General features: G+C 45.8%; 3 protein-coding genes across 3 annotated transcripts; 2 read left to right on the top strand and 1 right to left on the bottom strand.

Moving 5' to 3' along the window:
- Positions 1-10,304: 10,304 nt before the first annotated feature.
- PCDH8 (protocadherin 8) lies at positions 10,305-13,827 on the top strand (the record flags this gene model as incomplete). The annotated part of the gene is given in 4 exon segments (XM_079538650.1): positions 10,305-12,716; positions 12,831-13,041; positions 13,447-13,631; positions 13,633-13,827. Coding segments are annotated over 4 exon segments (3,003 nt in total).
- Positions 13,828-31,759: 17,932 nt separating this feature from the next.
- On the top strand, positions 31,760-42,459 carry CNMD (chondromodulin; the record flags this gene model as incomplete). Its single annotated transcript, XM_079544963.1, has 7 exons — positions 31,760-31,905; positions 32,770-32,907; positions 35,012-35,152; positions 36,953-37,066; positions 38,684-38,837; positions 39,704-39,912; positions 42,244-42,459. Exons 1-7 carry the CDS (start codon positions 31,834-31,836, stop codon positions 42,457-42,459), a joined length of 1,044 nt encoding a protein of 347 aa, XP_079401089.1. The 5' UTR covers positions 31,760-31,833.
- A 6,382-nt stretch (positions 42,460-48,841) lies between these two features.
- SUGT1 (SGT1 homolog, MIS12 kinetochore complex assembly cochaperone) lies at positions 48,842-71,706 on the bottom strand (the record flags this gene model as incomplete). Its single annotated transcript, XM_079536210.1, has 13 exons — positions 48,842-48,943; positions 49,511-49,692; positions 50,237-50,327; positions 59,992-60,099; positions 61,100-61,196; positions 61,788-61,822; positions 62,672-62,688; positions 63,955-64,008; positions 67,193-67,263; positions 67,637-67,706; positions 68,394-68,484; positions 71,554-71,599; positions 71,675-71,706. The coding sequence occupies 13 exons, from the start codon at positions 71,704-71,706 to the stop codon at positions 48,842-48,844; spliced, it is 996 nt and encodes a 331-aa protein (XP_079392336.1).
- Positions 71,707-72,089: the final 383 nt, after the last annotated feature.

The raw sequence follows: 72,089 nt of genomic DNA, 5'->3' as shown, positions 1-72,089 counted from the left end.
ATAACTGAACTGTTTCTCCCAAAAAGAACCAGCAGCTTAAAGCAGAGAGCCAGTGCAGAAAATTTCAGTTTAAACAGTTAATACTTCATGAAGTATAAGCTGCCAGAGATGGGGTTTTCTGTACACTGTGAGTATGGTCATTACAGGACTCCCTGTAGTACATGCAGAGCCTGCAGTGCCTTTCCCAGCCCAATACTGCTGCCCATTCCCAGCCACTTTTACTGGGACCAGGCTCACATTGCCACCATACTATCTAGCCTAACACTCATTTCTCACCTCTTTTGGGATGAGAAACACAAGATAGCAAACTCCAAAGTGAGGAGCCACTGATCCATCACCTTAAATCCAAGCTACACCTTTCCTATCCGTACTTGCAGCCAGTGCTTTATGCTTCTTACCTTTTGTTCTCCTTTTCCCCAGTGGGCCTGCCATACATTTTTTAACTGGTTCATGACTTTATCCCCGAGCTAAGCACACAATCTCATTAGTGAGTATCATGTGTTCACACTGTGCTAGCATCTTGGAAAGCTGTGTTTGGATACGGTGTGTCTTTCTCTTTGCAATGCCAAGCATGTCTTGCACAAGCCTCCCTTACTCTTTTTGATGGACTGCAGACAGCTTGCTCATTAGCCTAGTATCTAATTGCTTATCAGTCACACTCTCAAGCTCCTCATTACTTCACTTACACAGCTACAGTAATTAGATTTCACATTTCTTTAGACTCTCACGCCATTGTTTTAGCCTACTGAGGAGGCACTCATATATAATACACATATAGTATAAATTATCTCCTATAATTATCGTATTCATTATAATACATAACACAAACACACACACATCATGCTGCCATGACAAACTGAAATCTCTCCAGTTACAAGTGCTCAGAATGCTCCAGCAGCATCTCCAAATGCTTATTTGTCGGCCTCGACGTGCGTGGAGCTTCACCCATCTGTGACCTTTTGTTCACAAACCATGCCCGATCACATCATTTTCTACCTCTTACATACCACCACCACCACTCGTTTCTACCACAAAACAAAGCTCTCAGATCTGCTTGCTGCAGGGATGTAAATCTTTTTAGGCAGAAATGTGAATTTGATGTTCAGTACAGCAGCAAACAAAAAAGTCGCTTGAGCCATCAGCCTTTATTTTTGGGGGGTAATGTGGATTTTATGCCTCTTTTTTTTTTTTTCTTTTGGTCTAATTTGATGTGTTTCTTTAGCACCTATTCTCTAAGCCTTGAGCTATTTCAGGGGAGATCACTCTCCACATTTATTACTGCACTTAAAAAGCAATGAGAATTTATATAATATTTCAAAACAGAATTCTGTGGGTGTTTGGGCAAGGTGATTTTCTCCTGGGGATCACATATGAAATTTGTGCAGGTTTCGTTTGGATCCAGAGGCAAAAAGCAATGATGCCGAGTGGCACACAACATTGGGCATCTCTTTTTCAAGTGAATGAAATAAGAGATTGCACCAGACAGTTAAACTTAGTAAAACAAACAAGTAATTCGTACCACAGGCTGGAAATTTCTTCTCAGAAGGAGTGGTGATGCATTCATTAGAGCAGGCTGCTCAGGGAGGTAGTGGAGTCACCGCCCCTGGAGGTGTTCAAGAACTGTGTGGATGTGGCTCTGAGGGGCGCAGTTAGTGGGCATGATGGGATTGGGTTTATGGTTGGACTAGATCATTGAATAGAATCACAGAATCACTACAGTTGGAGAAGACCTCCTAGATCATCCGGTCCAACTGTTCTCCTACTACCAATATTTCCACAATAAACCATGTCCCTTAGTTCCACAGCTCAATGTTTCTTTAACACCTCCAGGGACGGTGACATCCCCCTAGGCAGCCTGTTCCAGTGCCTCACTAGTCTTTGTGAGTAGGAATTTACCCTAATATCCAAACTAAAACTCCCCTGGCACAACTTGTGGCCATTCCCTCTCATCCTGTCATTAGTTACTGAGAATAGGAGAATAGGCCAGCCCCCACCTCACCACAACCTCCTTTCAAGAAGAGTGATAAGATCTTCCCTGAGCCTCCTCATCTCCAGAATGAACAACTGCACTTCCCTCAGTTGCTCCCCGAGATCTGTGCTCCAGATCCCTCCCCAGTTTCATTGCCTTTCTCTGCACATGCTCCAGGACCTCAATATCTTTCTTGTAGTGCGAGGCCCAAAACTGAACACAGTACTCGAGGTGCAGCCTCATCAGAACTGAGTATGGGAGAAATGATCTTAGTGGTCTTTTCCAACATTAATGATTTTATAATTCTATGATTCTTTACTGTCATTTCCCCACCTTGTTCTGTTCTGGAGCTTGCTGCATTTTGGACAGCAAGATGCTGGTAACTGAAACTGATCCCAATGGGAAAGCTAGTGCATTAAAGGCAGAGGCAGTGCAGATCAAATCGAATTCGATAGATCTATCGAAGGCAGATAGATCGAATTCATCACTGCTCTCCCATCTTCATGCAGACGGGCTCCTCATCATGCTGAAATAAAACCTTGGGCTCAGCGATCTCCAGCCAACTACAATCCCAGAGTTCAAGTTTTTCACTCAAAAGCCTGGGGAAGGCCAGCTTGTGGGGCAGCTGTGCTGCCCTGGGCTGCAGGAAGCACAGCACACAGACTTCCCATGAGAACCTGGGGGCTCCTGCCAGCACTTCCAGATGGAGGAAGATTACATCTCACCCACATCTCTCAGCTGGGAGTGGGCAGACGCCCCACATGGGGCAACCCATGTTCGATGGCCTGTCTCCTTCTTGCTGTTTGGGGCTCAGACACACAGGATGCTCAGAGATGCAGGATGCTCAGCCCCCAAAAGCAGCCGGCAGGGCAAGGATGCTCGCCATGAATAGAGTTTGCTCTGGCAGGCAGCCAAGTGCCCGGGCTCATCCCGCTGTGCTTGCAGCCTGTTGAAGAGAAGTGACGCGCGGCACGCTCTTGCTCACAGCCTGCTGCTGCTTGGGAGGCTGGGAGAAGGAAAGCCTTAGTCTTTCACAGCTGGGGGCTCTGACTTTGCAAGCCAATTGAGATGGAGGACAGACAGGGGGAGAGGGGGGAGATGAGAGGCAAGATGAAGGAAGGGACACTCTGGCTTCCAGTGAGAGGCTCAGCCCCTGCCTCTCCGCTGCATTTTGCCCCCTCGTTGTAAACCCCTCAGAAACAAGCAGAAGGCCAGAGCACAAATGGACAAAGCTGCACGAACCAGCCTGAAAATCAAAAGCCGTGGCATTATGCCCAAGCTCATTAACCCACTGTGGCATGAGGCTAATTAGCTGAAGTGTGGCACCACGGTAATGCAACTCCTCCACCTCCAAGGCTCCGTGGAGTATTGCTGCATGGTGCCTCCCCACCACGTGTATCAGCAGCACAGCAGGGACTTAGAGGCAGCAGAGAAATTGGGAGGATACTCCTTTGACACGGCAACAACATAATGGCACATATATGAAAGCCAACCGTATTCTGGGCTGCATCAAAAGACGTGTGGTTAGCAAGTGAAGGAGGTGATCCTGCCCCTCTGCTCTGCACTGGTGAGGCCTCACCTGGAGTACTGTGTCCAGATGTGGAGTCCTCAGTACAGGAGGGACATGGACCTGTTGGAGTGTATTCAGAGGAGAGCCACAGAAATGATCCCAGGGATGGACCACCTCTACTACAAGGATAGGCTGAGAGAGCTGGGGCTGTTCATCCTAGGGAAGAGAAGGCTCTGGGGAGATCTGAGAGCAGCCTTTCAGTATCAAAAGGGGGGCTGTAGGAAAGAAGGGGATGGACTCTTCAGCAGAGACTCCTGTGACAGAGCAAGGGCAGAGCTTATGACAGACACATCCAACCTGCGGCCCCAGGGACTGCATGCGGCCCAGCACAGCTGGCACTGCAGTCACCCCCTGCTCTCCCACCGTCATGGCAGCAGCTCTGTCCCGAGAGTGCAGTCTTCACTCAGCACCACCCGAAAACCTCATGTGGGCTGCAACCAGGGCACACAGAGAGCACGGTGCAATGCTAACTCAGGTGATGGCAAATAAGTTTGTGGATTTTGATACATTGGCTAAACACAGTCCCATGAAAAGAGAAAAACATGCAGCCGTGCTTTCTGTTGTGATAAAGGAATTTGAGAACAGCTTTCAAGTTTGCCGAAAAAATCATCAGTATTTTGGTTTAATTGTGACTCCATTTTCAGTTGACATAAATACATCACTAGCAAATTCTCAAATGGAATGTGAGAATTGCAACCAAAGATGTGATCATCTCTCTCTTACCAGACTTCTATCAGACCTATCTTAGCAGAGAGAAGTATCCCTCAGTTCACAGTCACGTCTTATTCATGTCATCCTTAAAAAATAAAATGACTTTTGTTACTTGTATATATTAACGATGGCATATATTTTATAAGGGCTGCTCTGAAAATAATGCCTCCTATTTTATCATGTAGGCCCACAACATCAGAAGCAGATGTTGGTGGTATGGCGGCAGAGGCTAAGCCTTCCCACCAATAGCCCATCACATTTTGTTGTTGTATGACAGATGGAGGCAGAGGGACAACCTGACAGAATGGTGTGTGACGTGGAAGAGCATATGAGGCAAAGTTGTGTCACTGAATTTCTCCATGCAGAAAAAAATTGCTCCCATTGACATTCATTGACTCTTGCTGAAAGTTTATGGAGACCAAACAGGGGATGTGAGCACAGTGAGATGGTGGGTGGTGCATTTCCACAGTGGTGACAGTGGTCACCTCCACTGGTGCAGATTGTTTTGAGCACAGCATGCATGCTCTTCTTCATCACTGATGAAAATGCAGAGCTAATGGTGGTGGCTATGTAAAAAAAAAGTGTTTCCTGGCTGACCATTTTCTCTATTAAATAGTGTTGTTACACTCTTTGGTCTGTTGTTGTTTCCATAGAAATAAACAGGAGGCATTAATTTCAGAGCAACCTTCATAGATATGGCCCTCGACAATTCTTCACCCAGTCTGGCCCAGGCAAGCCAAAAGGTTGGACACTCATGGCTTAAAACATGGTAGGAAGCAAGCAGGCCCATGGAGGGACGTGGCAGTGACTGTTCGGAGTGGTATGAAGCTTCCTGGCCAGGGGCACGTCCTTCCCAGATATCAGCCTAATGGCAAATGAGCTGCCTCAATAAGTTAGCAGAGCCTATCCCTGTAGCTGCACATAAGCATACACAGAGGGCTGTACATCTTCCTGGGAACTAAAAGGTGGATTTCTTCATCTGTAAGAGTCTAAAATCCCAAACAGTCCTTCAAGGAGGAGAGCATGAACGAGGCCCAGGAGGAAATAGAGAGAGGCTGGAGGAGAGCCAAATGTGCCAGTACAGACACCTTCAAAGCAGCGTGAAAGGTATCCATCCCAAACAGGTGCACAGGAGTGACAGACACAGCATCTGAGGGAGACAGATTTAGATATTGAAAGGCCACTCTCAAGTCTCCTGGAGCCTTCTCTTCTCCAGGCTGAACAGCCCCAGCTCTCAGTCTATCACCATAGGAGAGGCGTTCCATCCCTTGGATCCTTTTTGTGGCCCTCCTCTGGATGCACTTCAACAGGTCCATGTCTCTCATGGAGTAGGGAACTAGACATGGGTGCTTGCTTCATGGTCTGACAGCCACAAAGCCTCATCTGTCTCTTTTCCTGCAGAAAATGCACAGAAAGCTGGAAGGGGGGGAGGACAGGAGTGCCAGTAGGTGCTTGCTTGATTCCTTTGCATCATGAGATAGGGTTACGTAGGACCACAGCCTGGAAGGAGTGATGGGAGAGAAAACTTCAAGCTTTGAGGATTTTTCCAGCACCCTGCCACCACCTCAAGGATGAGACCAGGGGACACCCCAAAAATCACCCTGCAGCGGCTGCAGGCCCAGAGGAATGCACTGCCCTGGGGATACCTCCGGGCGGCTGCAGAGGCCCACGCTGTGAGGGGAATGCGAGAACTGGTCTTTTGTTTCTCTCCCCTTTGTTTTAACCTCTCGAATCAAAGGCCCCAGCTGCTACTCCAGGAGAGGCTAGAAATTAATCCAATTAAAAAATAAATTCCCTGTGGGATCAGAACGGCGTGCCGGGTGGGGTGTACGGGCACGCGATTCCTTTATCCCGCAGAACAAGCTCTCCTTTTACAGCTCACGTTTCACAGAGGGGAGATGCAGGCAGGGAAGCATTTGAAGCAAATGTAACAAACAAATGATTTATAACCCCAGTATCCAACTGCAGCTTGCAGGAGGATGGCAGCTCCCTCCTCTATAGCCTACATGGCCAGAGACAATGCCCCCCTACACAAACAGTCCTAGAGCAGCAAAACCCTTTGCCGCTTCGTTCCACTCTTTTGTTTTCCAGAGTTTTGGTCAGCATGGGTTTGTGGAGCCTGACAGGTTAACCCACACTTCTGGGTTGCTGCAGAAGTGGTTAAACAGGGGGATTGTTTAGGCTGGGAAGCAGAAGTTCCTTTGTTTTTGTAGATCACTCAAAGGCAATCGAGGCGGGATGCCCAAGAAGAAAGAGATGAGGCCTGAGGAGAGAGATGGGCTCCCGGGAGGGATTTGATGCCATCAGCTCCGCAGGCTCAAGGATGAGCCATGGGGGACGTGTTGTGTTTATGCTTCAGGGCTGGAGAGATGTCAACTAGGCCCACTGGTAGCAGGACCAGTTGGGCATCATGTCCCAATAGCACCTCGCCCCACTACGCTCAGCAGAGCCCTAGTGAAGCTGCAGCATCCCAGGGATGCTACCAGGATATCCCACCCCACAGCCCCACAGCAGCATGCAGTCATAATGCAGCACGGGCTAAGGGGGATCAGGGCTACAGATTTTCAATAGCCACAACTTGGTGCTTCCAGAGATCTTCTGGAAAAGGGACAGTGCAGGCACTACAGCCACCTGCACATAAAATTGCACGGGGATGCTACCAACCTGGGACACAAGCAATCACATTGTGCCATAGGTAACAGTGGGAAAGGCCAGAGACCTCAGTGCTCACCTTCAGCTGGAGGCGCGTGTGGAGTCATAGAATCATAGAATCATTAAGGTTGGAAAAGGCCACTAAAACCATCAGCCCATCTCCACCACACCCACTGAACATGTTCCCAAGTGCCACATCTAGACAGTTCCTGAACACCTCCACGGACAGTGACTCCACCACCTTCCTGCGCAGGCTATTCCAAATCCTCACTGCTTTTTCTAGGAGAGATTTTCCCTAATATCCAACCTGAGCTCCCCCTGATGCAACTTGAGGCTGTTACTTCTCATCCAAAACGAAAGAAGGAGATCCTGATTTGCTACTGGCCACCATGGCTGCTGCTGAGGCTTTCAGTCCCTGCGAGCAGCACATTACAGAGATGGAGGAGCTCTTTGCTTTTCCCGTTCCCTGCCATCTGTCTCCCAGAGTTCTGCTTTCCATGTTAGGAGGTATGGGAAGGAGCATGGGATGGACACAAGAACTCCGGACAGCACAAAGTGCTCCCCTCCTTCATGAACTCCTTCACAAAAACACTAAGTGCACGGGAGCTGGTGAATTATTAAAACAACCTTGCAACATCTCCAGAGAAACCTCCTGTGCCTTGGATTCAAAGGGAAGGCTGCGGTGTGAGAATCCCCATTAGTAACAATACGCACAGTTTGCAAGAACATATGTCCCCGCATGGAGCAATCAACCAATCTGGGCTGTTTAACCACAATATTTCAAAGAAGTGCTTTTAACGCAGCTGATCCGTATGTTTATTTTTTGAGCTGTAAAACAAGATTCTTCAGCAGCCTTTCAGAACATCTCTGTAATGGACTTTATCCAAACTATTGGGAAGAGGGCTTTGCTCCAGCAGAGCGACTGATACATTTATTTTTTTTTTTAATTCAGAATCACAGCTGTGGAAAAAGCATAGCCCAGGCAGACAGAAAGTGCATTTTGCCCTCAAAAAAAAAAAAAAAAAAAAAAAAAAAAGCGAAGAGGAGCAGGATCCCACTGGGACCCTCTTTAAAAAGGGTTTTGATCAGAAATGTCTGAGATGAGGGAGGTGGGAATTGAGGGGGGTAGAGGGGAGTGTGGGGGGGTAAGTTTCCAAGCAGAATACACGAGCACACATTGAAAATACATTTCTTTGCACCCTTTTCTCCTGCAAAGCGTGTGGGAGGCGAACGCGGGGCCGTTGTATTGATTGATTGATTTTTTTAGGAATCTTGGAACAGCCACAGCCGTGCCTTCACGGGGACGGGGGATGTGGGGGCGGGAGGGGAGGGGGACACGGTCTGGTCTCCTTCCCTTCTCGATCTTAATCCTAATTAAAAATAAATTACATGCTGCATGGAACTTGAAATGGCCACGATAATCCTGTTACACGCGAGGGGCCGCCTCGCTGCCCGCTGCCCGCTACTGCCCGGCGGTCCCGTTCCCATACGCGCAGCCCCCGGTCCGACACGGCACAATCCGGTCCGGTCCAAAGCTGCTCCTTGTCCACCCCGACAGCCGTCTGCGGAGCTCCTACGTGCAGGAGCGCAGCGCAGCGTTGCGCGGAGCCTTTAGAAATCAGGAGCTAGGGGAGCTTTTGTCGGTGGCACTGCGCGACTCCCCCCCTTCACCCCGCTCCCTCCTATCCCCGCAGCGAGCGCTGATGCGCTATTTAAATCCCATTTCCATAAGCCGCCGCTGCGGGCAAGCCGCCGCCGCCCGCGCCCGCTGCGCTCGCGTGCCGCCCCGCGCAAAAAAAAACCCCAAAAAACAAAAAACAAAAAGAAAAAAAAAAACGCGCAAAACACGCGCAGCTCCCCGCGTAACACCCCGAGCAAAAACACCCGCGGTGCACCGCGCAGCGCCCCGCGCAACGCTCAGCACAGCTCTCAGCGCAGCGCCACGCGCAAAAGCACTCGCAAAAACAAGCGCAGCGCCCTGCGCAGGCGAGTGGCTCCGTGGGTACCCCGGAGCTCCAGAGCCCCGGCAACTCAGCGTGGGGAGGGCACCCATTCGTGCTCTTCTGCCTTTCTCCTTTCAACCGGGAAAGGAGAGAGGGAGGGAGGAGAGGAGAAGGAGAAGGAGGAGGGCGGCACTGGAGCTCTGCGCCCTCCGCCCGCTCCGCGGCCGCGGGGCTCCGTGCGGTGCGGGGCAGATGGCCGCGTTCCCCCGGTCCGTGCCAGGTTTCAGCCTCACGCTGTTATTTTGTTCTTCTGGAACGAGACTGGTGTTGCTTCCCAGAGAGGCCCTATTAGGACAAAAAGAAAATCCCGTGAATAGGCGTAACAGGGCACCAGGAGGGATCGGTCTTAAATGTATTTTAATATGAGCCGGGCATTGTGTGTAATTCAGCGCTCATCATCGTTTAGTCAAAGAGTTATGGCAGTGATTGGGAATGAATAGAGGGACATAATGGATACATGTGGCGTTTGCTCATTATATTCAACTTAGTCCAACTCCTCTGTGGAAACTGTTCAACTTTCTCTCCCTTTAGCCTGTCACAGTGAAATAATACAGACATTGGTTCCTCAAATGGGATAGCCTGCCATGCTATTATATTTCTACAGCTAACGAGGGCTTCATAAGCCTTTGATACAGCCTGATCTTTGAAACCTTTCCAAATCTCCTCAAGCTTATGCTAAATCCTATTTGGAACTTTTTTTTTTTTTTTTTTTTTTCTCCCCTTTCTTTTTTTCTTTCTTTTTTTTTTTCCTTTCCTTTCGCCTGCTAGTGTGCCCCAGGCTTAAGAAACCCGGGCGGTGACATGCATACTAACGCATGCGGGGACAGCTCCTGAAAGGCGACTTACGGCGCTGATCACAGGCTCTCACGCGAGGAACACGGCGCTGCGGGTGCGGGGGTGAAGGGATGCCGGACCCCCCCCCCCCCCCCCCCCCCCCCGGGCACGGCCCCCGTCCGGCCGCGGGTTGAGAGCGCAGCACAGCATGCACGAACCCTGCCGCTCCCCTTTGCCAAACCCCGAGGGGAAAAAAGGTGAAAAAGGAGGGGGGAAAAAAAAAAAGGAAAGGGAAAAAAAGCGTTTGAAAAAAAGGGAGGAAGAAGAGGGGGAAAAAAGGAAAGGTATAAAAAAAGCGAGAAGCAGCCCCCCAGGCCTGGAGAGTTAAAGGAGACAAAGGCGGGCGCCCCTCGCGCCCCGCTCCCGCCGGCTGCCTGAGCCGCCCCGGCTGAGAGGATTGTCGGGAACCGCCCGCTTCCCATTGGCTCCGCCGCCGCCTCATTTGCATACGCCGTCTATTAAAGGCGGCGCTGAGGCGCGGACGGGCGCAGACGGCGGTTGAGGGTGTGAGGTGTTGCGCGCAGTCCCCGCGCCGCGTCCCTTCTGTCAGTCCCGCGCAGGTGCCATGAGCCCCCTGCGGCTGCTGGCCGCCGGCTGCCTGCTGGCCCTGTCCCGCTGCAAGACGGTGCGCTACCGCACCGACGAGGAAGGGGCGCCGGGCACGGTAATCGGCACGCTGGCCGACGAGATGCCGGTGAAAGCTCCGGGGGAGATGAGCTTCCGACTGATGAGGCAGTTCAGCAACAGCTCGCTGGTGCGGGTGCGGGAGGAGGACGGGCAGCTGAGCATCGGCGAGGCGGGGCTGGACCGGGAGCGGCTTTGCGGGCAGGCTCCGCAGTGCGTGCTGGCCTTCGACGTGGTGAGCTGCTGGAGGGAGCGCTACCGCCTGGTGCACGTGGAGCTGGAGGTGCGCGACATCAACGACAACGCGCCCCGCTTCCCCCGTGCCCAGATGGCGCTGGAGGTGTCCGAGAGCGCTGCTCCTGGCACTCGCCTCCCACTGGAGGTGGCCGTGGACGAGGACGTGGGCTCCAACTCCATCCAGAGCTTCCAGGTCTCCCTCAACAGCCACTTCGGTGTGGAGGCGCAGACGCGGGCAGACGGAGCGCGCTGCGCGGATCTGGTGCTGCTGCAGGAGCTGGACCGAGAGCGCCAGCCTTCCTACACCCTGGAGCTGGTGGCCAAGGACGGCGGCAGCCCTGCACGCTCAGGCACAGCCACCGTGCACGTCCGCGTCCTTGATGCCAATGACAACAGCCCCACTTTCGCCCGGAGCTCCGTGACAGTGGAACTGCCCGAAGACGCGCCGCCTGGCTCCCTGCTGCTTGACCTGGATGCCGAGGACCCCGACGAGGGCCCCAACGGAGAGGTCGTCTATGCTTTTGGCAGTCAAGTGCCCCCTGAGGCACGGCGGCTCTTCCGCCTCGACCCGCGTTCTGGCCGCCTGACTCTGGAAGCCGCTGTGGACTATGAGCGTACTCGCACCTACGAGCTGGACGTGCGGGCCCAGGATCGCGGTGCCAGCCCCAGGGCGGCCACCTGCACCGTGGTGGTGCGCCTTACCGACGTCAACGACAACGCGCCGCGCATCAGCATCAGCGCCCTGCGTGGTGCTGGCAGTGCCGCCGGCGTGGCTTACGTCAGCGAGGCGGCTGCCAGTGAGAGCTTCGTGGCCCTCGTCAGCGCTTCTGACCGCGACTCTGGCACCAACGGGCAGGTGCGCTGCAGCCTGCGAGGCCACGACCACTTTGCCTTGCAGCGGGCTTACGAGGACAGCTACATGATAGTCACCACGGCGGCACTGGATCGCGAGCGCATCCCTGAGTACAATCTCACCGTGGTGGCCGAGGACCTGGGCTCCCCACCCTTCAAGACCGTCCGCCAGTACACGGTGCGGGTGAGCGACGAGAACGACAACGCGCCGCTCTTTGCCAAGCCCCTCTATGAGGTGGCTGTGCCAGAGAACAACCCGCCAGGCGCCTACATCACCACTGTGGTGGCCCGTGACCCTGATCTTGGCCACAATGGGAAGGTCACCTATCGGCTGCTGGAGACCCAAGTCATGGGGGCCCCGATCTCTACCTACGTCTCAGTTGACCCTGCCACTGGAGCCATCTATGCCTTGAGAACGTTCAACTATGAGATCCTCAAGCAGCTTGACCTGAGGATCCAGGCCACTGATGGAGGCTCCCCACAGCTCTCCAGCAGCACGCTTGTCAAAGTGAGGATGGTGGACCAGAACGACAACCCTCCAATCATCATCCACCCAGTGCTCACCAATGGGTCGGTGGAAATCAGTGTCTCCAGCAAGACCTCCCGTGATGCCTTGGTGGCCCAGATCAAAGCTCGCGATGCAGATGATGGGGCCAACGCCGAGCTTACCTTTGCCTTCCTGGAAGAACCCCAGCAGGACCTTTTTGCCATCAACCCAAGCACTGGAGATATCATGCTGAGGGGCGACCTCTCTGAAGAGCTGGGGCAGCTGTTCAAGGTCATCCTCACTGTCACAGACAGTGGGAGGCCCCCTCTGGCCACAACTGCCACTGTCAACTTTCTGGTGACCGCCACTGCTCCTTCCAGCATCCAGGAGGTAGCCAAGCCCAGCTCCTGGCAAGGGAAGGCCTTGCAGTGGGACATTCCTCTGATTGTGATCATCGTCCTGGCAGGCAGCTGCACCCTCCTCCTGGTGGCCATCATCACCATTGCCACCACCTGCAACAGGCGCAAGAAAGGGAATGAGATCAAAAACAACAGTCCCCTGAAGGAGCAGATCGACATCTCCCACCTGGAAAAGGGTCGGCAGGAGGACAGCGGCCAGAGGGGAAACGTGTTCGAGGTACGAACCTTCCCCAGTAAAACCTCTTTCAGCGGCCCTGACCCTTCTCCAGCAGCTGAGGAGATCTCCACTGCGGAGAGCAGCAGCGACAGCACCTGCCTCTATGAGGGTCAGAAGCGGCTCAGAGGAGCCAGTGGTGAGGTAAGGTCCTGTGCATCCTGGAAAGCAGAGGGTAGAAGGGGAGGATCGCAGGGTGTAAATCACAGGGATGCAGTTATGATGCTAATTGACCCTTTACTACTTCCCCCACCCCAGCAGGGTTTCACCGCCACTCCAAGCTTCGGCAAAGAGCCTGCTCCCCCCGTGGCCATTTGGAAGGGGCATTCCTTCAATACCATCTCGGGCCGGGAGGCAGAGAAGTTCAGCGGCAAGGACAGCGGCAAAGGCGACAGCGATTTCAACGACAGTGACTCGGACATCAGCGGGGATGCCCTGAAGAAGGACCTCATCACACACATGCAGAACGGTAAGGGCTGCATCCCGTTCTCAGTGCTCTGTGTCCCTCTGTGCAGCTGGATAGATGGACAGCGTGCTGCTAGGAGGGATGCATCACACGCAGAGCAGGGAAACCTGATACTTGCCTCCAGAGCTGCATGGGTCTCTTCCCAGCAGGCTGTTAAGTGCTGGCTTCTGCCCACACTGAGCACTGAATGCATTACTTCAGAGCTGTGGGTGTGTTTTACCCCCTCTTTTCAAAAGCCTTTCATTTCATCCTGTGAGCTAAATGATGTAACCCTAGTTCCCTGAGCGTGCCACAGAGCAGCGCTTCCCAGCGCCGCCGTCCGCACGCTGTCCTCTCATGACTGATAGCTGTGGGCTGCGAGTGGTGGTTGTGTCTGCAGCAACAACAGGTTCCTCCTTCCCTCTCTAGGTCTGTGGGCTTGTACAGCCGAGTGCAAGATCCTGGGCCACTCAGACCGCTGCTGGAGCCCCTCCTGTGGCCGAGCCAACCCTCACCCCTCTCCCCATCCTCCAGCGCCTCTTTCCACCTTCTGCAAAAGCACATCCTTGCCCCGGGACCCGCTCCGCAGGGACAACTTTTACCAGGCCCAGCTGCCAACTGCCAAAGACGGTGGGGCTGCAGAGCGTCTATGAGAAGGTGTTGCACAGAGACTTTGACCGGACGATCACGCTGCTGTCCCCTCCGCGTCCCGCGCGGCTTCCTGACCTCCAGGAGATCGGGGTGCCCCTCTACTCGGCCCCTTCAACCAGATTCCTGGGCCCCCAGACTGATGCCACTGAGAAAGCATAACCCCCCCCCCCCCCCCCCCCCCCCGGCCCCATCCACACAACTCGGTCGCTCCCAGGAGCCTTTAAGTTATTGACCAGACCCGGTGTTGTATGTGTAAATATGCAAGATGTGCCTTAAAACATGAAGGTGTTGGGAAAGATTTCCCATCGGTACTGTTTGGTATTTGCAAACAACAGCAACAACAAAAATTGTTTGTAGTTCATGTAATTTTTATGAAATGTGCAGTATTTAATTTTTCTTTTTTCCTTTGTTTTCTACATGGTTTTCTTTGCATTTGGTTTGCCCATGGCCTGCCATTTTTGTAGTGTTTTTAACCTGTACAGTGTGTAATGTAATGTTTGTACATAATGAAAATTGGTTATATTTTTATATAATAAAAGCTTAAAAAATGGGAATTCTTGCCAAAGGAATTGTCTGAAAGACACAATATTATTAATAATATCCTGAGTATGTAGAATCTTGTAAGGGAAATTCCTCTTTCGCAGTGTAATAGTAACCCAAGCAACGCAGTGTGCAGAGATATTTGCCTTGCCAAATGTGACTTGTATCTCTTGAATCTGTGGTCAGTTTGAAGTTAAATGTTATTTAATTGCCTTTGGTTCCTGTAATCTGTGTCACTGATAAACACTAATAAAGGTTTTGTGATGTGTTGGAGGGATCTATCTGTGGTTTTTGTGCTTCGTGACTTTAGAGTCCTCACAGGTCAATGAAGTTTTGTGCAAAAAAAAAAAAAAAAAAAAAGAATGGGAGGAGCATGAGCAGTGCTGCATCCTATCTCACCCATTCCTCATTTCCTGCACTGGAGATGCAGCTCTGGAGTTGGTAATGCTGGCACATGGGGGACAAGGAAAGCTGTGTGATAGCTGTGTGCTGCTCACTGCCTCTGTAAGCTCCTCCAGACAGACCCTTTGCTGGTGGAAATCAGTTTAACTCCAGTGAAGCTACATCAGTCAGCTGAAGTGCTCATGATGTAAAAATATCTTTATATCAGCAACCACTGGTGTGCTTCCCTTTCTGATAGGGCTGGAACTGGTTGGGGTAAGCTGCATAGGCATGTGCTGGTAGGTTTATACGCTACTGAAGCAGCTGTGCTGAGGTGTGTAAGTGTTGAAGTGTGTTTGAGTACATGCACCTGTTTATACATTACATTTGCACATCGAGCAGAGAAAGAAGTCTATTACATTGCAATCACCTCTGATACATATTTTGCCTCTTTCTACAAATGACAAAGACCCGAGCAAAGTAATCATACCCAACTTTGAAATTCCCTCCCCTCAAATCCTTAAGTGAAATCACAATCCCAAATCTCAAATCCTTCTGCTGAAATCACATTTGGAATAGCATTTGGTGAAAGAACGTGAAGCATGTGCTCAAAAATGCTTGTACCAGAGATAGTACTTAGATTGGAGGTTTAATAATAGCTCTGACTTTTCTGAAAGGAAGAATGGATCTTTATGTTGAATATGTAACTTCACATACAAACCAATAATCTATAAATCTGTATGTGACAAAGCTTTGGTTTTGTTGTGAATTCTTCAATCATATGCCAAATTAGTATATAGTGTGTATAGAGAAAGGGTGACTCACAAAGAAAATATAAGGCTTCATAGACATAAACAAAATCTCATCAGACCATATAAGCAGGAAGCAATATCCTGCTTCTGTATTCCTTAGCAGAGAGAAATTCCCTCTCATCCCTGACTACCAGCTTTGTCAAGCTGAGTGTGACCAAGTCTTCGTGCACATACTCTGAGATTTAACAGGGGCTTCATAAAAGACTTTGCATGGAGATTGATGGTGGGCAGAGTGTCAGTGCACATGTTTGAAGGGAATTGATATCACGCTGATGCCAGACTGGATTGGGATGCAATGTCAGTGATACAGCTTTTACAATCAGGAGAATGGGTGAGAGGCTCTGGTGATTGATGGAAACCTGGTAGTAAAAGTCAGGATGCATCTAAATAACCAAGAGGGCTGTCTTGGTTAAATTTAGAGCTGAGGCTGAAGGGTGGGTGCTGAGAAGGGAGCTCGGAGCCTCTCTGCCGGCTAATCAACAGTGATTCAGAGCAGCGAGACTGCATGGGAAGTAATTAGTCATAACTCTTAAAAGCGGAGAGGAAAAGGCTCTCTGCCAATAAGGGAGGGCAGTCTGATAAGCTAGATCTTCATGGTCGAGTCTGAATAGGGATAGGACAGGGGGGAATGGATTTAAACTGAGACAGGGGAGGTTTAGGTTGGATATTAGGAGGAAGTTTTTCACACAGAGGATGGTGACGCACTGGAACAGGTTGCCCAAGGAGGTTGCGGATGCCCCATCCCTGGAGGCATTCAAGGCCAGGCTGGATGTGGCTCTGGGCAGCCTGGTCTGCTGGTTGACAACTCTGCACATAGCAGGGGGGTTGGAACTGGATGATCATTGTGGTCCTTTTCAACTCAGCCATTCTGTGATTCTGTGTTATGTACTGCAATGCCTCCAAGGCAAGTCCCCTGGTCCTGCTGGGTGGGAGGCAGCAGCTGCCAAAGGGCAGTTCCCCACCTTGGGTTGGAGTGACCAACTCACACTGGTGTCTGCAATAGACCCTGTGCACTCTTACTGCACGATTTAGTGTCCCTCCCGTCTTAGAACGAGTTGGGGCCATCTCAGCATCAAGCAGTTTCAGTGAACGAGAAAAAAGCCACCTGCTCCCAAAGCAGCCTTCAGCATCAGATAGCTACAGCCCAGGTTTGGCAGGCCTGAGGTCCCAGGTTCTGTGAGTAAAATGTAGGGTCCCCCAGGGTTAAAGGGACTTCTTCCTGAGAGCTTCACATCACAGCTTGGAGAGGAGCAATGGAGAAGCTTGCAGGAGCCACTGAGGCACCGGCACTTCCTTTTGCCTGCTCAAGCTCCTTTAATATTTAGATGCCTAAATGAGGTGGGAGAAGTCTGCAGGCTCCCCCAGATAGCACTACAAGTCACCCAAAGTGCAACCTAGTGGAGATGGGAGCCCAAGGCTTAGCTCAAGGCGAGGCCCTCGAATCAAGTGTTGGCTTTGATGATGCTCTTTCACTGAGTATGCCCTAGTTCTTGTCTTTTATTTTTCAGCTAGTGTAACTAAGGTTTTTGCTCACATACTTCAGAAATTAAAGCAGATCGATCAGTAACTCCATATATATGCCAAGCATGGTGTGGCATCAGCTCTAACTCTGAGCCGACTCCCACAGAAGTCACTGATAGCCACCTATGACTGAGTCAGTGGGAAGAAAGAGGCAATTCTGGGACATTAATCATCTCCTCCTAAAGTGGGGGCTAACATAGAGGTCATGGAGGAGATTCTGCTCCTTCCCATCCCTCCCTCAGGCAGCAGGGATGTTGCACTGTGGACGACTCTCCTATGACTCTTGACTGCTTTCAACAGGATGTTCTGCCTTTAGTAATGTTTGATGGAGCCCACCACTACGAGGTGCCTCATTCTGCTTTCTGCAGCACACTCTCTAGTTGCAGGGCTACTAGGCAGTTGGGATGGCAGCACTCACGCTTGTGAGTAGATGCAGCTTCGAGCTCTGGGCTGGGAGGTTTAATCTCATCACCTCAATAAGTGCTGGAGATGCATGGAAAATGCAGCTTAGGCCAGCTCCGAAGGCAAAGAAACATCAGGGTGGAATATTGCTGAAAACTCAAGCAGACATGCCATTTCAGTCCAAAATGGAGATGTCTACATGCGAGGTGCCTACAAGACAGACAATGGAGAGCTGGGCAGGAGTGTGCAGGAGGCTGTCCAGCTCATCTCCCACATCAAAATCACTCCCTAATCTCCCTAACTGCGCCAACTACCTTGCATATAAAGGTAGATTAAGCACCTGCCTTGCACATGGGCTCACGTGTGGAAGCAGAAATTCAGATGTGGATGCAGAAATTAACCCTGGGCTGCTGCAGTTCTTGGGCTGGGTTTCCCAGGACAGCCAGACTCTCTAAGGGAATGCTGTTACCAGAAGGGATCGTTTTCATCTCCAGCTCTGTATTTCCATGGCTGCTTTGCCACCAGCACCCAGGCAGCTCTCCTGCTTTGGGGAAGGTTCAGAAGGCCTGCACAAAAGCACCAAAACTGGGCTGATTTCTGCAGATTAACTCACCCGGAGGTCAGATGAATGTCAGAAGAAGGCAGAGAGGGGGTGATGTAGGGGAGGTCTCCGCTGCTGGAAGGCAGGGCTGTGCTTTTGGGCAGCAGCCAACAGTAAGGTCAACCTCTATGTAGTATAAAACCTCTGGAGATTTATAGGCAATTTCAGTCCTAATGCCTCATTCCTCTTAGATGCTTTGAAGGCAGAGCAGCAGTAGTGATAAAGCCAGCTCACTCCCCAGGTGTTACCGAAGACCAAAAATGTGATTGGTGACTGAGAAGTGCTGCTTCCTTCCATATATGCTGAGGTCTTCAGGTGTTCTTTATTTAGGAAGGTGCTTTAGAGAAGCTCCCCAGAGTTGGATTCCCCCTTCTGAAGTAGCCATAAGAATCCCTCCACTCAGCTGTCCTTCCGAATGGATGCACAAAGCCAGTTTGGCACTCCTTGCCCACGATGTCTATGGAAGTGGGACCCCCATCACTCTCAGGGCTCTCAATGGCCTCACATGCAAGGCGGGGAAGTGACCATATCATCAAATGCTGCTCAAGGATGTGGATGCTTTTGTGGTAGCTACATCATCCAGATGTGAGATCCCTACTTAAAGTCTGGATTTCCTCCCTGCCTCAATCCAGCTCGTACAACCTGGGTGAATTTGCTACAGGCCAGAAGTGAAGGATGCCTCCCGCCTTCCTGGGTGACTTCTTCAGATACATCCAGAAGATGGACAGACCTGAAAAACATTGTCAAGGGGATAAGGAGGCACAAAAAAAAAGAATGACAAAAGGCAACGGCTTCCTTCCTTAACATAGAAAGCTCTTCTCCCACTCACATGATACAGGAAGAGAAAAACCAAGCCTTTGGTGGTACAGGAGAGAGTGACCCACACGGTATGGAAATAAGCAGTTTAGAGGTTACAGACACACAATATTTTTAGAGGACTATCTCCAGTAAAGCATTCAGATTTATTGTATGCAGCAACTTTCTTCCCTCCACGGGGTTTACTTTTGCTGCTCTGCCAAAGATGTTTCTCCTTCTTCACCTGAAGGCTGGACCACTGCAGGAATGGGATTCAGCCCAGGCTGGCAGCCTGCTGTGACCTTCTCTGGTTGGGTGATGTGCGATGACAAGAGATCAGAAATCCTTGGTAGCACCACCTTGGACACTTTCAGGTCTGTATCTCAGAGCACTTTTCGAAGGCCCAGGATGTTGAGGAATTTGTTCAAGGCAAAACAACACATCTGTGAGAGAGCTGGAACTAAATCCAAATGTTTTTTGTTCCATAGCACCGTACGACCGTACAATACAATGGGGTTGTTCAGTCTGGAGGAGGCTAGGGAAGACCTTATCACTCCCTATAGAAGCCTGAAGGGAGGTTGTGGTGAGGTGGGTGTTGACCTCTTCTCCCAGGTAACTGTGACAGGACTAGGGGGAATGGTCTCCAGTTGCTCCAGGGAAGGTTAAGATTGGATATTAAGGAAATTTTCTTCCCAAAAAGAGTGGTAACGCACTAAACAGGCTGCCCAGAGAGGGGGTGGGGTCATCATCCCTGGAGGTGTTCAAGAACCATGTGGATGTGCACTAAGGGACATGCTCAGTGGGCATGGTGGGGATAGGCTGATGGTTGAACCAGGTGGTCTTTGTGATCTTTTCCAGCCTCTGTGCTTCTATGATTCCATGAATGCAGGACAAGACTAGCATGCACCAGAGACCAGGGGCACGAGAAGGCAGAAAAATTCCTTTCAGTGACATTGTCTCAAAAGAAAAGAGCATCCTGTCTCCATCTTCCCTCACTCATACCAGCACCAAACCATCACTGCCCAAATGCCCACGGGCAGCCTGATTTAGTGGGTGGCAACCGTGCTCATGGCAGAGGGCTTGGAGCTTGGTGACCTTCAAGGCACTTTTCAACCTAAAGCCATCCTATAATTCCTTGGTTCTATGAAGGCCTTTGCAGAGATCCCGCTGCCCCTCGCTTCTCCATCAGGTGGTAACAGAGAGCCACTGCATAGCTCACAAACCTGTGGGTGCTTTGGACCTGGAATGGCCAGGGTTCTGTATCATATTACCACCCTCACACGACCTGGGTTTTATTAGCAGTTATTTATTTTTATTTATTTAACCACCTAAACTGATTATCCATTTAACAGCTTTAATCAATTATCTGCGGCAAAGAACTTCTCTGCAACTTAATTAGTAAAGTTCTTCCCTGACCTAGCGCTATCTGATTGCATCATATATAGAGCTTAACTTTGAAATGGCAACACAGTTCATTAAAAATAACTAATAGCTGCAGGGTTTAAAGATGTAAATGTTCATTTTCTTAATGGGGGAAAAAAAAAGGGCACGCAGACTCTACCTGTCTATATTCATTATACTGTGTCCACATGGGATGACTCACATTTGCAAAACTCAAGTTTAATTAACATGCTTATTTTTACAATGATATTTCTCATTATAATAAATTAAATGTTTAAACAGCCAGTGCAAACATTTTGATCCAAGACAAAAATGCTTGCACAGTACTAGTTTAAGCATTTAATTTATTATAATCCTTCCCATAACAAATGCCTTAGAAGTTGATTTTTTTTTTTTTTTTTTTTTTTTTTTTTTGGCAGTGAAAGGCTATTAGTATTATTTCCTCTGGTAATGTTTAATCCAAGACAATCAAAAAATGTAAGGCGTGAACAAAACGGGACTGGAAGCAATGATGATAAATGAGATAGTGGAGGGAGCTGCCTCCTCTGGTAAGCTGCACCGGAGCTGCAGCTGGTGGAGCTCTGCACTCGCCTTGTCACCAGCAGCTCACACACAAATTAATCACAGCACATCCACTCAACCCAACCACGCTTAGCCCCCGAGAACATTTGCTCCAACACAACCCCCCCTCACTCCCCCCAAGAAAACATAGAGGCCGTGCCTATGTGTTTCTTTCTGCTTGCACGAGTCAGAGTTTGCTTTCTTCTGGACCCATCAGCAACACATCCCTAAGTGCCACAATCACACGTTTCAAATGAAGCACGGAGTGGATGTGGCTGCTGGCGGTGGCCGAAAGCCGGGAGCAGCGCTGCCCCCTGCCCTGGGGCTGCCGCTAGGTGGGGGTGCAGGTCCGACCGCTGAACAGCCGAGGAGGGGTGGGGGAACGTAGGGGAGGATGATTTTTAACTGAGCAGCGAGAGATGGACGCGACGAATCCAGCGTCCTCCAACCTGAAAGCTGGAAATGGTGACTTCTTGCAAGATTTTGGTATCTTAAGGGGGGCTTGTAAGGAAGAGGGGGACAAACTCTTTAGCAGGGTCTGTTGTGACAGGACAAGGGGAAAAGGTTTCAAACTGAGAGGAGATTTGGATTGGACGTAAGGAAGAAGTGTTTTACAATCAGGGTGGTGAGGCACTGGCACAGATTGCACAGAGGGTTGGCGTGTGCCATATCCCTGAAGACACTCAAGGTCAGCCTGGATGGGCTCTGGGCACCTGATTGAGCTGTAGGTGTCCCTGGTTCATTGCAGGGGACTTGGGCTAGGTGACATTCCAACTCAAAAGATTCTATGATTCTTCCAAATCAAAGGATTCTATGATTCTGTGATTCTCTTCTGTGATATAGAAGCTCTCCAGTTAATGGAGGGTTTACAGGTATGCTAGGGGACAGACAAGTCCCACCAGTACCAGGGTCACCCTGGGGAGTGGGGAGAGCAGGACAAGAGGATACAGCAGATGTCTCTGGGGCATCTCCCAGAGACTCCACCACCACCTCTTCCAACCTCCATCTGAGGTTCCCTGCCCCCCTGTACACCCATGATCTGTACCCCCAGAAGATACCTCCCACACTCCCTCTGTAGCCAGACCTCAAGAATAGGGTGTGGGGAACCCACATCATACAGGCACACAGCTGCACAGGGGGGAATTCCTGCCTTCGAGGACAGGCACAGAAGGACATGGGCCCCCGTGTAAAGCCACCAATGCCCAGAAGAATTCCGCACTGCCCTGTGGTCTGGAAGTGATGTGAACTGTATGGGGTATTGTGGTGATGCTGAGAAGGTAATCTGCAAGCTAGCCCAGTTTAGTACGCAGTTAAATAACATATATGGCTAGAATTAATAAATAGAGACCTTCAAGGGATATAGTTACACTGTGAAGGGCAATACCAAAACACAACCTGTCAATCAGTTTAGCCAGCTGATGAGCTAGAAAGCAGTTGCAAAAGCCAAATCAACAAAGCAGAAGAGAAGTCTCCTCCAGATTTACTTCAGATGAGTGATTGCAGCAGTGGTTTTGAAAGAAAAAAATCATCAAAATATTCATGATCAAGTCAACAAGTCTCCCCAGACTAGTGAATTAATAACAAAATCACAGAATCATAGAATCATAGAATCATAGAATGACAGAATGGCCTGGGTTGAAAAGGACCACAATGATCAGCTGGTTTCAACCCCCTGCTGTGTGCAGGGTCACCAACCAGCAGACCAGGCTGCCCAGAGCCACATCCAGCCTGGCCTTGAATGCCTCCAGGGATGGGGCATCCACAGCCTCCTTGGGCAACCTGTTCCAGTGCGTCACCACCGTCTGATGAGTGAAAAACTTCCTCCTAATATCTAACCTAAACCTCCCCTGTCTCAGTTTAAATCCATTCCCTCTTGTCCTATCACTATTCATCCCTGTAAACAGCTGTTCTCCCTCCTGTTTATACTCACCTTCAAGTATTGGAAGGCCACAATGAGGTCTGCCCACAGCCTTGTCTTCTCCAAGCCCAGTTCCCTCAACCTTTCTTCACAGGAGAGGTGCTTCAGCCCTCTCTGATCATTTTAGTGGCCCTAATTAAGTTGAGGGGTTGCTCATGGTCTGACAGTGGTCTTCTAGAGCAACCCAATCGAGCTGTAGGCGTCCCTGTTCATTGCAGAGGAGTTGGATGTGATGGCCTTTAAGGGTCTCTCCCAACTCAAATGGTTCTGTGATTCCATGAAATACTCTGCAAAGAGATGCCCATATATTTTTCACAGCTCACTACTTAACAAATCCCTGCTTCCACAAAACTCAGCAGATTAATAAATTGATCTCTCTCCTTTGCTAATTTCAAGAAGCAAAAAAAAAGAGTGATTTAAGTCATATGATGGTCATTACAAAAATATCCACCGAGTCTGGGAAATTGAGGGCAACAACATTTTTGCCTAGGAACCTGGGAGGGCAGCTTTATGTAGGCCACAAAGCGCCTTGGGTATTTCTTATAGTCCTCAAGTTTATTCATGTATTATTTCCTTGGTTGGATATTCGGTGTATTTGTTCCAAGAGGCAAGAAATCAGGGCTGCTGTGTGCAAGTTTCATCTGCTCCAAATGTGAAAAAATAGAGATCCCCTCAGCGCATCCTGCTACAGTAGAAGCGAAGTGTAAAGGAAAAATTCCAAATATGTAGATTTAAAAATAAAAACACCGAACTTTTTCCTCCCTGAAAGGGATTTGAGGAAAAAAACTGGGCTACAGATAGGTCTAGACTTTAATTGTCGAGCTGCTTGAGAAGAGCTGTTGGCCCGAGGTCATTTTAATCAGGTTGCATGTCAGCTTGCAAAATCTCCAAATTAGCTTACAGCTCCAGGAGAGAAAGATGTTTTTATTTCCTGAAGAACGCAAACAGATTGTTGTGACATGTTCTCAGTCATCATGACAGATCAGCTCCCTGCTTTGCACTGCAAGCTGGGAGGGAAGGCAGCCGCCTCCCCGCGCCTTCTGAGGTTTGGGCATCTCCTGGTTTGTCAGAGACGGGGATGGAGTTTGTAGAAATCCCTCTGAAACTGAGGTTTATATGCAAAGACTCTGATAAAAGAGATTGACCTTAATTGGGAAGCAAGTTTCTTTCACATTTCTAACAACCCCCAGGCTTTCCTAGCAGTCTGATGAAAGAGAAGTTGTGAAAAGAAACAATCTGTATTTATGCAGAAGGAGCTATCATATCCTGAGCTGTGCAGGGAGTGACAAGAAACCAGCTCATCCTTTTTAAAAAAAGGATTAATTTGCCGTTTTCTCCCTGAGTTTGTAGAAAGTAAGGCTGTGGGTGGATTTCAAAACAGGCTGAGAGCTGTGGTTGGGTTTCAGGCAGGCGTTGAGCACTGTGTCAGGCTCCACGCTTTGCTTAGAGGGATGGTGTGCTGCACGGCACAGGTCTAATTCAGTCCCTTGGCTCTGGCATGTTTGGAGGCTTTTTTTCTTGTTAACTTCTCCATGTTCTGTTTTTCATCTGCATCAGCAACAGGCTCTGGTAGGATCGCAGCGGGAGGGAGAAGCAGGAGGACAAGAGCAAGTAGGTAACTTGGCTTTGTCTTGATGAACTGCCAGAGGGATGACAACAAGCTGATCACCTGCCTGCTGACCACCAAAGGTGGTGGGCCTGCATCTGAACTAGTCAATTCTAGAGGGAAAGAAACAGGTATCTATTTCCTTTCCTCTAGAAATTCCTAGCAATCCCTCCTGCTTCTGGCTGCTGACTATTTTGTGCACCTTTTAAAGGTGTGTGAATCTATGCTGGGCAGTCCTTGGCAGCAGCCAAGAGTTTGTCACTGCCTGCAGCCAGGAGGGGACATAGGCAGAAGCAGGAGCTCTCTCCAGACCCTGGCACAGCACAAACGTAGGTGCACCTTGGACAAAGAGGATGCTTCACTAGAACAGGGAATGCACAAAATGTCCAAGGCACTTGTGTACTATGAAGGAGTCATCCTGAGACAAGGGGAAATGGTTTCAAACTACAAGAAAGTTAGGCTAGACAGAGAGAAAACCTTTTACAATAAGAGTGATGAAGCACTGTGTTGGATGCTCCATCCCTTGAGACACTCAAGGAAAGGCTGGATGGGGCTCTGAACACCTGATGTACTTCCAGATGTCCTTGTTCATTTCAGGGGAGTTGGATTAGATGGCCTTCGGATGGCTTTTCCAACCCTAAGGATTCTGTGATTCTGTAAGGGCCTTTAGGACAGGATAGAACAAGGCAGAAGGGAATCTCTCTTGCAGACAACCCCTAATGACAGAAGAATGCATTTCCCTATCTCCAGTCAAGAGAAGTCACTACTGTATGCCTCTAGGTAGGAGCTGCCATCTCCTCTCTCCCAAGGGCCTGTATGCTGACAGCAGAAAACCTTCCTCTTCCCTTTGGTGTGAGTTGCAGGGCTTTTGCTCTCTGCCTCCCTGCCATTAGCCCTGGTGGGATGCAGGGTAAGGCAGCAATGGCATGCAACCCAGATGTCAACAAGCTCCTAATCTCAAGGGACAGAGTCCCCCAGGGTAGGCTCCTGCTGAACCCTCTCCAATTAGACGCCTTCCTTCCCGCCTTGCCTCTGCTTAGCCAGTTCAGACCTAATGTATTTTATTGTTCAGCCTTCTGGTTAAATTGCTGGGAATCCCCGTGTGGAACTGCACCAAAGATGACTGATTCAGCAGTAGTCCAGCAGAGTGGCTTTGCTTGATTTTCCGAATCAAGCTATGAAATGAGGCTGTCGACTCTTCTTTCCTCAGTGCCATCCCCATGAGGCTGAGCCATGCAGGATGATCAGAGCAGAGGGATGGGGACACGGCGCTCAGCCCTTAATGAGCTGCACGGCCACAGACGATTTCCTGGGGCTCTCGACCTCTCTGCACCTCTATCTGCTCAGTTGTGAAAGCAGCTGAAGGGGGGACCTCATGGAACTGGCTGCAGTTGAGCCTCGAGTTCAGATTTAGTGAGTAAACACAAAATAAAAATCAACAGTGATTTGAATGTGTGGCAACCCCAGCTCAAATGTCACTGGGATGTCAGGCTCTGCCTGCATCAGCGGTGCTGATCTCTGGGGTTCTCCTACTAAACGTCAGAGCAAATCTAAGCAGCAGCTTAGATTTGTGCTGTGGATAACAAAAGGTGCTGCAGATAATTTCGCAGATGAGAGGATGCTGAGGAGAAATCATGCCCACTTGTCTGATTCTGTGAGATGCTGTTGTGGCTCTCAAAGTTTAGAACAACCAAGATCTTTTCCTCTTAAGTTGACTTAGGTTCATAGAAGAGCCGGAGCTGCTAAGCTGAGACTTCATGGGGGAGGTAGCAAGGAATAGGAGAGGCATCAAGGAAGAGGAGAGAAATTGAGGAAAAGGAGAGGCACCAATCCTTTGGGTTTGTCTGGTAGAAAGTCAGCCTTGCACATGTTGATGCAGTGGCTTAGTACAATGGAATAAGAGATGGCTTTCAGGCACAGCAAGAGTATTACATGGGATCCCATCCATTCCACTGCCATGTCAGAGCCATTGGCTTCCACACCTTTTCAGCACCTCATCTGGAAATTTTCCATCATGCAGTCACTCAGAGATGAGATTCCTGAATCAGAAAGCTCCTCCAGAAACATTAACATCCCCAGCAGTACTGCAGCCCCATGCAGTCATACCCAGCCAAGCTTGGGCTGGGGAGGGCCTGGTGTTGAGAGCTGTCTTATAAAGCCTTCTCCACACCAAGTGCCTACCACTCACAATCCCAGACAACCTACAGAGCGCCCTTTAGTGTCTGATATCTGGTAGCTCTGGAGGAGAGGTAGTCATGAGTCATCCTTTGGGGTCAGGAAGGTGGTATTTGCACAGCCTTTCCACCATGCCCTATGCTGGGGTCGATGCGGGCGGCTGGGTGTGAGCCCCTCAGCGTATAACAGAGATCTCTGTTCTCCTGTAAAGATCCTTCACTGAGGATTTTCCATCCCCCGAGGAAAATATGCTAACAGGCTTAAATAATTAAACAAATCACATCGCAGGCAAACCCAAAGCTGATCTTTAAAACACATTATCCTAAGAAGTAGAAAGAAATGCTCAGCACTTTACACCTTCCTCCAGTCTCTTCACACATTAACTAATTCATTGCATGAGGGACCACCCGGCTGCACCTCAACCGCAGAGTGGAGGCTTCATCAGTCTCCTCTGTCCCTAAAACCAGCATTACTGCAGCTGGAAGCCACGTTCCTTCAGAGCAAACAAGCACATGCATCAGGGAACAAAGCTCCTTTCATCAGGCCAAGCTTGCTCGATGCGCAGCATCCCCACAGAACAGCTTCCAGCCACGAAGAACGGATTTTGCTTTGGGCGATATAGCTCTGGGGCTGCTTTCCACGGGCAGAGACAAGGAAAGCAACTTAAGCATCTTCTCTTGGACACTAAGACCATTTGCACCTCAAGGGGAGGAAGATAGAGGTGGTCCTGTTCACCTTAAGTAGCGTAATACTGTGGATGATTTACCTAAGTGAGACCTTTCTGCAAATTAACTCTTTTTTTTCTCCCAAACAACCCCAAAATTTCTTTAGAGAAGTCATTGCTGCCTTTTTCAGCCTGTGCAACGGCAGGTGAGCTCCTCAAGGCAGCAACACAACATTGTCAGCAAGAGGAAAATATCTTGCTGGTGAGGCCATGGAGGCCACCTCTGCCCCCCTCCAACAAGTCTGGTTTCACGCTCCTCAGCTCTGCCCCATGCAGTGCTGCGGCCCCATATAGACAGGCCATAAAGTGTGGAGCTTAAAGTATTTGACAGTTTGCCCTTTAACAATTAGGGAATGTCACGGAAATCACTGACCATGGAGTCATGGAAAAAGCCCTTGGAAATAGGGCTGTGCAGGGAACAAGGTCCCCGGCTTTTGTCATGCTGTTCTTCAAGCATTTTAACTCTTCAGCTCTCCACACTGGACAAGCACGAGGACCCTAACTGGGCCAAATTTATTATTATTGCTGCTGCTATTTGCTGTTTGTAGTGGTATGACAGCAGCGGTTCCATGCTGTTCCATGCTAATACATGGATAACAGATGCATTTTCCCAATTAAAGAGGGTCTACCAGCAGAAATTATACTGTACTTCCTTATTGCTCCCTGCTCAGCTTCTGGCAATGAGGAAAAGAGGAACAATCTGTAGGTTTTTGAAAACAAGGCCTGGAGAAGGGAAGGCTGTGGGGAGACCTCACTGCAGCCTTCCAGTACCCAAAGGGAGCCCTCAAACAGGAGGGGAGTCAACTCTTTACAAGGGTAGATAATGGCAGGACAAGGGGAAATGGTTTTAAGTTGAAGGAGGGAAGGTTTAGATTGGATGACAGGGGGAAGTTCTTTACTGTGAGAGTGGTGAGGTGCTGGAACAGGCTGCCCAGAGAGGTTGTGGATGCCTCTTTCTTGGATGTGTTCAAGGCCAGGTTGGATGGGGCCCTGGGCAACCTGGTCTAGGTTTAGATAAGAAGGTTGGCAGCCCTGCCTGTGATCCGTGAGCTTGGTGATCCTTGAGGTCCCTTCCAACCCAAGCCGTTCTATGATGCTATGATTCTATGCATTCAGGGCAGACCTGGGCTCAGGGCTACTGGAGCAGGGAGCACAGGTAGTGTCTTCCCAAGCAGCACTGGGGCAACGACTATGCCCTGATGTGCAAAGAGCAAGGTGAAGGCCAGATTCACCAAATGTAGAGGCCTCAGCTGTGATGTGGTTCTGTGAGATGATATGTCATGCTCTCCATACACGTTCTTGAGGAGAAGACAACTCAAGGGTAGGGATGCTGCTTTTCAATGGTTCTTTTTCACCCGTGGGTTTGGTTTCTTTAATCTGATGAGTTTATTTTGTAAGAAACTATTCTCTTTTATTACCTATTCAGTTGGGGTTTTTTGCTTGTTTGTTTTTGTTGCTTTATAAGGATTTAAATGCAGGGGGAGAAGTATTAGAAACATTGAGATGTTGTAGTAAGGGACATGGTTTAGTGGGGAAATATTGGCAGTAGGTAAATGGTTGGACTGGATGCTCTTGAGGATCTTTTCCAACCTTTGTCATTCTATGATTCTATGATTATAGAACAGACCAGAAAAGCCTGATGCAAGGAACTAAATGAAAGGACAGAGCGCAGGTGAATAGGTGATTATACTTTCTGGAACCAATCCACACAAGCATCCCAAAAAGGTAACAAAGGCCAAAAAAAAAAAAAAGATAATAAAGGTGCTTCATGTGTTTTCAGAAGGGTGAGTAAAACACGTGTTTCAGGAGGCAGTATTTCTGGAAAGTATTCTGGCACTGGAGATGACTCTGAGGTTATCTCATTGGAGGTATTCGCTTGAGTCAGATCATGGAATTATTAGTGGAATGGTGCACAGATCAGAAAAGAGAAATATAATTGATTCATGGGAGCTCTTGGATGAGAAAATAAAGCTTGGCCTTTGCAACGAAACAAAAAGAAAATTATCGGAGTTCTCATCAAAGTGGAAAGAAGCCTCTGGGAAAAAGAAAGGAGATTGACACTACTAAGTTGTTTAAGATAATAACTACCTCCAAAGCAGAAGCCCTGATTTGAGGTTAGGAAAGGAAGTAGCCTACGAGCAATTTACAGAGGATAGCTACAAAAGAGACCACATTGTTAAAGGTAGGAAGGAAAGCACATAATGAAAGCTAGTTATTTTTATTTTATTTCTCTGATTCAAGGCAAACAGAAGGCACAGCCACTGGCTAAATTAGGAAGAATATGATGAAGACATATGGATAGAGGAAATCTGGCCCTGGGGAAAAACAAATCTGCCTTTTGTGTCCTGGGGTGAGGAGGAACCAAGCGTGATGGGCCATATGTGGGATGGATGGGGAAGATGTGAGCTGAGAGCAGGGTTCCGCCCCAGTGCATCTCTGTGCATCCCTTCACTGTGGTCTTGCTGGAGACGTGCCCAATCAGGGCAATGGGGGATGCCAGCTTCTCCCGGAGTCTCATGGCAAAGGAGACTTGGTTTGGTTTGGTTTTCCGAGAGCTTTCCGAGAGCCCTGCACAGAACAAACAGTGGCTTTGGTGTCTGGCATTTCACATTGCCACACTAGGCAAGGAAAGGAGCACAACGCCAGCATGGAGTGAGGGGGTAAGGAGGAAAAGTGAGCCCTCGAGGGGGGGCTACATCCCGGTTTACCACAGGGACCTTGGTGAGGTTGTTCATGCCAGTTAGTTCAGCTGTTGGCACCATTGCAGGGAAGAATCCTTAAACTTTCTCCAAAACCTCAGGTTGTGATGGGTTAAATATGAAAGCCAACATCTCCTTTCTCTTCTCTATAGGATTTGTTCCCTCCAGAGGATTCTGGTTATTCTTAAGAGAGGTCAAGTAGAGACATCGAGTAGCTGGGACCCGAGTCACTAACCAAGTTATGGCCGTGCTGGTGTAAAAAAAAAGTATGGGAAAGTGCCCAGCCTCATGAATTTCCATTCAGGCCATGGCAGAGTTCAAAAAGCTTTTTGGGACACTTAGAAAAAGGAGATAAAAGCATATAAGGAAGCAGAAGAGACTTACCAAAAGGCAGGGTGCAGTGAGCAGCCAGACCAAAGTGTTCTCATTTTTAATATTTCCATTTCCCCTTCTAAACTTTTTTTCAGAGCTGTGGAAAATAATGAGAAAATGTGCTTCCTTGAGACAAGCCCGCGCTATCAGCTAAGCAACCTCACATTCACTGCAGCTCTCCAAGTACTCTGGAATGCTTTTCAGCCCAGAGGATAATGGTATCAGACGACCAGAAAAGCTGTCCTGTAAAAGACTGTTATTATGATTTCCAGCCTCAGAAGTTGGCTTAATCCAGCTGAGCACACACATGTTATTTAGAGAGGAGACGGCGCTCAGATGCGACTATCGGCGTTATCTTCATTGCAAAGGAAGAATTCAGCTGGTGAAAGGCGAGCTGCGTTTTTGTCCTCAGCCCTACAAACACCGGCTCTGCGGTGACTGAATGCGGGTCTGTTTGCACGGGTGTGCATCTGCCCCCAGCCCCGTTTGCCCCATTGCCACCCCATCCATCACAACGGCAAGGGTTGAAGGGTTGCCCCCCTGCAGTCTCACGAGCAGCTCCGTGCACGCGCACAGGGTAAGGCACGAAAGCAAGGGTTAATGGGGGGCTCCGTGGCAAACCTCCCTGGCACGCTTCTGCACCAGAGATGAGCGCAGGGGCCTTAAAATAAATCTGTCTTTCTAAAGCAGAGACGTGAAATGGAGGTTTGAGATCAAAGGCTGGGATTCTCACATTTTGCCAAGATAGACATATCCATTCACAAGATTGCGGTGTAACAAAATACTTGCTAATGAAGAGAATCATAATCTTATTATTAGCCCCAACCTACAACAGTGTGTCATTCAGGAGCGGGCTAGAATGTGCCCTACTTTAGCAAGTTGCACAGTGCTTCTCTTTGCATTTAACGAGCTGTGATTGTGTTTATTTTCAGCAGCAATCATGCCCGTTCATTTTTGACCAGGATCTGATGGCTAATGATGGAAATCAACAGGATAGATGGGGCTGGGCTTAAGGATAGAAAATGCAGGTGGGTATCCCCGGAATTTGCTCCTCAACCATGAAAAGGCAAAGTGTTTGGCAGGTGAGAGCCACGTCTGACTTCTGTGCTGCTTCACAGTGGTTTTCAGTCCAGCGGTCAGACCTGCCTCTGGGGGCAATGAGGTCTTGTGGCCGTTTCAAACCAAAAGGTGACTTTCCCCCCTGCCACCATTCTCTGCTTGTCCCCAGAGCCTTGGTGGCAGCTCAGCCCGTGCCACGTTGGGGTGCTCCGTGGGGCAGCCATCAAATGCGCTGTGCCCACACCTCAATCCAAATGCACTCTGCTGATTTCTTTGGCAAGCTTGTTAATGTAGTTAAAAAGCTGTTATATTTATATATATATATATATAAATCAGTTTTTACTACGGCTGTCTGTAAGGGCACCTCTCCACAGCAGCCCAGCGCGGTACTCACTGCACGGACATTCCCCCTCCATCACTCCCCCTCTCCTCTCTCCAACGCTGCCCCTGGGCCCCAAATCCCCACTCCCCTCCTCCCGGGGGTGCGGCCCGGAGGGAGAGGAGCGTTCTCTGTCCGGGCAGGGGCGGTGCGGGGGCCGGGCCGGGGCGGTGCTGCCCGGCGGGGAGCGGAGAGCCTGGGGCAGCCGCTGCCGCAGCCATGGCCGAGGGCTCGGAGAAGGTACCCATCGCCCGAGCGGGGCCCGAAGACGTGGAGCAGGGCCTGCCGCCCGTGAGTGCCACTGGGATGGGCTGAATGAGACGGGCTGGGACGGGCTGGGAAGGGATGGGACGGGCTGGGAAGGGAAGGGAAGGGAAGGGAAGGGAAGGGAAGGGAAGGGAAGGGAAGGGAAGGGAAGGGAAGGGAAGGGAAGGGAAGGGAAGGGAAGGGAAGGGAAGGGAAGGGAAGGGAAGGGAAGGGAAGGGAAGGGAAGGGAAGGGAAGGGAAGGGAAGGGAAGGGAAGGGAAGGGAAGGGAAGGGAAGGGAAGGGAAGGGAAGGGAAGAGACACAACAGATTGGATCAGAAATGGGGTGGGGGGGTTGGGATGAGATGTGTCGAATTGGGATGGTATGAAATGGGATGGGTCAGGATGGGTCTGCTAGATCGATATGGGATGGGTCAGGATAGAATAAGATGGATTGGATTGGAATGGGTCAAATCAGATTGGGATGGAATTGTTTGGAATGAGATGAGTCAGAATGAGATGAGACGGGATGGGTTGGGTTCAGCTGGACAGATTAAGATAGAACAGAAAATGTCAGGTTGGGATGGGCTAGATTGGAACGAGTCAGGATGCAGTGGGTCAGACAAGGTTAGGATGACATGGGATTCACCAGATCAGGACAGAATTGATGGGTTTAGACAAGGTGGGATGGGTTGGGATGGGATGAGTTGGGATGGGACCGGCTGGGTTAGGATGGGATGAGACAGATTGGGTCAGGTCAGGATGTGCTTGGTCACAGATGGAAGGGGCGGATGGGTGAGAAGTGATGGATTGGGCTGGGACATGACAGCCATCACAGCTGGCTCAGGATAGGGACCTCAACTGGTCCCACCAGGTCAGGCTTCCCATTCCAGCACTGTGCTCCCTGCAGGCGTACACGGCAGCAGTGCCCCCTCCAGGGCCAGGGCGGCTGCTGAAGGCAGGGGCCACAGTGCTCATCGCTGGGGCCCTTCTGCTGCTGGCTGGGGCCATCGGCGCCTTCTACTTCTGGAAAGCCACCGAGAGGCAGGTGAGCACGGCCAGCCTGGTACAGGCTGCAAGTAACACAGGGCACAGGCTGGAAACTTGCATTACAGGATCGATAAAGAGGTCTTTTAGCAGGACTTTTTTTTTTTTCTCATACTCAAAAAAAAAAAAAACAAAAAAAAAAAAAAACCACCAAAAATATAATAATTATCTTTATTAGTTGTGGGAATGGAGACTCCTGGAAGTACATTTCTTACTGACTGTGCAGCGTATCTCCAGGAGCACAGACACTACATTGATTTCTGCTCACACGTTCTTAGCAAACTCCAAGCACGGTCCCTCCCCAGGGATTCACATCCTGGGCAAACTCCAGCCCTCAGGACAAAACCAGCATTGAAACGCATGCATTCCTTCCCCACACCACAGCATGCTCAGACCAAGTCCCACCTGGACCCCGATGTGTGCAGTGCTATATTTAACCCGTGAACAGCTGGCCCATTGGTGGGCTGTGCATGCGTGGAGGCATTTATGGTTAACAGCTGTGGAACAACTTTTCAAGCCTCGGTACATTTTCTTATTTACATTTTCTGGGGTAGATAAAAGACACTGCACGCAAAGAACAAAACTAAGAAGTTGCTGACCACTTTAAGAATCTACTTTCAGAAGCATCATGAGCGTTATTCCGTGTTAATATATAAATTTCACTTTCTATTCAGCTAAGTTTTGGTTTAAAACGTATGTTAAGCATGACGGTGCCCACCTGAATTTAGGTTGCTCTGTTAGCACAGTTCAGATCTTTGGGTTTACCTTGGAAAAGGATTTGCACAACTTCCAGCCATGCTGCAGTCCCATCAAGGAGGTCCTTGTGCAAGTCCCAGCAGCAGAGCAGAGCTCCCTGGGAGATACATGCATGCACGTAGCAATAATGTAGATAGTCAGAGAAAGTACAAGGTTAAACACCAAACAAAGAGACAAGACACATTGCTGACCTCTAAGCCAGGCTGCAAATGCCATCCTCTAGGCTCTTGAAAGGATAAAGGAGGCTGTGGATGCCCCATCCCTGGAGGCATTCAAGGCCAGGCTGGATGTGGCTCTGGGCAGCCTGGTCTGCTGGTTGGCGACCCTGCACATAGCAGGGGGTTGAAACTAAATGATCATTGTGGTTCTTTTCAACCCAGGCTGTTCTATGACATCCATGGGTACACAGGCTGGCAGGGACACAGTGAATCAGCAGGAAAATTTCCCCCTACATATTGCTCCATCCATCTGAGTCCTGGTTTGCAAAACATAGAACCATAGAACACCCCAAGTTGGAAAGGACCCATAAGGGTCATTGAGTTCAACTCCTGTCCTATCCAGAGCTGTCATTAAGATTCAAAGTCAAATTCCAGGTTGATTGGGAAAAGTGGGAGGCATTTTTCCAAGGTGCCTCCAAGCTCGGGACTTGCAAGTGCTTAGGAAGCAACTCTACAAATTACATTCATAAAATAGCTGAAGGTAAACTTATTTATTGTAAATCCTTATTGTAAGCTCTCTCTTAACTGACAGCGATAATAAAAGGTCTCAAATCTGGCTTCAAATCTGGCTCAGCCACGAGGAGGGAATGCTGCAGGCACAGGTCTGGGTCTGTGCACCATGTTCAATTGGAGCCTGAAAGAGTAGAGAACGTGGGCCTGCACGTGTACAATTGGGGAACCATAAATCTTTAGCACCCTCAACTTCCCTGAGTGAGGGTGAGGGAAGAAGAAATTTGTCTCTAGCTGTCAGTGTGAATTTTTCGTTACAGTGCTGCTGCAAGGCATTTTTTTGTTTTGTTTTGTTTTGTTTTGAGACTGAGAGTAAGCTGCTCATGCAGCACTTTTATCTGGACTGCACAAGAGAATCAAATAAACCCTCTGCTGCATAGAGGCTGTGGGGTCTCCTCCTTGGGGATCTCCCAGAGCCACATGGACGTGGCCCTGGGCACCCTGCTCTGGGTGTCCCTCCTGGGGCAGGGGAGGGAGGAGAGGGACCCAGAGGGCCCTGCCAGCCTCAGCAGTGCTGTGGTTCTGTGAGTAGGGTCATGACCATCAGGTTGACCCATCACCTGGTTCAGGAAGAAGACAACGCACAGCGTTAGTGCATTACTGCTCTGTTATTTATTGCAGGTGTACAACGTTCACTATACCATGAGCATTAATGGAAAAGTGCAGGATGGATCGATGGAAATAGATGCCGGAAACAACTTAGAGACATTCAAAACAGGAAGCGGGAGTGAAGAGGCTGTTGAAGTTCATGATTTCCAGATTGTAAGTACTGCCACTGGGTCCCTCACACCCTTCTCTCCAATGCCTACACCCCACTGTCCCAGCTCTCAGCTCGGCTTGTGGGAGGTTTCTGTGCCCTCGCTGCCCACACAGACATCCACGCTCACCTGGCTTGCTCTCACAGCAAGGTCAGTAGTTTCCTCCAAAATGGAGTCTACATATCCTTTAGGGGTAGTTCTTGCCAAGGTCCTCTCCAATATCGATTAGGCTGCATCAGATTTGGCTTCACACATGCTTTCAAGTCATTAAAATAGAGCTGCAACGTGTGCCCTCAAGATCACGCTAGGAAAACTCTCTGGCAGGCTGTGCCACAGCCCTTGTGTGATTTTGTAGGATTTGAACTGGAGAAACACGCCTTCGTATCCAAAATGTCAGCATTTGAGGAACACAAGATCAACACCTTAAGCCAAGCAGACACCAGGGACAAACTTCTATAGCGCTCTCTGCACTGAGATCGAGGATGGGAGCTTGGGGCCAAGCCTAGGGGAGGGGACAGAGGAATGCAGCACAACTTTGCATCCTTGTGTCAGATGTGCTCTGTTTAGTGATTCCATCCAGCAGCAAATATATTTGGGTACCCAAGTTCTTGAGAATGGTGGCTCAGCCCGGGCTCATGGGTGACAAATCTTAGCATAACAACCAGGTGAGCTGCTCACAGAGCTGCACCATACCCAAGCTAATAAAGGTCAGGATGTGCGGGACCCCGGGCAGCCTGTTTTAATGAGTGACACCCCTACCTACTTACAGCAAGGGGTTGAAACTGAATTGGCTTTAAGGTCCCTTCCAACCCAAGCCACCCTGTGATTCTATGAAAGGTCTGTCTGTGCAATGCCTGTCCTGTGCAAAAAATTTTTATAGGACCAAGATGCTGTAGTTAATGTTCTCAGGTGCAAAACACTTAACTTCAAAGTCCTCCCTAAGTCAAAGCAGCATCTAAAGCCAAGGACACCAGCAGGTGTCAGGAGGACTGCTTCCTATTCTAGAAAGCAGAGGAAATCCAGCGCCTTGACTTCTCCACAAATACAAGCAAATCCAAGCCAGGAGACTGGGAACCCAGCTTGCCCAACAGCTGGAGTTCAGCTTTTACCAATCTCTAGCAAACATCACCATAGCAACATTAATAGCAGCTGAATAAGGGCATCTGCAGCAAGCTCTCATTGTTCCTCTTCATTATTCCACATCTGCACAAAGGCTCCAGCTCAACAGAAAGATGCTGAAGTCACAGCACTGCCAGGCATGCTGCTGGCTGACCTAAGAGCCAGGTCAGATCAACTACCCAAGTGTGGCTGCTACCTATCAGGGTTGTGCCTGATCACAGTCCCAAGGCTCAGTGAGAGCAAAGGGACGCTGCCAGTCGGGTTTTGAGCTGAGAATGGACATAAGGGAGAAAGAAAGACACTTCCAAAGGCCAAGCATTTACATTTGCATCCTTGGATTGATTGGCACAGCTCGGATGACTGCGTGCCCAGCAAAGACTTGGATTTAAGGGTAGACGTGGTGCAGAGGGACATGGTTCAGTGGGCATGGTGGTGATGCGCCGACGGTTGGACTAGGTGATCTTAGTGGTCTTCTCCAACCTTCGTGATCCTGTGGTTATGCAAGGCTGAGCTGCTCCTACCATGCTCTAGCACAAGTCCCAGAGTGTGCTGGTGTGTCTGTTTTTAAATAAGACTCAGTGTTCAGACTAGAAGCTCAGAGACAATGTTGGCTGGGGTAGCATGAGGGGTCCATGGGGCAGGGGGACACAGAGGGCTGCACCCAAATGTGTGTCCTGTTCCTTAGGGCATCACTGGCATCCGATTTGCTGGAGGAGAGAAGTGTTACATCAAGGCCCAGCCCAAAGCTCGCGTGCCTGAGGTGGATGCCATGACCAAGGCCAGCCTGTCCTCTGACCTGGTAAGGGCTACTGGTATGAGGGGGGGATGAGCAGGGGGCATTGGTGGCATGAGAAAAGGCTGGGCAGGAGGCTGTGCTTGGGAAGCATGGAGGAAGCAATGCAAACAACCACAGGGATAGAACCCAAGGGAATGCTTACCAAACTAGAGCAACTCCACTTATCAAGGCTCGGGAAATACTGAATGTTACTGCAAAATTTCAGCTAACTCAGAAGAAATAACAGTAAACATTAAGAATTTACCTAATTAGCCCGCATCGGCCTTCATTTTAGAACACTGCGTTGACTAAATTTCACAGATCCTGCATCACACTGCAATACTCACCCAGCTACCATGAAAACCACTCCCATCCCACTCATATAAATTGTTTCAGGCCCTCCCCCATTGCTTGACTTTTGCAGTTAGATGAATGACCGGTGTGGCAAAGCAGTATTTATTTTCCTACTTACAGGAATTCTCCCTCTGATAAGCACGTACATCTGAGTACTTACAGTGCATCCTTACAGCACATATAGCCAACGTTGCCTATAAAAATGGCTGATGGAAATAAGCTTGCATAGACCCCCGATGTCTGCCTGCTCATAAGCCATGGTAATTTCAAAGCAGAAACAAAGGATATTTTTTTATATCGGAAAAGTGGATTCTCTTATTTCTGATGCTGATGGAAACTTAAGGGGGAGAAAAAAAAAAAAATCAAGAGCTCTCAGTAGACAGATTGGATGGTGAACTTCAATGGCTCGAGACCTACAAAGAAATCAATAAACACATTAAAGGAACAACAACTTGACAGAATAAATTGATCTAGTCAGTTATGTAACGAGTTTCGATGACTTTTATGGAAGCAATTTAGAATTTTAACTTTGAAATCGTACTGGTTTTCATGATTCACAAGTTGGTTTTCTTTTAATATTTCACTGTTGCTATAAAATACTTACACATTTTATGTAAAATAATACTTTGAACTAACGACTTTAAAGAATCAATCACTGGCATTTGCCTACGTTACTTTGAAGATACAAACCAAAAACCTGCAGGGTACACTTCAAAAAGGCAGGCTCCTTTAACTCGCACTTCAAGCTTTTGGTCAATTGAATTGCTTTTACTGAACAAGACCTTTAATCAGAGCCATCACGTTGACTTGAAACTGGAAGCTGCACCAGTTCTCGTACCGTAATCCTCTGCAAAATTTGCAAGCAAGACTTCTTTTTTTTTTTTTAAACATCTATTGTAAACAGAGCTGAAGAGTGTAGGAGAACATGAGATGAGAGCAGGCATAACAGAGGAATGGGGTCTCATTTTTGGCTGGCCTAATTCACTGCTCATCTCTTGAAGCTGGTGGACGTTCACAGGTTTTTACTACTGAAATCCTGGCACTCAGGCCTGGAAGATCTCTCATACATAGGGCAAAAGTATTCTAAAGAGAAAAGGGTGAAAGCACAACCCCAGCAAAACCTGACAGCAGGTTGGCTCACTACAATCAGCTGGCATTCATGAAATAAAGGATGCGCAGCGTTAGTTGCAGCTGATGATTACACAGTTTGATGCCCAAGAGTTAGCAGCAGGCAGGCAGAAGGCCACTCACTGAACTAGCAAAGGATTTGTGCTCTTCTGTTTGCAGGAAGATGAAATCATGCCTGTTAGATTTGATGAAAACTCTCTTATCTGGGTGGCTGCAGACGAGCCCATCAAGCACAACGGTTTCCTAAGCCCCAAAATTTTAGAGCTTTGTGGGGATCTTCCGATTTTCTGGCTTCGACCTACATATCCCAAAGGTAACATTTCTTGTATTTCAAAAGCGTTAGAACCAAACTGCTCAGGCAGCTGGAATGCCATAACTGGCCAAGGGCTGGGAACCAGCAAACTACTGGTCTGAGATCATGCCCTGCCATGTTTCCCAATGCTTCTCCAGTAGATTTCGGTGGAGGGATCAGATGGGCAACTTGATAGATGAAGTTTGTGAGGTCCTGGAGGCCAACCCTGGGTGGAAGTGTGGTCATCAAACACAGCCACTCCTAGCAAAGGTGTTCAGGAGTAACCAGGCTGATAGTAACTTCTCCAGGTACATCCCAGGCCTGGAAGGAGAAGAGAGGGCTTGAAAAGATTTATTCCTCCTTGCACCATCTAATTTTAAAACACTGGGGGGAAAAGAAAAAAATACCATGAGAGCACCTGGGGATCCAAGCAAGCTGCCATTATCTTCCATTTTTCTTATGATACTGCACTTCCTACTGGGTAACAAAAGAGCAGCATCAAAGCAGCTCCCACCAGGTTCACCACCTGGACTTGGGAAGAGGGCATCAGCCTGCCACAACAGCACATACAATGGCCCTTGTGAGTGCTGGCAGCTGCTGCTGAGGTAACATCAGTGACTATGCTGGAAGCCAAAAGCATCTTCTTACACCTGCTTAGCTTCAAGGGAAGAAAGAGGGAGAAAAAGCTTCACCTCCACTTCAGAATGATATCAGTTCCTTATAATGCACAGGAAAGCAAGGAGTTCCCACTGGGGTGCTTATCAAGTTTTCCATTTTGCTGTTTGCTCTTCCCTCCCTGGTTCTCCTAGCTTTTATTAAACACACCATTGCAATCTGGATCTGTGGATAAATACAAAGATATATTCAAAATGTGACTACTTCTTCAGATAAACAAAGAGAAAGGAGAGAAATGAAGAGAAATAAACGCCAGTCCGAGTCAAACTTCGACGCAGAAGACACAGCAGCTGCTGTTAAAGAAGTGAACACCAGGTCCACCCCCACCCAGCTGATTCAAGAGCTTGGCCCCCAGCCTAATGAAACCAGGCCAATGCAGCAAGAAAGCGACCAAACACTTAACCCAGACAACCCATACAATGTGAGTATTTGCACCACAGAGCACAAGACTGTGGTGGACAGGTAATGTTAATGACACGGTCGGGCTTATCTTTTAGTTATTTAAATCTGCACTCACTCATTCCGTTTTGCTCCACAAAACATGTCTACATACAAGTCCAAAAAGGTCTTCTCCCTCTCCCAGCCCTAGTTTTAAACTAAGCCTCAGCAAGATGAAGTGCTTGAGGTGGTAAGATCAAGAGAAGCTGATGAAAAGTTGCTTTTGAAGGGCTCCAAGGCCCACTAAGAAGTACCAGATGATGATAAACTGGAAGCTGGCCTTAAACACGTAGCTGAACCCCAACAAAGGTAAAGCATGAACCTAGTAGCTAGGACCTACATCATGCTCTTAAACATACAAACCAGCATCAGACCCCTAGAGAAGAAGAAAGTGGTAGTTTATGTCTGATTTCAAAGATATTAGGGGTTAAGCCAAAACATGGAATGTTATGGGTTGGAATGGACTTTAAAGCCCATCCAGCTCCAAGTCCATGCCGTGGGCAGTGCCACCCAGCAGCTCAGGCTGCCCATGGCCCTGTACGAACTGGCTTTGAGTACCTGCATGGATGGGGCTCTCTGGGCAGCTGTGCCAGTGCTCATAGCAAAGAGTTTCCTCCTAAATGGAGATCTACTCCTTCAACCTGCTCTCTCCATCTGGAAGACAGGATCTCTTGCAAGCTGCTCAGAGGCAGCAGTAGCTCATGGAAGGTGACCACTGGGACATTCGTTGCTGCTCTCTGAGATGAGGCAGCGTGCAGGAGCCATACAGTAGGCAGCCTGTAGTCCAGTGCACCAGTGCCAGAGAATTTACACTCACCATTTGGTGCAGCAGGAGTAAGTCACTTTAATACAATACTGTTACAAGATTAATGCCTCCTGCTTTGGAAATAAGTCCCAGCTTTGACATTTATGCAACAGCAGGAGATCATTATGCTGTGACAGCATTCTGCCGAGTTGACATCCCTTAATTAAACTCAAATTAATCACTCCAAATAAAGTGGATCTAAACTGACTCTCATGAGGTCAGTAGAATAGCAATGGCTGTGGAATTCAGCTTCTCTTTGCATCCACTAGCGTGAAGTCCATGAGGCCCCACTTCCCTTTTTCTCTGGGAGCAGCAGCAGGGCAGTTGCAGCAGCTTCATTCTCCCAGCCAGAGGGATACATGCCAGAGCCACAGCTTCCAGCTCCCCACACTTCTTCCATCCTGCAGGGCAGGACTCACCGTCATTAGCAGTTACCCCATAGATGCCTTTAGCCAAGCTTTCCCTACAGGCAGATTTGTCTAATTCCAAAGGACCGTTAATTACGTTGTAGCTCTTTCCCCCAGGATGGAAGGAATCGTGCTTACAACTATTCCTCCTCACCCACTGCATAAAGGGACTCTGGACAATGAGCTCTCATGCAGAAGCTCACACTGCTGCCATCTAAACCCAAGGAGGAAACTCAAGGGAACCAACATCCCTCCCCCTTGCTATCAGGTTGGGGAAGGAGACTCCAAAGGCCTGAGCTCAGCCAAGTGGTCCCCAGCAGCACACACCAGCCTGGAGAGGAGAACACATCCTCTGTGCCCCACTGCTGCAGTGTGCTGCTGGTTTCCAAGTGAAAAACGCTCAGGGCCAACTTAGATGCCAGCATCTGCTGTTTGCTGCTGCTTTTCTCAAAGCGTTCTTGAAAAAAGAACAATTCAGCTTCAAAATTAGAATATTCAGTTTGTTTGGTGGTTTGGTTTGTTTGTTGTTTTGTTGTTTTTTGTTTTCCCCCCAAAATAGGAAAATGATTCTGAAGGGAGAAAGCAAAAGCAAAAGCTTGCTTTTAAATATTTCATACACACTGTGTTCCATGCAACTGCATACTGTTAGGTACAGAACAGGTAGAAATCCCACTGTCCACAAAGCAACTCAGTGTGGCTCTCAGGAAAAAAAAGCTGAAAGAAAGACGAGAGAGAAGTTTTCTGAGTTAAAAAAAAGACAAAAACATTAAAACATTAAAAAAACATTAAAAGTACAGCATAAGCTTCAGACATGGTCATCTACATGAAAGACCCATATGACTACATTCAAGTCTTTTCCATCAGTAACATTCATACCTTGGGGGTTTTACTGCTGCTGGATCTTTTGCAGGCTGAAGAATAATAATGTATTTCGTTAGAGTTCTTTCCTTTTCTTACCATTTTTACACGGGTGACTGCACCAATTCTACATCCCTACCAAGCAAAAGGGAACAAAGCAAGGTCCGCTGGTCAGCTAGCGGGAGTGCTGTGCAGTTCAAGGCCAAGGTTTCAGAGCTGATAACACCAACATTTTGCATTTCAGCAACTGGAAGGTGAAGGGATGGCTTTTGACCCCATGCTGGACCACCTAGGCGTGTGCTGCATCGAGTGCAGGCGAAGTTACACGCAGTGTCAGAGGATCTGTGAGCCTCTGCTGGGCTACTACCCGTGGCCATACAACTACCAGGGCTGCCGCACCGCCTGCCGTATCATCATGCCCTGCAGCTGGTGGGTCGCTCGCATCATGGGCGTTGTGTGAGAAAGCTTTGGGCTCCTGGAAGAAGCCAGCAGGAGTCTGACAACGCCAAACTGATGAAAGACTACGACCGAAGCAGCGTGGCCAATCCTGGCTTCTGAATCCAAACAGTGCTAAAAGCAAGGGCAGGTATTCTAAGTGTAAATAAACTCTTAAATTAAGGCGCCATTAGCTTTACCGATGACAAAGAGCATGCTAGCAGGCACTGAATTCCAAACTAAGAAGCCTCAAAACAGACAACACTAACTTTGCTCACAAGCTGGTTTAGCCGTCTAGAAAGCTTGTTCATAAATCCAAATTCAGACTTTCATAACAAAAACCTCTCTCTGAGCTAGACGTGAAAATTTATGTCCAATTAGGCAACTGGCTAAACTTGTACACTTGGGAGTACCTTTCATCCACGTAGCTTACCTAAATAAATCACAAGTTAAGTCGCACCCCGTTGCTATCCGTACAGGGCTGCCAGGTCATTATGAATGGTTATAAACCAATTACAGCATACCTTTCCCACAAAGCTGCTCCAGGGGACATGGGAAAGCTCACATCGTGTTTAATCAGAAACAAACGGCAGGAAGAGGGGCTGTGGGATGGAATTTGTGTGGCTGCAGAATCAAAACCCTTCGCACATCCCAACATCAAAGCTACCCCGGCACCAAGAGTCTTGTATCCATGATACCACTGCAGTGTCTGACAAATATCTGCCATCCAGAGACTGCAGCTAGAGTATTTACACCCAACTGTAGGCCAAAGAGTCTCAAGACCCTTCCGAATCGACAAGAGCCACTGTTATTTATAAACCCTTGAACTAGACACTTTGGACACAAGATTACAACCCCTCCTTATTCTACATGGATAGCGGTTGTTCACGGCCTTCGCTGGAGCTAACCTCTGTTCCCTACAAGAGAAATTGCTTACTGGTAAATAGGAGGAAAAAAAAAAGATTTTAACCTCACCCTTGCTGCTCAGGCAAACTGTGCAATTAGAGGGATTGATCCCATTACGTATTACATCTCTACGGAAGGTACTGCACTGCAGTACTCACGCAGGATGGGATGACTTAGGATTCCTAGCCTATGAACAAAGATAGAAGCACTGCACTGCCTTCATCCACACCACATCTTAAACTCCACCCGAGTTCACAGAGCCATCTACACAGGCGTTATAAAAAGAAGGGTCCAACCTTTTAAAGCTCACTTTCTGAAGCATTCGTTTTTGTGACTAAACAGCTCCCGAGATGTTGCAAGCCAAAGCAATGTTATTAGCACTGCATCACACACCAAAAAAAGGAATTAATTTGACATAATTGTGGCTTAAAGAAAATAAAGACAACCTCATGCAGAATGCTAAACAGCGTATCTAAAAAGCAAAGTGTTAAGCGAGGGAAGATGAGAATAGAATTCAGTATTTTGTTCTATTATTATTATAAATAATCTTCGCCTTCCCTTAATCTCCAGAACAAACTTGCTTTGAAATATTTAAACTGGAAACTTCTTAGAGTGGGATTTCAAGGCCTGTTACATTTGAGGTTTTCGCTCTTTTGAAAGAAAATGACCTTGATCATTACGTTGTTTTAGAAGCATGCCATTCATATGCTTAGAAAAATCATTTTTTCTTTTCTTTTTTCTAATTTTTTTTTTTTTTTTTTTTTTTTTTAAACTGCTGATTAAACAAATACATTAAAAATGGCAATTGTTTCCTGTAGCTTTTTTTGGATCAAAAAGTGCAGCGGTACCTTCAAGTAGACATTGAAGAACTGTTTGGAGAGGAAAACAAGGCAATTAGTAAGTGAAAACATAGTTAAGGGAAAGAGAAAGAAAAGCGTTTATATATATATATATGAACTACATTGTTGCTAATTTTTGCAGGTAGGGTCATCCTGAAGCAACTCATTACCTGCTCCTGCCAGTTAAAGACTTTCTCCAGTCAGAAAAAAATCCACACGTTATTTCCACGTCTGCATAACTTCCTAACCAAAAGGTGCACATCAGTTTTCTATAGGCAGACTAAACACGTGAAAAGTCAAAAAGCATCTTTCATGGGTGCTTCACTGTCACACGTATCTTATGCTCCTCTGCAGGCAGCCAAGAAAGCTCCAGTGACTGTAAGACAGACAAATACATTACTGACATAGTTGTGACCAATAAAATTTCCAGTTACAATATTGCATAAATATTACACAAAAATCACAGATTTCTCAGATTTGCATAGATAATCTTCTCACCAAGAGAGTGGTGAGGTGCTGGAACAGGCTGCCCAGAGAGACTGTGGATGCCTCCAGAGAGACTGGAGGTGTTCAAGGCCAGGTTGGATGGGGCCCTGAGCAGCCTGGTCTACTATTAAATGTGGAGGTTGGTGGCCCTGCGTGCAGCAGGGTGTTGGAGCTTGGTGAGCCTTGGAGTCCCTTCCAACCCAAGCTACTCTGATTCTATGATTTAATCCATCTCCAGAAGCCACACAGCAAAACCCCCTCCCCTAGCTCGTGCTTCAAGTAAGCAAATTAGTATTTGTCTATATTAACATATTCAAAGATGGTCTCCTGCTACAGAAAGGTTGCAAAAAAAAAAAAAAAATCTTATTCTTAAAAATGAATGACATGCTTAAATAAGTTCTGAGGCAGCATAGCAGTGACAGAGACCAATGCTTCAACAGCATGAAGAGATGCAGCAGTGTGCCCAACGGTGGAGGCTTAGACTACCAAACAGCATTTACCACCTCGGTTGAAGATGATAGTTTCACCTTGGCACCATGAAAATAGAGTTTAAACGACAAAAAAGACTGAAGAGATGTGATGGCAGTAGTCTCCTCTTTTATCCATCTATAGCATGCTTTCTCCCCAGTGTTGAGAAGAAATGAACCAGTCTCTTTCCCCATTCATTTTTTTGTCATGAGGGAGTCATCCTCCACCTGTGTCTGCATTGAGAAAGAGGCTGGAATTGGAAGAGATCTGTCTCTCATAACAATACACCCTTGTCTCAGCACAAATAAATTCAGAATTCTCATTTTCAGGGCAGGATTTTATCAGTGCACAGGCATAAAACTACAGTTGTCAAATAATGCATTTGCACATCAGGATGGACTGAATCTCTGCTCAGAAAGAGCAAAATGCAAATTGATCTATCTTCCCCTTCTGAGAGGCTCAACTGATCTTTTACAAGCACTGCACACATACCCTGCATGACAAAGACTGCCTTAAGGTACAACAGTCAGGTATCTTCTACAACCTCAAAACAGCAGCACAGAGTAATCCCACCTGTGGCACTGAATTGCGAGGCTACTGTTACCTTCTGCAGTCCTGTTCCCCCATTTGCAACAGGGTTATAAATCAGTGCTCTGAGGTCAGATTCTCCAGGTGTTCTCAGAAGGGCATCTAGAGATGGCAAAAAGGCTTGTGAAAAATCTCAGGAGTCTGAACAAGTAAAATATCACTAAAATAAGAAAAAACAAGACAGCCAGTCGATTGCCAGTGCTGCACCAACTTCCTCATCCTCTCTGGTGCCACAGGAAGATCTCTTTGACACTGGTACCCTTCATCATCTCCACTCAGGCTAGCTGCAAGCTCCCAGGCCCTTTTCCCTTGACTTACAGCTTCTGGAATCCTTTTCTGCGTTTCTGTGCTTTGTCAGGAACAAAACACACACACTGTCCACAAAGCCCATGAAGCACCTTCCCCATTCCCATCTTTACAAGAAAATTCTCACTGCTTTAACCCAATCCTTCACCAAAAACAAACAAACAAAACAAAACCAAACCACCCCCCAACAATGCAACAAAAGCTGCCATTTCTGGTTCAACTAAATTTTAAAAGTGGAACACACGCACCCTGACTGTGCTCAGAAATATGCTGGCATTACATTTAGACCTGCAAGCTTTGCTCACAGGATTGAGATGGACAAGGAGGTCTCCTATTTGATTGCTACAAGTTTTAGCCCGAAGCTAAAGCATTATATTTGCATTACACATGCCTCAAGAGCACGTAAGTAGCAATGCATTTTATTTTACTTTATGCCTTAAGCTAAGTGAATGGAATCCCAAAGCAGTGAAACAGTACCCACTTAATACAAGAATATACTGTGCTTATCTGACAAAATATTCCCATGGACTTTTAGCAAGTGAAAGTAGATGGAGGAACCACTACTGCATTCTCTACAGTAAGTAAAAGCAACTTGTTTGGCAGAAAACATCTTCAAATTACCTTTTCATTTTTACTTAAGAGATTTTTATCTAGGTTTTTCCCCATAGCAAGTCCTCACTAAGCACTGTTAAATGCTCGGAATGACATTCATAAAGCAAGGCTGGCCAGGAGACAAGAACTCGATTTCAGGACAAAGTAAAGCTCAGACATTTGTCTTCCTCCTACATTAAGGAGAAATGGAAGAGGTGTCTTCCAGCGCATAACTCAAAAGCAAGGCACTCATCTAGGAGAAACAAGTTCAAGTCCTTGTTCCAAATCAAATCAAGCTGCCACACAGGTAGCAAATGCTCTCAATACTGGGCAACTTCCCTAAAGGGAAGAATTTTCCCTGTGAAGTCTAAAAAAAACCCAAAAGATCTTCACTGGAACATGTCACATATGTGCCCTTTGAGAAACCCAGCCAAGAAGCAGATATTACCCAGCAGGAGTCATGAGGATAAGGGACACAAAAGCCTTCCCAAATTCAATCCACCTCCCTTCATCATATTCAACGACAAGGATAACGTTCAGTTCTGAAGGTCATCAAATGCAGGCCTTGGAAAATACGAATCAACTCTGAAGCTAGAAGTAATTTAAAAAGAAATCTCTGTCCAGCCTGCACTACAGGATAAAATCTGAGCACATCAAGAAACCGCAGTTACATCAAGATTGTAGTCAAAGTCTACAGCCACCAGTTACAACGCTCTGAAGTTCATAGCAAAGGTATACACCCAAAAAACAAGCCCTCTTTGAAGATCTGTGCTTTTAAAATCCTGGCACTACCCCACAGGCATAGGAACAGTACTAGCTAAAGCAGGGGAAGAAAAAAAAAGTACTGCACTTCTACAGTGCCACTGCTAAACCAAGACTCCTGGTTCTCAGGGAAAACAGAATACATCCTTTCTTACTGCCTCAGTTAGTTTTAGGTTAACTTTTACATCCATTTATTACTTGAACAGCCGTAGGCTTTACTCATTCTATTAAAACAACTGTCTCTCTCTCTATATATATATACACACATACATTATCAGGAATGCAAGGAAAAACAGCCATGAATTTAAACCAGCACCAATGATTAGAGCAAGGAATGAGGTGGCTTTCACGTGGCTGCCAATATTAGCAAGTGACATCTACTTCTGGAATACCAGAATATTCGTGTTCCTGAACTCCCAACAGTGGGATGCAGAACAAGCATCACTACCTCAGTTTTGTAACCCATATCCCCTGCTTTCAAAGAACCACAGCATGACTGAAGCTGAAAGAGGCTCTGGAGGTCACCCAGTCCTACCCCTGCTCAATCAGGGACACCTAAATCCAGCTGTCCAACAGGTTTTTGACCATCTCCAAATAAGCAGGCCATTGTAGATCTGCATCCAGGAGGTAAAGACAGAGAAATACTTAAGTTTCTTAGCTCTCTTGTTTGGAAATGCCATTATTCAAACTCTGAGAATCAATTAGGAGGAAACTGCACTGGTAGAAACAACTCATTACTGCACACTGATAGATGCATACACTCCTCTCTAAAACGTGAAGGATCCTGAGCATACAAATTTCCAGCTGACTTGTATCACATTGGACAACAGTCCAATCTACTCACCCAGGTGGATTTACTATTCTTTAATTTTTATCTGCACCAAGAACAACAATTTTGTTCTTACAAAAATTAAGAGTTTGCTCCCATATTTTTTTTTAAGTACTGTATTTACTTTCTTAGCTATCTGCTTTTATTCCCTTTCATCAAAAACCAGGAATACAAAAAAAATGAAGAAGCTTCTTATATAAAGTTGTATTTACAGTTTTATTTAGCAGAGTTAAAGAGCAAACAATTTTAACATTGTTGTTGTATTTTTACCCAAAGTTGCCAAGATCTAATAAGTTATTGAACAGAAATATCAGGCGTAAGGCAACGATACTCAACAGCCCATTAGAGATCATCCCATCCCCAAAGAGAAGAGCTGATAAAGGTGGTAGAAAATTTAGATTGCATTTGACTCGATTTCCAAAAATTTGACAGAGGTGATGAAAACAGGATTCCACTCTTGAACACATCTTTAACATCTGCAGATGAAGAAATCTGTAAAGCACGCAAATTGTAAAGACAATTCCTGTTTCCAAGGGAACATTTCAGTGCTTCGAATCCAAGAATGCTATGTTCATATACAGTGGCCAGTACATGACTATGGCAACACAGATGGTAAAAGATTAAAAACAGGATTAGTATTTCTTCCATTCCATATCATCAGGAGGATTTACTTCTACCTTCCTTTTACCAACATCTGACCAGTTGGTGCTCAGAACTGTGCCTCCAGACTCCATCTGCAACACGAGAAAACATTTGTTTAGTTTGCTACAGGAATTCTAGCAATACAGAAGTCACAGCAGATTTCAAACTCTGAAGAAACCTGAAGAGTTTAAACTTCATGTAGAAGCAATTTACACTGAAATTTTGTACGTCTTTGTTGAATGAAGTCTGACAGTCATCAGTCCATAATCTTCAGCCTAAAAATACTTGTTATCAGTATTGGATATAATGAGAAATTAATTAACAGGACACTTTCAGAGGGTTGCTCACATTCTTGCATACTGTACATACAAAGAACTAAGAGAAATTTGATTCTTTCATCCTGAGTAACAAGAAAAGCTCTCTAGGAACCAAAAACTATATTCCCTCTACTAACAGTAACTGAAACAAAGAAACCAACAACAAAGCACACTCTTCCATTGAAACCTGTTACATCAACATCTCCCACTGAACCAGTGCCATTTATTGCAGGCTCGGGGTCTTGCTGAATAGAAGCCTTTTCTGATGCATGCAAAGCTCAGTACAACGTGACACTGTGCAAAACACACACGTTTCCTTAGAGAAAAAGGGTGAAGACTTACAAACGATTTGTTCATGGCACGTTTCACTTCATCGGTACCATCTGAATAAATCTGCTGGAAAAGTTTATTTAAAGCAGCATCTCCTTCTAGCTTTTCATTCTTTTCTTCTTCTTTGATTTCGACTACCAGTTTGTCCCAGTTCCTCGTGTAGTGAGAGGATGATGGATATAAGTGCTGGGTGTCTGAAAAATGGAAGCGTTAGTTAACCAAGCATTTTCTACAGACTTTTAAAGCTGCAGTTCGCAGAACAGACGTGTGTGCATCAAGTGAGTCTGACATAATCAAAGTTGAATGTGATTCATTCCAAGATGGGCTATTAATCAGTTTTGAAACACTGCACAAGGGTTACTTTTCTAGAGAGGCAGAATACTTTGGTAAACAATGCTAATTATTTAAGTAATAATATAAGCACAACAGCACAAAGAACTTCAAAACAGTGACAGGAATAAACATCCAAACAGATAAAAGCCTAGAGGAATTAAGGATGAGCATACATCCTCAACAATTCATCAGATTAACAGAAGTTATGACTAAATTTCATAAATCAATTTTAGTAATGCCCTGCAGACTATTTCTGTCATTTTCTTCCAGTAAAAACAAGACTGTGAGGCTTTTCATTGTAAATACGGGACAAATTTTACTGAAAACTTTTAACACACCAGTTGTTAATATCTGAAAATAACTTCACAAAAATAAAACTCTTAATGCTAAATTCAGATAACAAACCTGGTATAAACTGCTTTAACTTCAGAGAATCTCCCTGTCCCTCCAGTTTTTCCCATCTTATAGCTTCTGGTTTCTTCATTTTTATTTCAACCTACAAAACATGAAATGAAGAAGAAAATTCATCCAGATGACAAACAGATCAGACAGATAATTCCAAATTAGTTGGATTTTGTAACAGTAAGAAAATAATTACATTTGGTTTAGAAACAATGTCTATTGCAAAGCCTGCATTGTAAAAAAAGACAGGCTTACCTTACCAGATGAAGTTGTGGGACTTAAATGCCTTGTCAACTAAGCTCTGATACAAGAGCTAAGCAGTCACATCAGAATTGCACCCTTTTTTTTTTTTTTTAGCATTACTTTCTGATGCTTACAATTTGCTCAATTCTTTCTCTAAATTATGGCACCCCAGAAGTAATGATAGATCACAACATCTCTACACTGCCAGGCACCAAAGTACATTTCAGTATCTGTTTATTACCAGTCAGCTCTAGTAATTAAGTAGAACTTTTGAATGACTGCAAAATCCAAGTGCTAGGTTTAATTTTCACCCTCCAAAAAAAAGTATATATACTGTATTTGTTGTATACTACACAAACCAGAGAAACACCCAGGAACTATGCTGATCCTTCCAGTAGAGAAATGCAGAAGCTGCATTCATTTGGTTCAATGAACACACTGCTGCAAGAGAAAATTGACTAGCATTCATTGACAGAACCAGTAATTAAAAGTGGATGTGGTTGTAATTATCACAGAAGAAACACAATTTAGTGAAGCATGCCATGCCTCTATTCACAACTACGCACAACCCCTTTAGACGGCCACGTGGAAACAGTTCTTCCACAATTATCATTAACCTTCAGTCATAGGATAACAGCTGCAAAACAAACTCTGCAAAAGAAGGACTCTGTAGTGTCACTTTTAGGTGGCAAACTCACTTCAGACAACATCAAAGTTCCTACATCGTTATCAACTGACTTAAATCTGCGTCTGCTAAACCTCAGCAGCTCCTTATTTCTGCACAGCTTAGCATAAGAGAACTCTTAGCTCTTCCTAAAGCCACTGTAACCTGGAGATCCCTGCAGACCCAAGAACAAAGGCAGCTCTGTAAAAGCTAACCCGAAGGATCCCAGCGGCACAGCAGCACGTTCATCTGAAATGTGAACTGCACTTCATCCATTCCTCAAATCAGTCACCGATAAGCCGCAGCCCAAGACGCCTTATAAAAATAAAGAGCTATTTTCATTTCCAAACTGTCATATTTGCAATCATGCTGCATTTTTCATTGCTGTTGCTCCATTTTTTTTTTTCTTAGGGAAACTACCAATTCCTCGTCAAGTTTAAGTACGCATTTCCTACCACTACCTTGCACTGGGAACAAGAAGACATAAAGCATAGGATGAACGCCCTTCAAAATAGGATGGAGTTCCAGCTGTGGTGGTTTTTTTTTTGTTTTGCTTTTATAAAAAGTCCAACAACAACCACACAGAGCTGACTTCCTCACTCCTCCTGTCTGAATTTCAAACGTTTTCAGTGACGTTACCACAGAACTGAAATAAACCAACAAATAAACATATTGTATTATTCTATGTGATCAACCTGCCATTCAAGGCCAGGCTGGATGTGGCTCTGGGCAGCCTGGTCTGCTGGTTGGCAACCCTGCACGTAGCAGGGGGTTGAAACCAGATGATCATTGTGGTCCTTTTCAACCCAGGCCATTCCACGATTCTATACCTGAAGAAATCCCACATTCCAGTGCGTCATACTGCAATCTGTATGAACACAGATTCCTGTTGTAACTGTGCAGAAGCAGCACTCAGGCTGTGCCAATGATTACTCTTCATTACAAGGAGCAAAAGCTGTCCTCAGCAAAGCTTCCTTCACTGGACTCTTCTAAAACCACTTTGGAAATTACAACTGTGAAGCTCATCTCTGATACTCACAAATTTAATTCTCTGCAATTAACACAAGGAAGCTAAAATATTTTTATGGATCTACATGTAAGATTAGTAGCTCCACACTGGAACTAGCAGCTTGTTTGGTTGTTTTTTTTTTATTGGATTTGGATCTTACGAATCCAACATTTAAGCTAATTAGCCACTTACAAAGGCACTAATTGGTTAGCAGTGAGACACTAAGTCTTAATTTAAAACCACCTGTCTATCCTCCACTTCCTACACAACTCTTCTCAAGTTGCACAAGCCATTATCAACTCAGCTGCACATTTATGCTGAGGAGGCCTTAACAGCAACATTTTTATATTCTGACTACCAGCACATCTCCACTGAACAGCCTGTGATGACAAGAACAAAACCCAGCACATTTTCAGTACTGAACCTGCTCAAACCTATGCCACTTCCACTTTCCTTCTGTCTGCTTCCCCTTTTGCTATCTCATCCTTGTGCTTCAGGGTTTCATCAACATATTTCAATATTTCAAACACAGGCTACATCATCTGTACCAAGAACGATTTCTAATGCAGCAAAATACTGAACACAGACCTCTAAATACAGATTTTGCAGAGTACAGCCCTCCTCAAAGATCCCTTTGGCTACTCAGAGAACTCTGCCCACACATTTAAGAAAAAATCTTTATATTTCTGCTGTTCCAATAATCCCTCTCTCCTTTTTTAATCTGCTCCTTGGTACGCTTTCCTCTCTGAAAGCGGCCCTGAGTCAGTACTATATGGCAAACATCCCCAAGGAAGAGAAATGCTACAAACTAATTCCCAGTGTAAGATACAGATTCCTTAAACCTAAACCATTTCAACACTGCCAAACTAAGTATATTGAGCTGAAAGACTGAGACAGAAGACTTTTATGACCTAAGCCTTTTCTTGTCTACTCCATCTACTTCCATTCAACTCACCCATTAGGGGAAGTGGCAGGCAGGAGCAAAACTAGGGATCATTAGCTGTATGCCATTATACAACCAGGTCTTTCAAAAATAAAGCTATAAAATCCTGCTTGTGAAGATGCCTATTTCTGCTTTACTTGATCTAAGGAGAAACAACTTTGTGAGTCCCAATTATGTGCACAAATGGCAACAAATGCATTTTCATGAATGTCTGCAAGCAGATACTGATAGCTTTCACATAGACAAGTAACATCATTTGTGTCACACCTACCACATAGGTACTGTTAGCTTTTTTTGCTCCCTTGAAAAAGATTCAGTACCCAGGCAAGAGAAATACATCTCAGTGTTTTGCCAGCTCCTTTGATTTACCATTTATATTTCATTAAACATATGCCTGTGCGCCTCATGCCAGCTTTAGAATAAGACAGGAAAAATTCACCATAAATTAAATGCTTTGCATGCCAGTTTAAGAAGCTGGCTCTGGTTGTTAACCACTTAATCAAATGCTGCTTTAAAAACCTGTAACTAAATAGAATGCAAAAAAAGGTTCAAAACCTTTAGGTGCACGAAGCTTAAGTTATACACAGGTCCTGGTTATGCTACCAACTCAAGCTCACTATACATTTATGATACAATGCACAGCTACACTGAGCCCACATCCTGTTTTCATAGTTAATCCTTACTGAAAGTCAGTCAATGAATGCAACAGAAGCAAAGAAGCTCCGAAGGTGCATTTGTCAGAAATACAAAGCAAAGGACAATGCAAAAAGAACGATGCCTTACACCCATCTGTAGCCACCCACGCTCCCCCTTATAACCACAGAGCTCTGAAAGAAGTCTGGCCCCGTCTTCTTTATGCTGTCCTTCTAGGCAGGAAGATTTCCTCCCCTCAGCTTTTCTGTTTCAGGTTGAACAGCCTCTCCTTGTAGCTCATGGCTTGCAGCCACTGACCACCCTGATAGCTCTACTACAACAGCGTCCTTCTTCACCAGTTCAGATGACATACGTAAAAATGACCAAAATTCTTTTAAAAAGAAAATTCTGGTACGTGCTGACAAGTTGTGAGAGATTTATTCTAACTTTTAAAGCATCTTCTATTCTACAATTCATGCTAAGGGAAAGTTTGCTTGGAAAATTTGTGTCGAGCTCTGATCAGACGGATGAAGGAAATCAAACCTGGCAGAGCTAGAGCAACAGCTCAGACATTGATTTTAAAATGTATGAAAAATATCTTTTTAAATTCTGATGTTTTCTATATTTAACACACGAAAATAAGAAATCAGGCTTTCCAATCAACTCCCTAGTTATTGGAGCTAGTTATTCCAATCAACTCCTTAGTTATTAACTCCTGATGTTTATTACTGAACTACTGATTGTTTTGCCCTAGCTGTGAGTTTTAAATCATATCACAGAATCATAGAATGGCCTGGGTTGAAAAGGACCACAATGATCATCTAGTTCCAACCCTCTGCTATGTGCAGGGTCGCCAACCAGCAGACCAGGCTGCCCAGAGCCACATCCAGCCTGGCCCTGAATGCCTCCAGGGATGGGGCATCCACAGCCTCCTTGGGCAACCTGTTCCAGTGCTTCACCACCCTTTGCGTGAAAAACTTCCTCCTAATATCTAACCTAAACCTCCTCTGTCCTAGTTTAAAACCATTCCCCCTTGTCTTATCACTATCCACCCTCGTAAACAGCCATTCCCTTTCCTGTTTATATGCTCCCTTCAAGTATTGAAGAAAGCCACAACAAGGTCTCCCCAGAGCCTCTCGTTTCCAGACTAAATAATCCCAGTTCCCTCAACCTTTCCTCACAGGAGAGATGCTCCAGCCCTCTGATCATCTCAGTGCCCTTCTCTGGGGCACTCCAAGAGCTCCAGGTCCTTCCTGTGCTGGGGCCCCAGGCCTGGATGCAGTACTTCAGGTGGGGCCTCACAAGAGCTGAGTAGAGGGGAACAACCACTTTCCTCTCCCTGCTGGCCACCCCTCTTCTAATGCAGCCCAGAACATCTGTAGCCCAAAGCTCTTTGCCACGTCCATGTACATAACCATTCATATGCCTGTTGGTCTTATACCCACCTTCTCTCAAGACAAGAGGAAAATTTCTTACATAAACTTTCTCTTTATACACTTACATAAAGCATGGACATTGACTTACATGCTTGTTTAAAATATATTCCTCAACAAGAAGAAGTTTAGATCTGCCCCACACCCATCTGCATTCACAAGGATGTTTCATCTTTGCCCTTTCCTCTACACTTCACACAAGGCAGTGTCCTTTTTCAGTAAAGCTGCTCGGGGTATTTCAAGGTTTGCATTGCAAAATGCTGATTTGAGGAAAAGAAAAATTCCACTGATGCACAGAACCATATTCTTGGCATGAAGCAGCTGAGAGCATGCTCCTACCTCAGACCTCTCTATTAAGTCGCAAATGTCAACTGTGAAAAAATGCTGAGGGTTTCTAACCCCTCCTGTGCTTGCAGCAGATCTTTGATGTCTAATTAAAGGAAAGTTTTGGGGTCAAGAAACCGATTTTTACCACTTTTTCAAATGCTTCTGAACTGCTGCAGGCCGTTGTTTGCACAGAGTCCAAACCACTAAAAATTAAATGATATACAGAAGTTGTGCTGAGACTACTTGCAGATGCAAGACAAAGGTGAAGAACAGACAGCAACAGTTTCCTTCAGGAGCACAGGGACACATGCTAAAAGCACATATTCGTCCTCCTTTGCACTATTTGTGCATTTATACTTCCCTGTCATTTTGCTGGACAGAGATAAATCAGCTAACTTCACTTTCAATATATTTAATCCATCATTTTCAGTTTTTATGTTGTTTTCCTTTTATGAAAGGAACATGAGGATAGCTGCACACACTTATCAAGAGCAGACTCGTTCCAGCCTTTACATTTTGGCTCCCTCTGCTGGAAATAAGTTAAAAAGCCAAGTAGCACCACCAGTGTACCTTTGTTAGATGCTGACTGCAGCATGCAGTTTTCAACACGGTACAATTTACAGTTCTTACCACCTCAGCCAACACCTGAATACGACTCAAGACAGTGACTAAAACAGACCTACCTACATGCTTTTTTTGCCAAGCAATGCTGAATTTTAAGCAGCATTGAGAGATCCACTTCCAGCTTCCCTAAGCTACCAAAACATGCAGGATGGCTTTACCATTTGCCAGTTTCATTGTTTCAAACTCTACCCATTACGTTTATTAGTTCTAACAGGTTAAGTGAAACTCAAAGTTGGTAAGTCTACCCACTGCTAAACCTGACTGTGTATTCCTGTTTCCTCATTTAGCTGAAAAGAGCTGATTGTTCATTGCCCAGTGAAGACTTTCAATATCCTAGTGGCAACGTTGCTCACATTCAAAGCAGCGATACAAAATAAAGCACTGTGAACACATCCAGGTATTCTTCCTTTGAAGAGGAAGTTTTTCACACAGAGGGTGGTGAAGCACTGGAACAGGTTGCCCAAGGAGGTTGTGGATGGCCCATCCTTGGAGGCATTCAAGGCCAGGCTGGATGTGGCTCTGGGCAGCCTGGTCTGCTGGTTGGTGACCCTGCATTTCAACCCCCACATAGCAGGGAGTTGAAACTAGATGATCATTGTGGTCCTTTTCAACCCAGGCCATTCTATGATTATCTGAAATTATTAAACTACAGGAAAACTGCTTCTATCCCATGAAAGCACAACTTCCTCAGAAGCTTCTACTCACTTGATTTAACCAGAATCTCACATGCTATGGTTACGGACAAATCAGAGAGCAAGACATTCGTGGAGCAATCCTGCAGTCACTGTCTTGCAGCAATCTAGACTGGGAGAGGCAGGAAGGAGCCACAATCTATTCCAAGTGCACAGGATTCTTCCTGATACAAAGTAGATCACAAAATTACTATGAGAAAGCTCTGGCAAGGTTAAGCTCATTGAAAAGGTGAAGCCATTGATCACTGTAAGTCATAAAACCATCTCAGCAGGATCCTGCTGGACTCGGGCTCCCAACAGCTGTGGGAGTGCAAAGAAGCCACTGCTGAAAGGGGCTGCAAACACAAGAATGATTTTTTTTTCCAGCAGCATCTTAATCACTATCTACACTTACCCTTCTGGCTTCCGTATCCATCTCTCAGGCATGTTACCAGCAGCTCTAAAAATAACCTCGTCCCTCTCTACTCATCAGCTAGCCTTCAAGCATGCAGCAAGATGAAGAGACTTCACTACGTCTGTAACTGTCATCAAGACATGACAGTCCTCCAAAATACAGCCTTCTAATGCCATTCCTCCTGAGAGTCTTTTCAGTCACGTTTAGCTGTGATATGCATGTGCTAGCATACACTCTGGCGTACTCCTTCTACTCTTGGCCCAGTCTGGAGAATATTACCAGGTGGGATTTTGTTTCAGTTTGGTGACAATTTGGAATGGGAAAGAAAAGAGATAGGACAGGAACTCCCAGGGAAAGATGAAAGATTCTGATTTTTAGTGCAATGGAGAACATGCTTTTGAAGTGAGTTTCTCTTCATATTCCTTTACCATCTTGATTCATGCTGGAAAACCAGCTAGGAGTATGTGACCAGAACTCCTGCCAGGTGAAAACCAGAAGACCTGTTCCAGGAGCATTCCTAACTTGCTCCCATTGCTAACGAGGCCTCGGTCCATGAGATCAGACACGATTCTGACTGAAGTAATCCCTTGTCTACAGCCAAGCTGCTTGGTTCAGTACACCACGCTACAAAGGAATCAATGTACATACAGCTGAGGTGGCTGCAACAGATCCCATTGCTCTGAGCTCACTTGGAAGAAGGAAGCATGTTTAAGAGTCTTTAAACATCCACCTAAATTGCTGATAACTTTTCATGATCAGCTATCTCTTTCATCCTGGCTGTTTCAGATGTATGTGGAGTATTATCTCTAAATTCCACACACCCTGATGTCTCGCAGGCCAGTCTCCCAGCCTCTGCTATAACTCACACATCACTTCAAAATGGAAAACCACGACAGCTTCAGATAATACTAGTGATGCAGGAGGATTCAAGTATGTAAGATCTTGCAAACCAGCAGCCTTCATACATCTACACTGCAGGTTCGACATCTCCAGTTTATTAACAACTTTGAGGAATAATATTAACTAACAAAGAATCAGATGTAGTACAGTGTTTGCATTATTCAAAGTAATTGCTATGTATTTTCCATGCTGCCCACGAGAACAAAGTACATACACGAAACTGCTGCAACAAAATCTCCATTTCCAGTATTCAGACAAGCACTGATGCTGCATCGTTCTCTTAAAGCATTTGATGTTTGTTAAAGCAAAATATTTTAAGCCTTTAAAGAAGACCTGGCATGCTTAAGCATCTTTAATGCAGATCTGCTTTGAACGTTTTTAATTCAGACTCCACCTGCTGGTCAGAACCAGAACTATCGGAGGCATCACTCAAGCTTGTATTCCTTCACTGTACTTTTCCCAATGCTATCCTTTGCCAGGAGAGGAAGTACATCTTAAAGTGTAGAATTCACCTGTTGGAACACCTCCTACATTTGCTCTTATCCTGTTCTGCCTTAAAAGTACTCACTCCAAATTACATAGGAACAGCAATACTGGGACATAAATGCAGAAAAATTCAGACACTGTTTGAACAACAAAAGCTTTTATACCACTTTGAGAATAATGGTCTGAGCCAGACTTGAGACAATCAGAGATTATTCAGCTCCAGAACAACTAATCCAGGCTAGAGATGGCAGCACAGGAAGACAAAATCACATTTGCTCCCAAGAGTGCTGAAATGCATGCCTGACACTTCACAAAAGCAGTGGCAAACTTCAAGACACATGAAAAGTATAACAGAAACTAGATAGGAATACAAGGCAAATAGAACCTCACAATTACTCATATGAACAGGGTCTGTATCCATTCTACTTCAATTTATACACATAATAATGAAATAATGGACTTTCTACATACTTTGAGCTCCCTGTTCATTTCCCTCAGCATAAGAACTCATGTGATTCAACCACACAGCCTGCTCAGCTTCCTTAGTGTGATGAGCAGAGAAACTAGGCCAGGATTTCCACAAAGCTTTCCTATCACCTCGATGTTCCTCTTCCTGAGAGCATGCAAGGTTACTGTAGGTACCTTTTTCAGAAGGGAGCAGGTAAAACAGAACATGAGAAAGCCATTAAACTTGAAAAAGCTTTGTAGAGCCACTGCTGATACAGAAGGAATACATGGTTTTGATACTTCCGTGCTGCAGAGGTTCAGACTTGGCTCTGTGGACAATGTATATGTAATATACCAACAATACATGCTATACAAAATCTGCCAGCTTCTTATGTTACCTGTAGTACAGAGGAAAAAAGCTCAGGTGAAAGCCTTCTCCCTCCTCATGCAACTTCCAGGTGTCTAGCAAGCACTGCTGCCAGAAATAGCACTGAGTATATACAGGCTCATGAAAGGCCAAGAACAACTTAACACTATGTGTAAATCCTACCAGCAGGAGAGATCATGAAAGGGTCAAGAATGATTTCAACACTGCGATTCTCAAGCTCTGACATTTATTTCTTAGGCAGAAAAAGATGACAGTACTCTGTAACAAAACATGGATTCCTAAAAGTTTAGTAACAAGCAGTTCATACTCTCTAAATACCTGAATTGTACAGGTTAGGGCCACAGGCATCTTTTAACAGCAACTGTTAAAAGCATCCTCAACATAACTGATTTGCATTTCACTCAGTACCATCACATCACTATTTCTAACATTTGCACAAGTTTAGAACACCTTCTACTGACCAAAAAGCACCCCTGAAAGAAAGGTAGTCCTATAGAAAGAGCAAAATGTTCCAGTTGTTGCAATGAGCCATGACAAGGGATCAGGAACAGAAATAAGTTACATTAAGAGCTTACCTTTGTTGAAAGCACTTTAAATGTACTTTGCTCTGGCACTATAGAATGAAGAAGAACAAGCTTTAAGTTGTAGTCTTCACCTGATGGAAGTCTCACCGATGCATTCATCTGTTAACAGTTGAAAACACATCTCTGGTCACCTTTGAGAACAGTTATCCATTTTGGAGTAAAGAATTGTCATTTGACATCAAGATGAAGTGATTAACGATTCTTTACTACGATACTTAAAACAGAAGGCATCAAAATTTCAGACAACACCCCTACATTACTGCATTATTCAACAAGGTGTTCGAAAGTACACTACAGAATTGAAATCTCCTATTCATTTGTTTTAGCCAGCAAGTACTTAAAAAGCCTATTATCCTGTCAGCTTGATCTGCAGTTTTTAGGGAAAGAATTATAGCAAACGAAGTATCAACATATTAACAATGGAACATGAAGCAATTTGCAACTTCCCTTCTAATTCATGCAAGCAATGTTAAAACTGTGTGAGCACTTGCCACGCATTAAAGACTACAGCAGCAACCAAATACTTCTATGGCTCACCAAGCACCAACTTAGCTGGGAATAAGAACCTATCTCTTCAGTGCTTACCCTTAATTAAACACAAATGTCATCGTACTGAGTATGGCATTACAGAGATCACCACTCTTCCATGAAATGTATGCTTTGCTACAATGGACAGTTTCAGAAATATCAAAAAAAAGTGATCAAAATGAACCCACCAAGATGTTGCTTTTCTGTTATCATCCTAAAATTATTTATTCACAACTACTCTCATGCATCTGGAATAGGAATGGACAGAGACACACTCAAACACATGAACTCCAGATCACTTCAACAGGCAAGCAGCTGAAAAGCAGATGCTCCCTCTGCAGCACCTATGTCACACTGCAAGTTGTGTGCAAGTCCTAAGGACCTCACTGCAGCAAGAGCACCCAGTTCACTTGATTCTGCACACAGATAACTACAGCGTAACCATGTAAAAATGCCCAAGCTGAAGACAGCTTCTAGCATTTCTTCATGCTTCTCATAGAAGTGAACACCATTTGGTAGAAACACATCTCGTGGAATCCAGGGATGCTTCTCAATAACCAACATAAATCACCTCTTTCTCTGAGAACTGCACTCTGACACCATCCTTCTGAGCATTCTTGATCATGACAGTCACAATTACTTGAGATTCTGTTTGGTACCAGTCATACCTTAAAAAGAAAAAAGAAAAAATGCCTCTAAGGAGATGTTTAAAAGCAAAAACAAGCTAAAAAAAAAAACCCCAGAACTCCCCTGGAATACACAACTCCCACAAAAGCTGGAATATTATACTGCATAGTTCAAGGCAGGGGGGAGAACAGTGTCCTTCCACACAGCAGTCACAGGTTTGACATGTACTTAAAGAATAGAAAAATGGTTAATTGAGGAATTTATGAAAATTGGGTCACCGTAACCAATTCACATTATAGCTCTGCCTTCAATAAATTAAATAGCATTTTTTACTCCAGGATCTGAAAAGCATCTGAAAATCATTACCTACACTAGGCACCATGAGCAAGTCTTTGAATTAAGCTGATAATGAAAAATCAGAAACAGAAGCTAAAATGTCTACTCCATTCCACGCTCCCCCAGCAAGAACAAAATCAATGACATTGTTTGAGAAACAGCTCACTTAGGAACTTCACAAAGTGGCAGTCTACAGAATTTTTGCAGTCATTATCTTGCATCTCCAATCCCCAAGCCAGCAAAGAACAGTTAAGACAATTATTTTGGTTCTCACAGCAAAGCTGAAGTCAACTTACTTGATCTTGGCTGACAGAGGCTGCTGTTGTGTATTCTAGACGAAGCATATTGCATTGGGAAGAAAGTTGCATCAGTGTAAAAGAACAGACATCAGTGCACCAGACATATACAAGAACAAAGATACAAAGCACTTCCATACTGATGGCATTTCTTCTGTATGTGCATTAACTTAGGAAAGGAAGATGAGATTCTTCCCTCTACGTTTGTGCCAGACTTTAAGAGTTACAATTTACAGACTGACAATGCACACACTCAGTGCAGCTCACAACACACAGGCCACACGTTTGATAGCTAACAACAAGATCAGCCTTAATTTCTTTCTTTCCTGGCTGAAAAGTACACCTGAAAGACACACAGCAGCTGTGTTGCTCATCTATGAGTCACAAAGGAAGCCTGAAATAGGTCTGAGAACGAATGGCACAGTTTTTAAACATAAAAACCCTTTAAATCATATGTCTTTATGTACACCCACCTTATTTTCTGTACGTTTTCTCCCTCTATCCTATTACTCAGGTATAAAGAAAAATGGCACAAAGACTATTTTTCTTTCAAAAAGTCAATTTTGACATTTCTTTTGAAGATTTCCAATTAAAAGGGGAAATATACTTGTCTGAAAAAAAAAAAAAAAGCTGAAAACAAAGTCTGCAAAATCCACTTGTGAGCTACCAGAGAAAACATCTTCTAGCAGTCATAAGTGAGTTAGCATTGACAAGATGAGCTGACTTTTTATTAGGCCACAGACTGCAAGTTAAAACTTGAATGAGTGCACAATAATTTCCAGACTTGTATGTCATTCCTAAGTTTTCCAAGATGTAAGAAGCCACTGAATTCTACAAGCACGTTTGAGACAAAATTCCAAACAACATTAAGGAAAACACCTTACCACTTCTGTCTGTGATCCTGCAGGAAAAAAAAAGAAGCAAAAAAAGATGCACGGTCAGAACAAAGTGAACCCACATGACTTTTACTTTACCTTTCTTCATTGACTCCAGTCCATCTGCATTTATGCCAGTCTCAATAGGACAGAAGTTAAAAACATACCAGCTCTACCTTTCATCTGCTGCCTTAAGGACCCTCTATTTTTAATTAGGTTTTCTTCCTGCTACCCACTTCAACAAACAAGTTGTGCAAAGATACAACTGTAATACAAAACATGCTCCAATTAACAGGAGTAACAAGCTTTGTATTGCTTCCCTTTCCTTACAAGAAAAGGATATGGACCTTCATTTAATGAAATCAACACCATGGCAAAAAAAAAAGAATGGAAATCACTTCCTGCAAGTCTGTGCTAGCTTGACCACCCCTTATATAGAACAAACTTCTCATCAAATCTGTATGTCATGCCAGGTAGCTACAGCTAGTGAGTGAGATGGAACCCTAGCAGACAAATTCAATGGCATGACCTTAAACACACTGTAACACTTGAATGTAAACAGCAGCTCAGTATTTCCTCTTCTAAATGTTTCTCTTAAAATACCCAGATCAAGCCTTTCCAAAGAAAAACTCCCTGTGTTTCCCTTGTAATGCACACTGCTAAAAAGATAAAAGTCTTTGGAAAATTGTTTCTCCTGCAATTGGTTTTTAGGCAACCTAACCTTTCTGCTGCCCCATTTGCCAGTAACAGAAAGAGAGGAGAAATCACAACAGGTGGAAGAAAAAAAAAAGAGGCAGCTCTTCTGCTACAGCCCATTAAAATCAGCAGGCAGTTAAGCACTGCAGGTAAGTTCACTGCCAGAGGTGTCAGTCTGTAGAAACACGCAAAAGGAAGCCATGTGCACACTCACTGAATACCACCATAAGACAGCAGAGCAGCAATTAGTACCCAAAGGCACTCTCCACATGAAATCAAAGAGGAAAACCACCAGATTTTCATTGCTCTTTCCCACTTAAATTCTCAAGTCTTGAAGAAAATAATGTTGATGTTGGATTTAGAAAGCAAGCTGACACAGTTCAAATCAGTTGTCTGAACTTTAACTACATACTCCTTTAAGTCTAAAGAGTTCAGGATAGTCAAGGGAAACAAGGCATAAGAAAACATGACTTCTTTTAAACATAAAAACTTTGGTTTCAGTACAAAGTAAACTGTAACCCCTTCAGAGAGAAATGAAACAAGCTTTAAATAACAGGGCACATCAAGTCCTGTCTCAAGTAAATGTGCTTTCTCACCGTTTAACGTTTCCTCACATCTTTTAATCCAAACTGTAAAGGTGTCATCTACATCTAGAAGAGATCAAACACATCAGCATTACAACTCTTCAAGTAATGCACGCATTGCATAAAGAACAGTTCCTTTCAACTCCAAGCAGGAATAAATTCATCCCAAATTCATCCCAATTTATTACATCACAGTATTATTTCCAACTACTTCCACGTAAACTCATTCATTTCAGTTCATTTTTAAGTACTTTATGCAGCTCCACTACTTAACTCTGATAAACTTAATTAATTTCAAATTAATTTCTAAGACACTAGGCTTTTTTTTTTCCTCCCTCTCAACTGACCCATATATGATATTGCTTTCCAACTGAACTCCACGTGTTGGAGAGCAAGAAGTACTGTTTTAAGCACTTCTCCCTTCTCTCAAAATTACTTTTCCCAAACAATCACACGCTGCCTTTCCAGAGAAATATCAAAAAAGGCCCTTCTGTTTTGTGGAGAGCCCACAGTTGGTGTGAGTTTGCACAAACAGCAGGCATTTTCTCCTGCTGGTTTCACACATACTTTACATGCACATCTACAGTTTCAGGGATGTTGGAAATAAGCAGGTGCCAATTTCACTGCACAAATCAGAAGCACAGCAGTTAAGATCATGAGGATTCTAGGAAGAAGCTCTCCAGAGAAATGAATTCATTGGAAAACAGCTAAAAAGGCAGCAGAGCGTGCATCAATTCAGCACAATTCCCAGAAAAACCCTTCACAGTCAGGAATGCAAAAAAACCCAAAATAAATAGCTGCAGCATTACTGACCAACCACTAAGCACAGCTCAACTTCTATCTTTCTACAACAGCTGGAATCCACACTGAGGGACTTCACACAACCAACCTCCCTGCAGAGGGCTTAAAGAAAACCCACATGATGTTCCAGGAGAAATGCACACAAGATGAAATGTGGCTCCACTGCAGTTCTACAAAGGTATTCACCTCAACCCTTTCAGCATGCATACATTTTCAGGTGTGCCTTATACAACTGCCACCCACTGCAAAGGGAAACAGAGTCAAATCTGCACTTGGCAGCAATTGAAGAATTCTCTTTTTTAACTACAGCCTATGACAAGATTGCCATGCAATAAAAAGATCCAGAGTTATCTGCCCTGCTGTCCTGGATCTGCCTCTTTTCCTGCATTCCAACACACCATAAATTGAGGCAAGAACTTCTTTTCCTCTCAGTAATTATTCACTCCAACAACTTAGCAACAACATTATGAATAACTTTCAGTTCAGAAAGCCTAACTTAGCCTTCACTTGCACATAAGAAGACGTTTTCTTTACAAAGTTGGCACGTTCCATCTTTACTAAATTAATCAGGTGGCCAGAGCAAAAAGGAAATTTCTCATGTGGATTTGTCCTAAACCCTCACCACGTGCTGAAGAGTTGCAGATCACACTGCTTTTTCAATATGAGGCACATCAGCAAACTCCACAACTCCCCATGCATCTAATCTCATGGCTGAGATCCTGCTTCCTAACTAAGAAAGAAAAATTCTACACATTCAGTAATACACCACATCCTATTAATCTGTTGCTGTAGGTGAACAGTGCAGCACTGTCAGGCCCAGAGCAGCAATAAGCACAAGTAGTGAGCATTAGCATTCCTTAGCATTCCCAAGACATAAAGCAGACCTTCCATCAGCAAGGAACAGAGGCATGTAATGGTGTACTTCTGCCCCCTTGTGTGTGGCAAAGAAACCAGCCTTGCCAGCACAGAATTCCCTGCTGCAGCAATTCTCTATCTGGCAGCAGCAGCTCACATCTTCTCTCTTTATCACCAGCTTAGTCATACGTGGCTAATTTTCCCATTGTGCTTTGCTCATTTTATGCTTGCTACATTTAACTAGAAGTTAACTGTTTTGCCAAAATGCTTATGTCCACAATTATTTTCACCTGGGACCCATCAAACGTTTCCACAGAACGTCAAAAGCAAATTCTGTTACTGGTATGAATTTGCCAGCAAGTTGGAGAACACAGAAGCTAAAAATCTGTGTTTTAAAAGGCTCCAAGAATCCCCTCATCTCACAACAGGTCACAGAATTTTGTGATGCTGAAGACATTAGAAGCAAGCTTCAGAGGAAGAAGCAATCAGGAAATGCTGGGAAGCTTCAGAAACATTTCAATCGGGCAAGCAGAGAAACAATGACAAACAAACAGGCAGGCTTTATGTGTATTATGGATATGCTTTTTTCTTTAGTTTTCCACAAATGCATAAGAGTGACAGGGGGTACAATCACTTGGCAGGAAGAACCATAATAGCTCATGCTCCCACCAAACTGCACTTTAAGATCAGAGGAGCAGATCACTTGTTTGGGAGAGGTAAGGTAATTACATCTTTGCTAAAGCTTTCAGTCTCAGCCATTGTTATGGATAACATAACTGAAGGATCCCAGATGATGACGATGCTTATCAGAGTAGTGCACTTTGCTCTGTGTAACCTTTCAAGATGCTTTTAAGATTTCCTTCAGCTGCTGAAAAAGGGAATTGAATGAGGTGAGTTTTATTTGATGTGGAGAAGGAAAGATAAAGGAATTATAATCATCTAGAAATTATTTTGTTATATGCTTCCTGGGGTTTTCTACCAAAGTTTTCCACGTTGAACTATTTCTTTCCTGCTTCTAGAAGGAAGTCATATTATTAGAAAGCTCTAATTCTCCCCCAGATGACACGTGTGCAGTTCCAACTGCCAACACTTTAAGGATAAAGAGAGCTCACGCACGCTTCTGTCATGCAGTGAGAGCTGAAATCCATTCTGTCAGCCTGAATGCCCACTAAGCTGCAGGCTCTTCTGAAGGCCAGCCCATCAGTAGTTTAACCACTAAAAATACCAACTACACCTAACTCTGTTCAGAAACCTTCCTGTGACAATTAGTGCCACACCACTGCCATTATTTACCTGCAAGACTTCTGGGAAGCAGGGAAACACCCTCCTTTTGTAAGGCAAGAAAACTACACACTACCAGCTAAGAATTCCACATGCATTTTTAAGCAGTTTTACACTTCCATGTAGCAACTGCACAAGTGTCTCCAAAAGCCAGACCTGGTCCACATATCTCAAATCAGGCACCTAGTTCCTAAGCCTTAAGAAAAATAAAAAACAACAACAACTGTGGTCTCTACTTTCAGTTAAGATGTTAGAGAATTTCATTTCTTATTAGCGAAGGAGCGCTGTGCACACAAGAAATTTTAATACTTACTGTCCAACTTCTGTCCCTCTTTGAAAGACTCTAAAGCAGATGCATAGTTTTTGATATGGTATTCTCCTAACCTGACACAAAGAAAGAAAAAAACCACAAGGAAACTGCAATTACTTTCTAATCTAATCCACATTCTGAAGATTACCATATCCCCACGTGTTGGAATTTAAATCAACTATGAAATCTGTTTTTTAAATAGTTGGATGTTAACATAATCACCCCTCCCTCCAAAAAAAAAAAAAAAAAAAAAGGAACAAGAAACCACACCAAAAGATCTATTTTATCTTATAACCACAGCTTTATTACAAAGGAGTTACAAGCAGCATGGCATGGAATTTACTCATTCACAGTCTTGCAAGAAGTTTGCACAGAGCAATAATCCAAATGCTATCACTGTCCTAAAGATCACCAGAACACTGTCAGAGCACCAGAAACGATACATACCCTTTCCTAAGAAGTGCTACAGCATTACTGGGGTTGAGCTCTAGGGACTTCTTTGCATCTGCAACTGCATCTGTTGAAAGTCAGTTTACAGGTGAAGATCGTTATAACATGATGAAAAAGCAGTGAAATGCAAGTCTTTCAGTACACCTCAAAAAAAATAATCAGTACTACCTCAGCTTCCTTAGCCTGCACACAAATCAAACTGTCTGAATAACAGCTTGAGAAAGTCTGCAAGCAGCTCTAGAGCTCCACAGAAGATGAAGCAGTGACTTTCATTTAGTCAAATCCTTAGGTTTGAACTGTGAATCACCATCATTTACCTATTTACTTTGTTTGATTATTGATAGGAAATTTGGGCTAACTGTTGAGTTAGTTCAGTTAACCAAATAACACCTGGGTGGCAGATTATCACCTTCCTACCACAGCTGGATTCAGTGCTTACCAAAAAAAGCACATAAGGTTGGAAGAGCTTACAACACAAAGCTTAAAACCTGCCTAAGAAGTCTACTGAAAATAATGTTCCAAGATAGTACTGTGCTAAACTCAAACAGAAAACTGGGATTGCAGAGTTTCAGATTCACTGCAAGTTTTGCAGATACAAAATAAAGATGAGGAAAACTTTCAAGCATGTCCTAACTGCAGAACCAGCAAACTAAGTTTTGTAATTAGCTTTGTTATTAGTGATGTGTCATCTTCTATAAAGAATGTGTCATAATACACTTGTAAGAGGACTGTCAGTGTTGCCTGAAGATGTTACCAGTGTAGTTCTGTAGAAGAATATGGGCATAAGCTCGTTGACAATAATATTCAGCATCATCTGGACTCTTTTCCAAAGCTCTTGTCAGTTCCTGTGAAGAAACACAGAAAAACATGAAATGGCACTTTGGAAATCCCCATGAAGATATATTAGTGAGCTCTGTCAATAAGATGTCAGAAAAAATATCCTGGACCCAGCATGAGTGTTTACCTACTGATCAGTTTTCATCCATAAAGCTTAAACATCAGAGCTTGGGGTACAAGGAACCTGCCAGTTATACCCATTCCTTGCAGAGGAGGGATTATCAATGCCTTAAATAGGAATTCTAATGCACAGGTCATCCTGTACGTTCCCAAAACCTTCCTATAATTCTCAGCACATCTGAGAAAAAAAGTCCCTCACTGTGTGACATGCCTGGCTGTGCGTGTGACACCCTGGGCAATGTGCTCCAGGTGACCCTGCTTGAAGCAGAGCTTTGTTTAGACTAAATGATCCCTAAGTGGTCCCTTCCAACCTCAACCATTCTGTGATATGGTGATTCGTACACAACTCTGATGGAGAAGCACTGCAATACCAGAGATTTGAAATCAATATACGTTAGTCAATATGCCTGTGCAGGAATAACACGTTTAAAGCATTATAATGTGATTAAATTGTATGTTATAAGATACTATTGAGCGTGGAAGATTGTTCTGAAGCATGCTGAGCAAGAAAAGTACAAGGACAAAAGACTCAGGCAGCACAGGGCTCACAAGATACGCTGTTGCACAATGGGAAAAGCATGAAGTAGTTCCTTGCTAGGAAAATCACTGGGTATGCAGACTGAAATAGTTATACCATACTCTCTGAGAGAAGAGTTTATTATTTTTGCATAACAGAATGAAAGCACAATGACTCAACGCACACACACTTGGAAAGAATGTCTCCAGCTCTCCTACTAGCAGAAAGCAAAGCTCTTGTCTTCGCAAGAACAAAAGGCAGGTCTTCTGAATCTAATTCACTACGTCACCATAGTAGAGTTACTATGTTTGCTAACTTCACTGAATTCACTATTCAGAATTTGGCAAGCATGAGGGTGGCTAAGATACAGACTTCAAGCCCGCATAAATGTTGATACAACACAGCTGCTAGAACTCAATATCACCAAGCCAGAGAAAAAAGGAAGAGCAGCAGGGCCTGTTTTAATTCAGACTGGTACCCTGCTCTCTTTCATTTATACGCTTACACCATCTAGGAACTACATGGCCACAACAGCTTCTTCCAATGTACTTCCATCAGTATCATGGAAAATGTACAAACCTCTGTGCAAGTACAGCACAAAAATCTAAAACCTCAGAGGTCTCTGAAGAAGCAGGAGGCAGAAACAGGCACAATAAAAAGCAACGCTAGATTTAACTGTACAGACAGGCCCCTAAGTTTAAGGATACATTCAAGAACAGACATCATTATGTAAATATTCATGGTATACAGATACTCTAGACAGGAGAAGTATGAGGAAACCCAACAGGATCACATAACACTGCGAAGTGAAGTACAACTTCTGACCCTCAAAACCAAGCAGGAGTCTGACACTGAACACTACAGGTGCCTGACAAGCAGAACCCATTCTGTGACCAAACGTAACCTCCCATGATCTGCTCTGAAAACAAGAACACTGATCAAAACCAGCACTCAGTGCAGGAACAAATTCCTCAGAGGAAAAGCTGCAGAACTAGCCTTCACTCATGGAAAGCAAAGGCAAGCATTTTCAGCTGGGTGAACTTACACTGCTTGGCTTTTTTGTCACTCAATCACCACATCTTGTTCAGCTACCGAGACACTTCTCCTCAAAACAAATCATACAGCACAGCAACTTGAGAAGTCAGCCAAAGGGCAGCTGATTGGCACTAAGAATTCCAGATGGTGGACATCAGCTGCAGTTACTTAGACAAGCTCAGGACCTGTCCTCCCAAAGACTCAAACAGATGCCACCAAGTTACCTTCACTCCAGGCCCTTACTGTGTGATCAAGTAAATCCACAAATATATGACTACAATAATGGTAAAAGCTGGTATGAATTAAAAGTGTTCTCAGCCTCCTGTCTCACTCGTGCCTGAATTTAAGGGGATCACCATCCTTTTGACAGAGCACTTCACCAAAACAAAGACATGACAGCTTGTTTCAGCGGGCACTTCTGATTCTCTCATAAGTCACCACTACTTACACTGCAGAGCATTATTCCACACAGCAGAGTACTTCTTTAAGATGACATAAAAAGCCATTAAGAAGTTCATAGCTTTATCACAGAATCATAAAAGAGTCACAGAATGGCCTGGGTTGAAAAGGACCTCAAAGATCATCTAGTTTCGACCCCCTGCCACGTGCAGGATTGCCAACCACTAGACCAGGCTGCCCAGAGTCACATAATTCACTGTTTAAACACAGATGATGACCTCCCAGTTGTATCAGACCCAGGAGCAGGAAGCCAAAGCATGCACATCAGGAATTAAAGGAATCACAAGCTGTGAGAACACCATGGGACTGCCATGCTGACTGGACATATGTCCTGTCAAGCGTGCAGGCAGGACACAGCACCACTTACAGGGTGCCAAGACCCAGATTATGAACATTAACCACATGAGCTGAAAGACCAGTTGCCCAAGGAGGTTGTGGACACCCCATCCCTTCAGGCATTCAAGGCCAGGCTGGATGTGGCTCTGGCAGCCTTGTCTGGTTGTTGGCGACCCTGCACATAGGAGGGGGAGTTGAAACTAGATGATTACCGTGGTCTTTTTCAACCCAGGCCATTCTATGATTCCAAGAGCAAGCAAACCTGCTGCACCACGTACAGCTCCAAGCTGGTAAGTCATCAGAACGCTATGCTGCATTATGGGACTCACCGGCAGAATAAAGGCTAATACACCGAATACCTTTCTCTGACAAGCTTGTTTATTTAACTGCAAGTGACAACTGCTTCATCCACACGGCACACAGAGGGGGGTTTTTACTTCTGCTTTTCCTTAATCAGCACGAGTGCTGTGACGGAAGAGCCCCGTACCGAGCCAGGCCCCACACAAAGGGCAGCCCTCCGTGAGGAGCGTAGCGATCCACCCCCTGCACACAGCGCCGCCCGTGAGGGCCCACAGTCCCTCCCACAGCCCTCCGCCGTCCCGCTGCTCACCCGCGCCGCCGCCGTCGGATCTCGGTCGATATCCGCGTCCGAGAACCTGCCGAAGAAACACAACGCCGTGAGGCGACGAAGCGGGGACGCGCGGGTAGGGAAGAAGGAACGCGGCGCTCACCGCGCTGCCGTTTCTGCGGCCGCCGCCGCCATACCGCCCGCCGTCCCCAAGAAACTTCTGGAGCCGCCGCGGCGCCCGCGCAACACGCTCCAAGGCCGCAGCCGCGCGCGCGTGGCCTGACGGGATGCGCCGGGACCGAGCGGCCCCGCAGGCTCCTCCCGCCGTCCGCGTGACGGGCCGGGGCGGCCATCGCTAGAGAGGCAAGCGCCCTTCCCGCCCCTTCCATAGAGTTGGAGGACCGCCGGGATAGAGCGGCGCACGAGAGGGAGGGCAGCGCGGGGCGCATGCGCGGGGCGGGCGCTGTGAGGGAGTGGGCTGGGCTGTGGCGGGCGGTGGTGTGTCGGAGTTTTGCTTCTAGCCCACCGACTGAGTTAGTAAAATCGTTTTTTTTTCCTTTGTGTGACGTAAAGTTTCG

This window comes from Tetrao urogallus (genome assembly GCF_951394365.1).
Source record: "Tetrao urogallus genome assembly, chromosome: 1".
In the NCBI taxonomy this organism is placed as follows: domain Eukaryota; kingdom Metazoa; phylum Chordata; class Aves; order Galliformes; family Phasianidae; genus Tetrao; species Tetrao urogallus.
The sequence above is the reverse complement of the archived record's forward strand: the minus strand, read 5'-3'. Positions and strand labels throughout refer to the sequence as shown.